We start from the raw sequence: 72,089 nt of genomic DNA on the forward strand, positions 1-72,089 counted from the left end.
CATGATATCAGGTCTACTAGCAGTTAGATAGAATAGAGAGCCAATCATACCTCTGTAATCAGTAATATCTACTGATTTACCAGTATCCTTATCCAGTTTTGTTGCAGTGGCCATGGGAGTGGATGCACTTGAACAATCTTGCATTCCAAATTTCTTTAGCAAATTTCTGGTGTACTTAGTTTGATAGATAACAGTGCCTTCTTCATTCTGCTTGACTTGAAGGCCCAGAAAATAGCTAAGTTCCCCCATCATACTCATTTGATATCTTGACTGTATCAGTTTGGCAAAATTCTTGCAAAGTCTGTTATTTATAGAACCAAAGATGATATCATCAACGTATATCTGAACCAGAAGTAAGTCATTTCCATGGTTGAGGTAGAACAGTGTTTTGTCTATAGTTCCTCTGTTAAATCCACTTTCCAGAAGAAACTGAGCTAAAGTCTCATACCATGCTCTTGGAGCTTGCTTAAGGCCATAAAGTGCTTTATCAAGCCTGTAGACATGATCTGGATATTTGGAATCTACAAAGCCTGGAGGTTGTTCAACATATACTTCCTCCTCCAATTCTCCACTGAGAAAATCACTTTTTATATCCATTTGAAATACAGTAAACTTTTTGTGAGCAGCATAAGCCTAAAATATCCTTATGGCTTCGAATCTAGTAACTGGTGCAAATGTTTCATCATAATCAATTCCCTCATGTTGAGAATATCCTTTTGCACCCAACCTTGCTTTATTCCTTGTAATTATGCCATCACTATCAGTTTTGTTTCTGAATACCCACTTTGTACCAACAACAGATCTGTTCTTTGGCCTTGGCACTAGGGTCCAGACTTTGTTTCTTTCAAATTCATTCAACTCTTCCTGCATTGCTTGCACCCAATCAGCATCTTGAAGAGCTTCTTCCACTTTCTTTGGTTCAGTCTGAGAAAGAAAAGAATTGTAAAGACATTCACTTGAAGTAGCTGTTCTAGTTCTGACACCTGCATCAGGATTTCCAATAATTAAGTCAGGTGTATGTGATTTAGTCCACTTCCTTGCAGATTGAAGGTTTTCTCTAGAACTGGATGCTCCCCCATGATCCATGCTATCTTCATCAATATTTTCTGATGCTCCCCCTGAAACTATGCTCTCTGAGTTGGATCCTTCAGAATTTAAGTTTTCAGAACTATCAGAACTTGGCTTATCAGAACTTGATGAATCAGAACTTGAAGAGCCAGTTGTATGTTCTGATGTTTCTTGAGATGTGGATATATCTTCAGTATGCTCAACCTGCAAAGGTGCATCTTCCTTTGACCTAGTCACCACAGTTTCAATAACATTAGAGTTTAATCCATCAAAGTTTGTATTATCAGGATTTAGACTGTCAGGATTTTCAGTATCAGAATTTAAGTCTTCATTTTCAAATCTTAGCTAATCATGATCATTGAAATCTTCAAGTCCAGTAATTTTCTTATCATCAAAGGAGATATTGATAGATTTCATGACCACCCTTGTTCTCAAGTTAAAGTCTCTGAAGGCTTTTGTGGAAAGTGGATATCCAACAAAGATTCCTTCATCAGCTTTTAGATCAAATTTCGATAGCTGTTCAAGATGAGTCTTAAGAACAAAACACTTGCATCCAAATTGTGGCGCCCTCCAAACCCGGGTCAGAAGTTTGGGGTCCACACACACACACACATACCTTATTTATAACCTGCTTATAACAATAATAAAGATAACAATAATATGCAGTGACCCTATTTACCAACTACCACGGATCGCAACAGGTTAAAATATGCACACAAGTCACACATCTACTTATATTACATACCGTTCAAATCCCAACTATTCCAAACTCAAAACTGAGTATTAAACTTTATTACAACTTTTACAAACTTAAATTATTCCAAAAGAAGCCTACTAGCTCAGAGATGAACATCCAAAAATAATCACAATTTATTTTATTCCACAATTATCTGCCAATACACCTTAAAAGGTTTTCTGAATAAAATTTACATTTTTTTTGCCATTATTACAATTCATAAATATACATAAATCTGGTACATCAAAAGTTGAAGCCTAGCCTATTGGTAGTTCCTACCTCAGCTACAACGACATCAATGCCCATAGGAAGCTGCGGAACGTTTCCTATCCGCTCTTGAATTGGGAGCTTGGTCTTGTTCATCATGTCTATCTGATGTTGTGTGATGGAAGAAGAAAGCAAGGGTGAGCAGCAAGCCCACCAAAATAATATGTATAATGATTTACAGTATATGAGCCTTCTCATAGTATTCATGAAAGTCTTGGTCAAAAGAAATGAACCAAGTTGATATCTTAATGCGATGAAGTCGCAAAATATTCAGTATATATACATATATACTTTTCAAAATCTTGGAAGTCCTCTTCCATGTATAATATACACAAAGTTCCAGTTTATAACTGTATAAAAAAAAATATCGTTGCAAGGTGATCTCATATATCTAACCTTGTCTCAACATTTTTCTGAAAGTCTTTGATATGCATAGATAATCATTTACTAGATATAAGTTTAAAAGATGAAGTTACAAGATACTCCAATATACTTATATCTTTTCCGAATACTACTTGAACTACCACCGTTCAAGTTATAATTAGTTTCAAAAGTTCATCACACTGATGAGACTACAAGATAAGACTTGAATAGATTCAATCTTTGAAATATTTTGAAGGAAATGAAGTTATTATATACTTCATTAAGTCCCGATATATATATATACACCTATATATATACATACGTTTCCTGAAAACCTCTGTTATGTAAAGTATGAACAGAATTGCAATATCCAATAAATTTGGAAAGGAAAGAATTTTGGCATAAACCTGATATCTTGCTGATCAGGCAAAGATACCAATAAGTACCCTTTTCTACTAGTAGATGGACGAATTCCCCACTGGTCATCACCCTGGTCGTAATAGGACCTTATGCTGGACTGCCACTCAGCCACTTATGCATTTGATGGACTCCCACTGAGCCACTTACACTATCATGGACGCCCACTGAGCCCATGTTGCTTATGCCGACTCAATAGATGGACTTACCTCCCGAACGTTGGGTAAGTAATCAATTCATTTACCAAAACTGCAACCTTGTTGCGAATATAAAATACACCACAGAGCCGGATCCCTCAGGTTTTGAGCGAGTATTTAAATCCCCTTAAAAAGGAAGATCTTAAATATAAAAATGAGTTTTGGGATCCGCTCTAACTTTTAAAAATCATTTTGAAGACTAGAAAACACTTTAAAGAGTGTTTGGAGTAAAGCTGATTTAATGAAGTAAATCAGTCCCCAGTATATTTAGAAAATGTCTGAATATTATTATTTAAATAATATTCCCATAAAGAATAATCTTTATAAAAATAATTGAAGTAGAAGTATTAAAACTTATACTTGAAACGAGTATTAACTAACCAAAGATATACTTATATGAAAGTACTATCTTTATTTGAATAATCGAAAATAAGTTTGATTATTGACACCTTATTCTTTAATAAAATAAAGAATATATTTCAGTAATAAACGGAGTCATAATACCTCGAATGAATATTATAAATAATATTCATAAAATAAAGGAGTCATACATCCTCGATTGAATATCCAAGTAATATTCAATAATAATATAAAGGAGTCATAAGCCCTCGAATAATATTCGAAATAATATTCAATAATTAATATAAAGTTATCGAATAACCCTTATTCGATTAATAGTTTTGAAAACTATGACCATATATATATAAGTATATATATATATATATATTTATATCCATATATACAAAATCTACTCGGGATCCTCGACTCCCGGTTTTAGAAAATATTTTCACCTTTGGGTCCCTATACTAAGGGTATATGCAAATTACCGCTATCCTCTAGCATAGGTATTATCAACTGAATCAACAGATATATATGGAAAGAATACGAAACAGGCATGCATATATATATACCATAGCATCATGCTTCAATATATTGCAACATTTGCTAATTAACCAACATGCATCTATCGCAAGATAATGCAAATACATATATACATCACAACAACAGTTATAACGGGTAGAGAACTTGCCTGAGCGACTGGGGGTTACGAATGGCTCGGGACGAGTCTGGTAACCTATAAGCAACAAGTAAGTTGGAATTAAACCAAAGTCACTTGTAAATCTATACTCTAACCAACTCAGACTCTAACGCTCGTTTTGCGCCCGCTGGTTCTCTTAAGTCACTCGAGTACCCTCGGCTCCACCATTTTTAATAATTTAACCTTTACGAGTTTTAAGGCGATTCCTTCGCGAGTGTCTTACCAACTGCCTAACACACTTACCATAAATGTTTCATACATTAATTAACCATTTTTGGTCTTTAACCTATGTTTCAAAGTAAGGCGAGGGGAAAAGTTTCGTTCGCGAAACGCCGTTACTTGAAACGGTCGTTTCTCCTAAACCGTGCATCGGAATCGAACGAACTACATATCAAAACGAAGCTCGTAACATGAGCTATCTAAGGCAATGGTCATAATCTAGAAGGGGGTTCTCGGGTCCTAATGTTATGCACAAAAATAGTCTAAAGAAAATCGGACGTTACGACGGCTATGTTTACGCGATTTCCCAATTTAAAACCATTCAAAACCAACCCAATTCAACCTCAAATCCAACATACAACCAACATCCATCCTTATCACATCATAACAACCCCAACCAATTCAATTTTAACATTCATACTTATGCCTAAGCTTGAATTTAACTATACTACATTCTTTTAACCAAAACAACAAGATTTACCAATCCGATTCAATACCATTTCAATCCCAAACTCTAAATCACAAACATCAAGCTACAATATCACCCTACTAATCAAAATCATCTTATAATACATAGGAATCTAGGGTTTGGAGATGATATACCTTCCTTGAAGTGGTGGGAGGAGCTAGGAAGCCTTAAGAAGCTTTGAGAAGTTTTAGGAATGCTTGGATCTTCAAGGAAATCAAGAAAAATTTCAAGTTAAAAACTTGAAAACACTATTCATTGTCTTCTTCTTTGATTAAATGAAGAATATTGAGAAGGAATTGATGGCTTAAACTCATGATATAGCCCTAACTAAGCATAAGGATGATTAGGGAATTATCTTACCAATTTAGGAGGCTTGGATCTTGAGTTTTGAAATTCCTTGCCTTTGGAATAGTAAAAAGCCGAGAGCATGAAGAACAATGCCTTGGTTTCTTTTTGATTTTGATGAAAAATGATTTTCTTGGCTTGGTTGGTTTGATTTTTGTGTTTGTTTTAGTTAATTACCTAGTTGCCCTTGATTTTGTGTGGTTAAAAAGCCACCACATCTCCTTCCTTCCCATGTCATGCCTATGTCATGTTGTGATGTCATCCTTCCCTCTTTGTCCTCCTCTCATTGGTTGGGTGACATCACTCTCTCTAATCCCTTTGATTAACTTCCTAATTGTTTGCCTAATGACCGCTGATCTGTTATACGGTTCGCTTAACTTTCGTTCTCGTTTATCGTTTGAAGGATCATACCCGGGATCTTATTACTTAGGTTCCCTTAACCTTTCTCAATACATTATATTCCTTTTTTATGATCCTCTATTATAATCCTTTAATTTAAATCCTTTTTATCCTGTTACCTTATACTCAATTCTCTCTGTATCTAGTGTATTTCCAGGAAAATCAAAGTGTTCGGATTTGGATTCTGACGATCTTTACATACACTTATATCCCATATAAAGTACTAATAAAATCTCAGAATATCCATATCAGAACCCCTACATAGTGTGGCATGAAAAGTTTTCTCATTCAGCAAAAACACTATTCATAAGGGTTTCAAAATTTCCCAAAAATTGGGGTTATTACAGTCTCCCCTCCTTAAAAGGATTCCGTCCCGGAATCAAATTGAAAATAAATAGGGATACTCTTTTAGCATTGCACTTTCTAACTCTCGAGTAAATTTTTCCACATTGTGGTCCTACCACCAAACTCCGCCTAGTTTGATAACCCTTCTCCTAAGTACTTGTTCCTTTTTACTCTATAACCCTTCCTGGTTGCTCCATATAGGTTACGTCGGGTTGCATGTCTATGTGCTCACATGCCCCTATTTGTCTGGCATCCGAATTATACTTTCTTAACATTGATACGTGGAACACGTTATGAACTTGCTACATATTCGGGGGTAGGGCTAGCTCATATGCTATCTTCCCAATACGTCTTAATATATCCTAAGATCCAACAATTCGTGGACTTAAACTTTCCTTTCTTTCCAACCCTCATCAATTCTTTTTAAGGGAATACTCTTAACAATACAAGGTTCCCTCCTTCATACTCTTTGTCCTTTCATTGTCAAATTAGCATACTTCTTATGTCCATCTTGGGCTACTCCCAGCCGTCCTCTGATTAGATCTATTAAATCCTTGGTCCTTTGGACCACTGCTGGTCCGAGTATCTTGCGCTCTACAGCTTCATCCTAACATAAGGGAGATCGACATTGTCTTCCCTCAAGGATCTCATAAGGCGATATCTCGATAATGACATATGATCTATTATCGTAAGATAACTCAATCCGCGTTAAGTGATCATTCCAAATTCTTTCAAGTCTATTGCATGGAATTTTATCACAGCTTCTAGCACTATAGCTTTGGCATCTCAATACCCATTCTTTTCCAGTTCGTAATCGCTACTACCTTCCGTTCCTAATATTATACTGGTTATACTTTTGCTCGTTAGCGTTCTATAACCTTTTAATAACCACGTCAACCTTAGTATCACGAATGTGTTTCCATTCCGAATACTACCACAACTTTATTACTCCTTTTTCAGCTGTTTCTATTTCCCAAAGTTTGATCAATCATATAGAAGTAAATGAATTTGTTGAGAGATCACTATGATCATGAACACTTGTTATATCGCATAGTTAGTACAGAAGGTGGCCAGCCTTTAGTACTTGACAAGCAATTAAACAATAGATGGTATCCTACTAGGCTTCTATCACACAGATAGATAGTCATTCGGCAATACCTCCCCTTCTGGAAGGGTTGTTCTTCTCAGCTTACATGAAATGAAAAGAAGAGAAAAGAACGAACTGAAGAGAATTGTATATTCGTAAAAATTTTATTGCCATAAAATATCTGGCTTGGAATCTACCTCTGAACTATAGAGGTTTGTCATAGGAGAACAAAACATATATGTATTTATATCAACATCAAGTATTGTAGCATCGTATTTCACATGCCTAAATATTTTTGCTATTCCGTCCATCATTCTATGGACCCATGCTCTTCCTCGAGCTTATACACAATCACCTTTGAAACTCCCTTGATATCAAAAATCGAACCTGGGATCTCATTCTAGACATCATCGTTACTTGAATTCTATGCTTGCACCGCAACCTTCCTCGTATAATAATACGACTCTCTATTGATAAGAAAGAATAAATATTCAATAGGTAGATAATATACTTAATTAGTCTATCAATGATAACTTATACACCACCACGACCCGATTAGTGGTACTCAATCTCAACATTCATTCCAATACAACTCTCATGGTTGTAATCGACTCATTACTCGCAGAATCATTGCTGCATTACTATGGTCCACCACTGACCTACTGTCGTAATTCACTTTCCATGAAATCTTAATATCTAACCATACGGAGTCCATACATGTCGTATAGAATTCTCCTAAGGAGGTAACATGATCACCGTTCATGATTCATGAAGAACACTCCTGAACTTGACGTACTTTCATGACATGAAGTAGATAAAATTGCAGAAGAGTTTCAATCAAGGCAACGATAGCAGGTTAATATCATTCTTAATCATATGCCTTCAATAGAAGACTTAACTCAAAGGTTCGTTTAGTCCTTTTTGGAAATATGGTCCTGGATTATTCTCAAGATAGGATCTTCTGAGATAGATAGCCCGCTCATGGCGATTACGCGAATTAAACCTTTACCAACTACTATTACGGTTGGGTATTGCACAGTCATCAGAAGGAATGACAATCTTCCAAACCAAAATACAACCATCACAGCTTTAACCATCATCACTGTATCCCTCTCGCACGAGCGCCTATAATTATCCTCTTACATTTAAAGTGTCGGCCACCTCTTTGGCCTTTCCTGATAGTAAAATTTCCTTACAGTCAATGTCATTTTAACCACCTCCAATAATTTTCTACCTCATTTCAATCACATCTTATGTGAAGATGTTTTCCTTAAAATCTGATAAATAAAAAAAAATATCACCATTTTTGCATAAGTTATTGCCTCAGTCTTTAGAGGTTAATCACCGTCATGACTGACTCTCAATCATAATTAGAACATCTTTTATCTTAAGTCCTAATTGCCCTGAACAATTTCGACCATTACTGGTTCGATCCATACTTTCTCGTGGTTTAACACGTGCCCCCCTTGGCATCATTATAATTACGTCATATTTCCTTTATCAACATTTCTATTCTTGAGAATTTTGAATATTACCTTTCTCCTTGTAAAACCTCTAAGGTTATCCTTCAATCGTTCCTCCTATATTCCCTAGATACAGGGCATATCAAAATACCATTTACTATTACTAGAACCATTGTCTATATACTTCTGAAAAATTTCTCCACTGATTCTTAAAGGTTGTTGTTACCTTAATCCTTTCTAATTCATACTGTCAAAACTCATACTATCCCTATTAAGGGTGAAATGCCAACCTTTATGCATTCCCCTAGGATTCATTTTAAGTTACCGATGTTCTATCCTTAATTCCACCTTTAAAAGGTACCTGCATCCTTCCATGGATAAATCAAGTCATATATCCCTGATAGGGTGTCTTATTCCATCATTCCCACCTCGATAGTATATACCTAATTTCACAATAACATCTGTATTCAAAATGAGGTCAATCAATATGGCCTCCAAAAGATAACAACGGTTATCCACTTTTCTTTTCCTGATTTGGTAACGATAACAAGGATGTTCTGGAAGATATTGGTCGTGTTCAACGTGAACTTCTTCTTAATAATTCCTTATTTACTTATGTTATTTATCTCAACAGTCATCTCAATATTGGGATATCTTTCATATCTGGCGTCTTCCTTTCTGGGTATCAAGCCACCGGTCTTACACTTCACATTCTTGAAGGTCACTTCCTTCATCCAATTTTCCTACTTTCTTACTTTCTTGTCTCCTTATTCTATCCGCGTCTCATTATTTATCCGTCGAACTATCTCAAGGTTTCCTCGAATCCTCCCAACTCATAGGGGATAAAATATATGTATCTCTTATGCCTTCAACCATCAATTTTAACTCATGGTGAATCACCCTCATCCTGACGATTACATACTTTTCTATTTCTATTGCTACGAGTCTTTAGGGTTTCCTCATACCCAACTCCCTTATCATTCCTCAAACTCTATTGCCTTTATATTCCTTTCCACTTCAATTTCTTTTTATTTTCCTTTCTCTTATCATTATTTCATGAACCAACACAACATAAGCATTGATTTCAAACATCCCGTCATTCTGGATTCGTGCCCTTAGAACGAATCTTGACAACTTTTACAACTTAAATTCACAATTCATCATACTCGTCTGTCTTTGTTCTGGCTCTAAACCTTTTACACTCTCTCCATAACCTTGGGAATTACTTTCCCGAAAACAATTGGCTGAGCTTTAATCAGTTTATCATAACCTCTGGCTCCGTGCCTTTCTTGGTCTTTCACCAGCGGGTGGCCTCTCTCTTAGGAGGGTAAGTGACAAAAACAGTCCTTTGTGGTTCGTTAATCATTTAGAATCTCAAATGATTCCTCTATTTCCTTTAGCCAGGCTCTTGCCTCGGCTGGGTCAGCTTGTTCCATGGAACTCTGAGAGCTTAGCGACTTAAAGGTCCTGAAAGAATTTCTCACCGCACTGTCTCCTCAGGGTGGTGGTTGGGGATAATAGTCTAAGTTCTTTTTAGACAGGTCCATGAATTGCCGTATAGGAGTGCCGTCTCGGGTCTCCTTTCCTTACTCGACTTTTTGTTTCCTTAGTATGAAATGTTTCATCCTTCTCCCATACTTGGGGTTATCTTATACATTTTAAATCCTCATTTTTCCACTTCATTATGTTATGGGTTCATTCTATCTTGATGGCGACCTCCCTGACTATCAGGTTCAGGGTTTGCTCTAAATCTTATTCCTCAAACTAGCTTTCATCTAAGATTTCATCTTTAGGCTCTTGAACATTTGGAACCCAAATTCTATAGGAATACCTCATTATTCCCTTATCATCTTTCTCGGTATTAATCTTTTATCTAATTGTTGGCTCTCTGCCTTCATTCATAACTTTTTCTGGCACAATATGTTCTTTTCCGATCATTCGGTCTGTATTGCAATCTCAAACAGCTTTTCGGTACCGGCTCCGGTTACCTTCACTTCTATTTCCATTTTCTCACAATCTCTTATAAACTCTCCCAAAGACATTATCATCTTGAGTCTCTCCTTTTTACTAAGGGCATCAGCCACCACATTGGCTTTCCCCGAATGATAAAGAATCTCCCAATCAATATTCTTGATTAGCTCTAACCGCCTCCTCTGGCGTATGTTGAGCTCTTTCTACGCAAAAATGTACTAGAGCTCCTATAGTTTGTGTAAATCTCGCACTTCTATCCATACAAGTAGTGCCTCCAATATTTAGGGCAAACCTATTGCCACGAGCCCAAGCTCATGGGTGGGGATATCGAATTTTATATTCCCTTAATTATCTTGACGCGTACGCGATTACCTTGTTGTGCTGTATAAGAAGCACCCTAATTCCTTATGTGAAGCGTCACTACAAATCACAAAATCTCCTTTTCCATCCGGCAACGCCAACATAGGAGCCGTCACCAACCTTTGCTTCAGTTCTTGAAAGCTGTTCTCGCATTTCTCTGTCCATTTGAACTTCTCAGTCTTACGAGTAAGCCGCGTTAAAGGGGGCTACTATCTTTACAAACTTGAATGAACCTCCGGTAGTGACCGACCAATCTTACCTCTGGTAGTCAACCTAACCATGGTCATCAATTCATCAGTGGTCCTTTATTCATTCTTGTCAGGATCCTCCATGGGATCCTCCTCAGCAACTATCCCTTCTAGGACAACATCCTCAACAGCTACATCCTCAATATGAACATCATCCGATCCCGCGTTAGGACGCTCTATCGGATCCATAATCTGATCTCTAATAAGTAATAAACATCATCGCGCTGTTGCTCCTCAACCTCAGGGTTCGGAGTCCCGCTACCATCTACGATAACGAACTACGCTTCTATCACGATATTTATAAGGGTTCCCATAAGGGTTTTAACTGTCAGTGCTACGTTAGGTAGCCCGACTATGAACTTGGCAAGAGTTCTTATTATCTTAGTGAACTTATTATTTTAACGTCACATCATCTCTGAGGTTTATAACGCTTAGCTCTGATACCACTTCTGTAACACCCCCAAATCCGGGGTCGGGGATCCGGGTTGTCACGAGTTCCATTTCCCTTAATAACACCCAATCTTAATAATTAATTGACTACTCTGTACTGTGACCCCATAATAAACACACACACCACACGTTATAGTCTCAGAGATGAACATCCAAAAATAATCACAATTCATTTTATTCCACAATTATCTGCCAATACACCTTAAAAGGTTTTCTGAATAAAATTTACATTTTCTTTGCCATTATTACAATTCATAAATATACATAAATCTGGTACATCAAAAGTTGAAGCCTAGCCTATTGGTAGTTCCTACCTCAGCTACAGCGACATCAATGCCCATAGGAAGCTGCGGAACGTTTCCTATCCGCTCGCGAATTGGGAGCTTGGTCCTGTTCATCTTGTCTATCTGATGTTGTGTGATGGAAGAAGAAAGCAAGGGTGAGCAGCAAGCCCACCAAAATAATATGTATAATGATTTACAGTATATGAGCCTTCTCATAGTATTCATGAAAGTCTTGGTCAAAAGAAATGAACCAAGTTGATATCTTAATGCGATGAAGTCGCAAAATATTCAGTATATATACATATATACTTTTCAAAATCTTGGAAGTCCTCTTCCATGTATAATATACACAAAGTTCCAGTTTATAACTGTATAAAAAAAATATCGTTGCAAGGTGATCTCCTATATCTAACCTTGTCTCAACATTTTTCTGAAAGTCTTTGATATGCATAAGATAATCATTTACTAGATATAAGTTTAAAAGATGAAGTTACAAGATACTCCAATATACTTATATCTTTTCCGAATACTACTTGAACTACCACCGTTCAAGTTATAATTAGTTTCAAAAGTTCATCACACTGATGAGACTACAAGATAAGACTTGAATAGATTCAATCTTTGAAATATTTTGAAGGAAATGAAGTTATTATATACTTCATTAAGTCCCGATATATATATACACCTATATATATACATACGTTTCCTGAAAACCTCTGTTATGTAAAGTATGAACAGAATTGCAATATCCAATAAATTTGGAAAGGAAAGAATTTTGGCATAAACCTGATATCTTGCTGATCAGGCAAAGATACCAATAAGTAACCTTTTCTACTAGTAGATGGACGAATTCCCCACTGGTCATCACCCTGGTCGTAATAGGACCTTATGCTGGACTGCCACTCAGCCACTTATGCATTTGATGGACTCTCACTGAGCCACTTACACTATCATGGACGCCCACTGAGCCCATGTTGCTTATGCCGACTCAATAGATGGACTTACCTCCCGAACGTTGGGTAAGTAATCAATTCATTTACCAAAACTGCAACCTTGTTGCGAATATAAAATACACCACAGAGCCGGATCCCTCAGGTTTTGAGCGAGTATTTAAATCCCCTTAAAAAGGAAGATCTTAAATATAAAAATGAGTTTTGGGATCCGCTCTAACTTTTAAAAATCATTTGGAAGACTCGAAAACACTTTAAAGAGTGTTTGGAGTAAAGCTGATTTAATGAAGTAAATCAGTCCCCAGTATATTTAGAAAATGTCTGAATATTATTATTTAAATAATATTCCCATAAAGAATAATCTTTATAAAAATAATTGAAGTAGAAGTATTAAAACTTATACTTGAAACGAGTATTAACTAACCAAAGATATACTTATATGAAAGTACTATCTTTATTTGAATAATCGAAAATAAGTTTGATTATTGACACCTTATTCTTTAATAAAATAAAGAATACATTTCAGTAATAAACGGAGTCATAATACCTCGAATGAATATTATAAATAATATTCATAAAATAAAGGAGTCATACATCCTCGATTGAATATCCAAGTAATATTCAATAATAATATAAAGGAGTCATAAGCCCTCGAATAATATTCGAAATAATATTCAATAATTAATATAAAGTTATCGAATAACCCTTATTCGATTAATAGTTTTCAAAACTATGGCCATATATATATATATAAGTATATATATATATATTTATATCCATATATACAAAATCTACTCGGGATCCTCGACTCCCGGTTTTAGAAAATATTTTCACCTTTGGGTCCCTATACTAAGGGTATATGCAAATTACCGCTATCCTCTAGCATATGTATTATCAACTGAATCAACAGATATATATGGAAAGAATACAAAACAGGCATGCATATATATATACCATAGCATCATGCTTCAATATATTGCAACATTTGCTAATTAACCAACATGCATCTATCGCAAGATAATGCAAATACATATATACATCACAACAACAGTTATAACGGGTAGAAAACTTGCCTGAGCGACTGGGGGTTACGAATGGCTCGGGACGAGTCTGGTAACCTATAAGCAACAAGTAAGTTGGAATTAAACCAAAGTCACTTGTAAATCTATACTCTAACCAACTCAGACTCTAACGCTCGTTTTGCGCCCGCTGGTTCTCTTAAGTCACTCGAGTACCCTCGGCTCCACCATTTTTAATAATTTAACCTTTACGAGTTTTAAGGCGATTCCTTTGCGAGTGTCTTACCAACTGCCTAACACACTTACCATAAATGTTTCATACATTAATTAACCATTTTTGGTCTTTAACCTATGTTTCAAAGTAAGGCGAGGGGAAAAGTTTCGTTCGCGAAACGCCGTTACTTGAAACGGTCGTTTCTCCTAAACCGTGCATCGGAATCGAACGAACTACATATCAAAACGAAGCTCGTAACATGAGCTATCTAAACATGGCAATGGTCATAATCTAGAAGGGGGTTCTCGGGTCCTAATGTTATGCACAAAAACAGTGTAAAGAAAATCGGACGTTACGACGGCTATGTTTACGCGATTTCCCAATTTAAAACCATTCAAAACCAACCCAATTCAACCTCAAATCCAACATACAACCAACATCCATCCTTATCACATCATAACAACCCCAACCAATTCAATTTTAACATTCATACTTATGCCTAAGCTTGAATTTAACTATACTACATTCTTTTAACCAAAACAACAAGATTTACCAATCCGATTCAATACCATTTCAATCCCAAACTCTAAATCACAAACATCAAGCTACAATATCACCCTACTAATCAAAATCATCTTATAATACATAGTAATCTAGGGTTTGGAGATGATATACCTTCCTTGAAGTGGTGGGAGGAGCTAGGAAGCCTTAAGAAGCTTTGAGAAGTCTTAGGAATGCTTGGATCTTCAAGGAAATCAAGAAAAATTTCAAGTTAAAACTTGAAAACACTATTCATTGTCTTCTTCTTTGATTAAATGAAGAAGATTGAGAAGGAATTGATGGCTTAAACTCATGATATAGCCCTAACTAAGCATAAGGATGATTAGGGAATTATCTTACCAATTTAGGAGGCTTGGATCTTGAGTTTTGAAATTCCTTGCCTTTGGAATAGTAAAAAGCCGAGAGCATGAAGAACAATGCCTTGGTTTCTTTTTGATTTTGATGAAAAATGATTTGTTTGGCTTGGTTGGTTTGATTTTTGTGTTTGTTTTAGTTAATTACCTAGTTGTCCTTGATTTTGTGTGGTTAAAAAGCCACCACATCTCCTTCCTTCCCATGTCATGCCTATGTCATGTTGTGATGTCATCCTTCCCTCTTTGTCCTCCTCTCATTGGTTGGGTGACATCACTCTCTCTAATCCCTTTGATTAACTTCCTAATTGTTTGCCTAATGACCGCTGATCTGTTATACGGTTCGCTTAACTTTCGTTCTCATTTATCGTTTGAAGGATCATACCCGGGATCTTATTACTTAGGTTCCCTTAACCTTTCTCAATACATTATATTCCTTTTTTATGATCCTCTATTATAATCCTTTAATTTAAATCCTTTTTATCCTGTTACCTTATACTCAATTCTCTCTGTATCTAGTGTATTTCCGGGAAAATCAAAGTGTTCGGATTTGGATTCTGACGATCTTTACATACACTTATATCCCATATAAAGTACTAATAAAATCTCAGAATATCCATATCAGAACCCCTACATAGTGTGGCATGAAAAGTTTTCTCATTCAGCAAAAACACTATTCATAAGGGTTTCAAAATTTCCCAAAAATTGGGGTTATTACAATTATGATATCAGGTGAACAATGGATTATGATTTAGAATTGGATATTATACTTTTAATTTAAAAACCAAGGTTAGGCTGCTGATCAGTCACGTGCTAACCCCGAGCAAAGCACACAACACTGCTCTAACTACTGGATCCAAGGCACACATTGGCCTAACTTGACCATTATATGGTCTGACCACGAATCTGGTCCACAATTTTATAAAACAATCCAATTCTAACATAATAACAGAATAAACAATAATAAGCAATAACCAGAATCATTAACAACAATGAGTGTTTAACAATGAAAGGGGTTTCAACCCTTGTAAGGATTAATAAGGTAATTTCAAAGCTTGAATGCTCGGTAATGAAAGAATTGGATAACAAAGGAATCAACGTTTCAGGGTTTCAAAGATTTGGGCTTTCAAAGCATAAAATACAATGTCTTGAAGGTGTAAGCAATCTGGTTCCGTGTTTAATATTTAATGTGTATGTATTTGTGGAGTAGTATTGTATACTTGAGGTTCGTATTTGGGTATACAACAATCAATGGTATAGAAAGAATAAGGTTCATGGCTCAAGAACAATAACTGGAATCAGGGTTTGGGTTTCAGTGCTTCAAAGCACTTGCAATATCAACAAGACTATCAAATACTACAATATCTCAGGAAAGTTCAGAACACTTGCCTGGTACTAGCTTACTATTCTGCTCTCGCTTCCAATCACAATCGTCTTACTCCTCAACTACCTGTTTTCCTTTCCTACGCCTTGCCTCTTCTGCTCACATATCATAAACATCTATCAATAATCGACTCATAGAGTTCTATTCAACACATACTTCTATCTACCCTTCGTTTTACCCAAATCCGATTAACGGATTGAAAGTTATATAATAGTCAAGTAAACACCGAATATATAGACTGATAGTTAATCAACAAGTCACATATAGCACATAATACATCACGTACTCAATGATATATTATTTATAAAGAAGTCTTGGGTCATAAATAGGCTTTCGGGTATTTAAAATGATTTTTAAAATATTTTTTGGAATTAAAACGGGTCGTTGGATCAATTTCGGGTTAATAAACAGGGTTCGGTTGGCCAATTTTGGCTCCGAAACAATTTTATACTAATTATCGAGCCATGGAAATAATTTAGAATAATATTTTAAAGCTCGAAATTATTTTTCAGAATTTTTAAATTATTTTTAAGTAATTATATCTAATTAAATAATTAATTAAAATTAATTAATAATTAATTAAATCAATTAATCAATTAATTTCCAAATTAATTGGCCAATTAGTCAATTAAAAATTAACTGAAATTAATTAACTAATTAATTCAGATTTATTTCTGAATTAAAAATAATTTTCGGAATTAAAATACTAATTTTTAGAATTTTCAGAAATTAAAAACGAATTTTATAATAAAAATAAATAGGAAATTTGATATTTTAAACATTTTTAAAACAGGAATCCAATTTTTTGCAAAGTCTGGAAACCTGGAGGACCAAACTTCATCGTTTTCAGAAGTACAGGGACCAAACTACAATTTTGCAGTTCTAGTCGCCGGAAAAGTCGGGGGTGGCCGGAGAATTCACCTCCGGCATCCTCCCACCACCACCACCTCCAGAATTAAACTACACAACACCAGGAACCTATATCTGCAATCAAAATTCATCAATAACCCCAGACTTAGCTGGAATTTGATTAAGAAACTCGCCGGTTTCCGGCGGGTTCGACGTAAACTTCAAAACACAACTCCCTTCTCTACAGACCTCGTTGATTCATGAAACTTGTACGACTAGATTGCAAATTTCACAGAGAATACAATACACTATACCACAACATCAATCTATTTCAGAATAAGAAACCCCCAAATTTCAATTAAGAACATTCATACGGGTTATAAACCCTAATTTTAAAATTCGAAAATCAAACTCAAATTTGAACATGTTATTGAACTCCAAATCAGACGTATAATATATCAAAATCATCAGGAAAACAAGCTCTACAACATGCAGTCATCAAATCATACAAACAATCATCCGAACAAAAATTCATATTTTTAATAAATTTAATTCGAAAATAAATATATTTCCAGAAAATAAACCTTTGATTTTGCAGTGAAACAAAGCTCAGAATCTGATAGAACACTTCAAATCCTTCGTTTTGGTTACTCAAGCTTTGAAAACAGAGATTGGTAACGCCTTCGTTTTGCTGTTTGATTCTTAGAACAGTTTTTGTAATTAGGGTTTTTCTCTAAAAATTATAGAATTAACTATCTGCAAATGATTTTGATACGAAATAAAATACGGAAAAAGGCTATTTATAATTACGGAAAATTAGTATCCCGTTGGATCATTTCGAATATAAAATGGTACGTTTATTTGTAAAAACTGATCCAAACGGTATCAGTTTTCGGGATAATTATCCAAATAAGTACAATTTGTACTGCGGTCTTGGTCTCAGCGCTTGGTTACACGTATTACGAAGTGATAATCGGGATAGTTTAATAAAAAGCTCCCGTTTATCAAAAATACGGGTTTTATTGATTTACCGAAATAAATATTGTATCGAAAATGTTGCGCCGGGACCCGCGCAGAACAAACCGTACGCCGGATCGAAATAGTCGAAACATTGAATATGCTCGGAATATTACAATTAGGTTAGGAAGGAGTTCTCGGAAGAGTTTCGGGTTCCAAAAACGTAACAACGGATGACGTCGATTGGTTCCCGTTTTTATAAAATAGATTTTAAATACTCGGAAAAAGATTTTTATAAATTTCATATGATCCTTATAAATCCATAAATCAACATAAAAATAATTAAGAAGATATGCCAATTATCTATGTTTTATTTTGGACATATAAAAATTAAAATACTCAATTAATATTATTTTTGAATATCCAAGTACAGATAACATTTAACAATTAACTCATAGAATATATACTGAAAACACATAATAATTATTTGATAGCAAAATAATTACACGATATATCCCGGATATTACATCCTTCCCCCCTTAAAAGGATTCTGTCCTCAGAATCTCCTAAGAAAACAAATGAGGGTACTTTTCTCTCATATCACTTTCTAACTCCCAGGGTGACTCTTCAATCTTTGGGTTTCTCCACAATATTCTTACTAACTTTACCACTTTATTTCTCAATACTTTCTCCTCTAGAATCTCTATCGGCCTCTCTTCATATGACAAATATGCCTGAAGCTCTATTGGCTCATATTCTATTACATGACTGAAGTCTGGATTATATTTCTTGAGCATCGATACGTGAAAAACATTGTGAATGTGCTTCATGTGCGGGGGTAACGCCAACTCATAAGCTACTTTGCCAACGCGCTTTAAAATCTCAAAAGGTCCGACATATCTTGGGCTTAGCTTTCCTTTCTTTCCAAACCTCGTTAGTCCTTTCCATGGTGATACTTTCAGTAATACCAAGCTTCCTTCTTCAAATTCCATGTCTTTCCTTGACTGATCTGCATATTTCCTCTGACGATCTTGTGCGGCTATCAATCTCTTCTGGATAATTTCAACAATTTCCTTTGTCTGTTGTACCAGTTCAGGTCCAAGTATCTTGCGTTCTCCTACTTCGTCCCAATATATTGGAGATCTACATTTGCATCCATAAAGGGCTTCATAGGTTGGCATCCCAATGCTGGCATGATAACTGTTGTTGTAAGCAAACTCTACCAGAGGTAAATGTTCATCCCAACTTCCTTTGAAATCAATAGCACAAACACGTAACATGTCCTCAATTGTCTGGATCGTTCTTTCACTTTGGCCATCCGTCTTGGGGCGATAGGCCGTACTCATATTCAGTCTTGTTCCCAAACATTCTTGAAAACTCTTCCAAAATCTTGAATTAAACCTTGGATCTCGATCAGATACAATAGACACAGGAACTCCATGACGAACTACAATTTCCTTCAGGTACATATGGACCAACTTGTCGAGCAAAAATCTTTCATTTATAGGCAGAAAATGAGCTGACTTGGTAAGTCTATCCACTATAACCCAAATGGCATCATGATTAGCCCTTGTCCTAGGTAATCCAACTATGAAATCCATGGCAATATATTCCCATTTCCACTCTGGAATCTCAAATGGCTGTAACAATCCACTTGGTCTCTGATGCTCTGCTTTAACTCTCTGACAGGTATAACATTTGCTAATCCATTCCGCGATTTCCCTCTTCATGTCTGGCCACCAATAATTCTTCTTTAAATCTCTGTACATTTTGGTACTCCCTGGATGGATGGAATACCTTGAATTATGTGCCTCCTGTAAAATTTCATTTTTCAGCTCCGTCACTGGTGGAATCCAAATTCTAGATAAAAACCTCAGAATACCGTAATCATCCTTTTGCGTGCATAACTCTTCACCTACCAAATGATTTATATCTTGATCCATTACATCTTCCTGACATTTCTTTATTTTCTCAAATAATTCTGGTTGAAAAGTCATATTGTATACTTTCGCTTCCTCAGGCTTGCAAACTTTAATCTACAATTCCAATTTCTGAAATTCCTTATATATGTCTTCAGGTACTGATAACACATTCAACCTTTCCTTCCGACTCAATGCGTCTGCTACCACGTTCACTTTACCGGGATGATAATTAATCGAGCAATCATAGTCTTTGATCAACTCTAACTATCTCCTTTATCTCATATTAAGTTCCTTCTGTGTGAATATGTACTTTAAGCTTTTGTGATCCGTGAAAATATTGTACTTTTCTCCATACAAATAATGTCTCCAAATCTTCAAAGCGAAAACTATGGCTGCTAGCTCCAAATCATGAGTATGATACTTCTGTTCGTGTGGTTTCAATTGCCTTGACGCATACGCAATCACCTTTTCGTGTTGTATTAGAACACATCCTAATCCTTTGTGAGAAGCATCACTATTAATTACGAAATTCCCTTGATCATCTGGAAGTGACAAAACAGGTGTCGTGATCAATCGTCGCTTCAACTCCTGAAAACTTTCCTCGCATTTGTCGTTCCATATAAACTTCTCATTCTTTCGTGTAAGCTTTGTTAATGGTGTGGCAATTCTCGAGAAATTTTGAACAAATCGACGATAATATCCCGCCAATCCTAAGAAACTTCTTACCTCGGTGGGTATTTTCGGTCTCTCCCAATTCGTAATTGCCTTGATCTTTTCCGGGTCCACTTTGATCCCTTTATTACTAACTATGTGCCCTAAGAACTGAACTTCCTGTAGCCAAAACTCATACTTCGAGAATTTAGCATATAACTTCTTTTTCCTTAAAATCTCCAAAGCCGTTCTCACATGTTTCGCATGATCCTCTTCCTTCTTTGAATAGATTAAAATATCATCTATAAACACCATAACAAACTTATCCAAATACTCCTTGAAAATTCTGTTCATCAGGTCCATAAACGCTGCCGGGGCATTGATCAATCCAAATGACATCATTAAAAACTCGTAATGTCCATACCTTGTTCTGAAAGCTGTCTTTGGTATATCTTCTGGCTTGATCTTTAGTTGATGATATCCTGATCTTAAATCAATTTTGGAGAAATACTTGGCTCCCTTCAACTGGTCGAACAGATCGTCAATTCTGGGTAACCGATACTTGTTCTTGATTGTCAGCTTGTTGAGCTCCCTATAGTCAATACACAGTCTCATGCTTCCATCTTTCTTCTTGACAAATAATACCGGGGCTCCCCACGGGGATACACTGGGTCTGATTACTCCTTTCTCTAACAGCTCTTGCAATTGCTTCGCTAGCTCTTTCATCTCAACAGGCGCCATTCTGTATGGGGCCTTGGATACTGGTTCTGTTCCAGGTGCTAAGTCGATCGCAAATTCAATTTCTCTATCTAGAGGAAGTCCTGGTAACTCGTCGGGAAATACGTCTGGAAATTTATTCACAACTGGAATATCTTCAAGTTTTATTGGTTCTTGACTTCTGTCAATCACATATGCCATGAAATGCTCACATCCTTGTCGTAGTAACTTCTTGGCTTGAATCATCGTTAAAAACTTCTTTACTTGTTTTTGACCCTTAAACGTTATTATCCTTTCGTCAGGCATCTTCACCATTACCTTCTTATTTCGACAATCTATCTGGGCATCGTGCTTAGATAACCAATCCATCCCTAATATAACGTCAAATTCTCCTAACTTAAATGGTATCAAATCTACACAAAACTTACTACCAGAAATCTCAATCTCACAATTCCCACAAACTTGATTAACAGATACAGATTCTTGATTTGCTAATTCCACAGTCATTATTTCATTTAAACACTCAACTGGACAATTTAACTTACAAACAAAATCTTGTGAAACAAACGATCGAGTTGCTCCCGAATCTATTAACACTTTGGCACATAAAGAATTCACATTAAGCGTACCTGCAACGATATCCGTATCTTGGATCGCATCCTTCACTGACATGTCAAAAACTCTAGCCCTTGGAGTCTCATTCACTGCTGGGGTAGATCCCATAATCCTTAATGCATTACTGACTGGGGCTGATGTCTTTCAATCCCTGGCCATATGTCCTGGCTTTCTACATTTAAAGCACGTAAATCCAATGGCTGGAACCTTTACTGCTGGATTCCGGATAGGCTGATCCTTACTTGCTGGTTCTCTTACTGGCTGATTTTGGCACTCCCTCGAATAGTGCCCTTTCTGGTTGCATTTAAAACATACCACATTCAACTTATTACAAACTCCTCCATGCTTCTTTCCACATACTTGACAATCTGGAAAAGTTAGTCTCAACTGATTTGGCTGATTTGTATTAACTGGACGGTTACTCTGGCCTCCGTCTCCTGCATTCTGTTTTCTGAAATTAAAATTTCTCCCTGGCTGAAACTTACCCTTCTTAAAATTTGGAAACTTCCTTGTTTGGGGCTGACCCTTACTTCCCTCAACTTTCCTTTTCTTGCTTTCCTTTTCCTTCTGGAATATCTCACTCTCTGTCTCTGCGATCATAGCCTTCTGTACTACTCCTGCATAGGTATCTAATTCAAAAATGGCTACCTTCCCTCTGATCCAGGGTTTCAAACCTTGCTGGAATCTTTTAGCCTTCTTCCTGTCAGTATCCACATTCGACGGTACATACCTTGACAATTCCTCAAACTTACCCTCATAATATGTTACCGACATGTTCCCTTGCTTTAATTCTAAAAACTTCAGCTCCATTTGATCCTGAACAAACTGAGGAAAATATTTTTCTAAAAACAATTCCTGAAACCTTTCCCAAGTAATAACATTTGTGCCTTCCAATGTCTTCACCATCTCCCACCAATAGGTGGCTTCATTCTTCAGATAGTAACTTGCAAACTCAACCTTCTGTTCCTCCTTTACTCTCACTAAGGCAAATGCCTTCTCTATTTCCTTTAACCACACATTTGCTTCAATTGGCTCTAAGGAACCCTTGAATTCTGGTGGGTTTACTGCGTGAAAAGTTTTGAAAGTTACCTGGAGGTTGGTCTGCCTTTGTTGTTGTTGTGTCAGGTGAACTGTTTGTTGGGCCAAGATTTGAAGAATCTGGGCTATTGCTGGGTCTATGGGTCCTGGGTTCACATTTGGGTTTGTATCATCTTGGTTGTTATTGTTGTTGGTTCCTTCATTCTGGGTGTTGGTGCGGGTATTTCTTCTGGGAGGCATTTTCTGTAAAGAATCAAACAACTTATTCAGCTTTTGAATTAAATCTTTGTATAAAAGAAAAGTTTTGTAAAACAGAGGTATCTCTTTTTGAAAACAGTTGTAACTAAGTAAATTGCATGCTTCTTTACAGAATATAAACAGTCATGGAAAACAGGGTACATGGTATTACAGGGGTATAACTGGTGCAATAGATAAGGTAAGGTAAAATAGGTGCAATAAAATAAATGACAGTGCTGGAAAGGAAAAAGGTAATGATATATATAGATCAAAAGTTTTAGGTAGTACAAGCGTAAAGAAGCTTCGGAAGTAAAAGCAAAAGGGTACCACAACCTACTCACTAGTCATCATAGCTAGTTTGTAAAGACAACTCAAAAGTCTACTGATACACACTACACACTACTGTACATACTACATAACCATAACAACACTGCTCAACATTTCCATCTCTAAATCTCTAGCTCATGGCAAGTCTGGACCTCCAATCTCCTCAAGCTCTTCTAGAACCCATTTAGCCCACTCTACTAAGAAATCAGGGGTGATGTCCTCATGTGTAGCCTCAGCAATCCTCACTGCAGCTGTCCTATGAAATGCCTGTAGCCTCTCTCTGAGTCGCCTCTCACCACTCCCGACCTCTCTGGTACGCATAATATGTAGTAACTCCTGAATCTGACCCTGAAGGAATCGCTGCTCCATAAGGCAAGCCTCAAACTGATAATATGGGACAGGGTAGGAAAAGAACTGGAAAGGTACTCCTGTGACTGAATGATCGGTAAAGCCTGAATCAGCAGGTGGGGGTCCTCTGATAGGTGGCCTCATGCCTGGAGGTGAAATAGCCTGCAGTGGTACGGGCTGCAACACAGGTGGAGGTAGTATAGCCAATACTGGTGGAACAATAGGACGTGGATCCGAAGACGGCAATCCAACTGAAGGCTCTGAGTGATCAGCTGATACGGGAATAAAAGAGTCAGCCATCGCTGCTAGCTGAAATCATATCGCAATATCAGAATCTCAACCCATAACGCGAATTACACTAATACCTGATATACCGAAGCAATCAACCTCTCGACGTTCTATCTTTCTATTCCTTACTTCTAATCCTAACCCTCTACCCATTCCCGTCAACCTAGGCTTGTGTCAGTGACTTATAATCCTGTAGCTCTGATACCAAACTTGTGGCGCCCTCCAAACCCGGGTCAGAAGTTTGGGGTCCACACACACACACATACCTTATTTATAACCTGCTTAGAACAATAATAAAGATAACAATAATATGCAGTGACCCTATTTACCAACTACCACGGATCACAACAGGTTAAAGTATGCACACAAGCCACACATCTACTTATATTACATACCGTTCAAATCCCAACTATTCCAAACTCAAAACTGAGTATTAAACTTTATTACAACTTTTATAAACTTAAATTATTCCAAAAGAAGTCTACTAGCTCAGCTTTCTCAACCTGAACCCCTAGCTCTCGCGCTGGACTGGGGATCCTCGTTACCAACTGGTTCCTTTTTAACTGGAAAAAATATAAACAACATCGCACAAATGAGCTAACTATCTCAGCAAGTCATAATGACAAAACTGAGAATAATGATCATCAAGAGAACATGATTATGATATCAGGTGAACAATGGATTATGATTTAGAATTGGATATTATACTTTTAATTTAAAAACCAAGGTTAGGTTGCTGATCAGTCACGCACTAACCCCGAGCAAAGCACACAGCACTGCTCTAACTACTAGATCCAAGGCACACATTGGCCTAACTTGACCATTATATGGTCTGACCATGAATCTGGTCCACAATTTTATAAAACAATCCAATTCTAAAACGTAACAACGGATGACGTCGATTGGTTCCCGTTTTTATAAAATAGATTTTAAATACTCGGAAAAAGATTTTTATAAATTTCATATGATCCTTATAAATCCATAAATCAACATAAAAATAATTAAGAAGATATGACAATCATCTATGTTTTATTTTGGACATATAAAAATTAAAATACTCAATTAATATTATTTTTGAATATCCAAGTACAGATAACATTTAACAATTAACTCACAGAATAGATACTGACCACACATAATAATTATTTAATAGCAAAATAATTACACGATATATCCCGAATATTACACAAATACATGAAAATATTTCAGATTTGGCTTCTTTTTCTTCACCATCTCATATGGTGTCTTTCCATGCTTGTTAATGAGTGTTGCATTTTGAGTAAAACAAGCAGTCTGCACAGCTTCAGCCCAGAAATAGGTTGGAAGCTTTGCTTCATCATGCATAGTTCGTGCAGCTTCACTAAGAGTTCTATTCTTTCTTTCAACAACTCCATTTTACTGTGGAGTTCCAGGAGCAGAAAATTCCTGCTTAATTCTATGGTCTTAGCAGAACTCTTCCATGATCAAATTCTTGAACTCAGTGTCATTATCACTTCTTATTATCTTTACATAATCTTTGACCAATTTATCCAGTTGCTTCACATGATCAATCAAGATAGATGGAGTTTCACTTTTAATGTGCAAGAAATACACCCATGTGTATCTGGTGAACGCATCCACTATGACCATAGCATATTTCTTCTTTACAATAGACATGACATTCACTGGACCAAATAGATCAACATGTAGTAGGTGATAAGGCTCAAGAATTGATGATTCATTCTTGCTCCTGAATGAAGATTTCCTTTGTTTAGCCTTCTGACAAGAATCACAAAGGCCATCGGGAGCAAATACTGACTTTGGTAGTCCTCTCACAAGATCTTTCTTGACTAATTCATTTATATTGTTGAAATTTAAATGAGAGAGTTTCTTGTGCCAGTTCCAGCTTTCTTCAATTGATGTTCTACTAATCAGACAGACTGCGAAACCATCAGTACTTGTTGAAAGCTTGGCTTCATAAATGTTACCACGCCTGTATCCTTTCAGAACAACTTTGCCTGTAGATTTACTTACAACTTCACAGTGTTCTTCAAAGAAATCCACATGATAACCTCTGTCACAGATTTGACTAACACTCAGCAGATTGTGTTTAAGTCCTGAGACTAGAACTACTTCTTTAATTATGACATTCCCAAGATTGATATTGCCATATTCCAACGTTTTTCCAATGTTGCCATCTCCATAAGAAACACTTGGGCCAGCCTTCTCTACAAAGTCTGATAGCATGGCTTTATTTCCAGTCATATGTCTTGAACATCCAATGTCCAGAACTAGGATGTTTTTCCTGTTGCCCTGCAATCACAAAGACCACTAATGATTAGTTTTAAGGACCCAGACTTGCTTGGATCCTTTGGCCCTATTAAGTTTGTTAACATTTGCAGCGGATTTAGCATCAGAGTTTATGTTAACATTTTTCTTATCAGAATTTACACTATCAGACTTTGAATCAGAATTTACACTAGAAGGAACAATGCTAACTTTCTTTAAAGAAGGTTTTATTTGATAATAATCATAGTACAGACTATGATATTCCTTACAAGTATAAATGGAATGCCATAAACTACCACAATGAAAATAAGGACTTTGTGGCTTATATCTAACAGACTGACTCTTAACTCCTGACTTTGAAGGTAAGGAGTTTATGTTCTTATTCTTCCTGCAAAAAGAAGCCAGATGGTTAGAACTTCCACAGTTATGACACGTTTTTCTAGGAGCATCAGGAACAGGCTTATAATCAATGCTTTTATTCACACCTTCCTTTCCATTCCTATTTTTCCTAGGTGATTTTACCTTGTTTGTATTCTTAACATCTTTCAGCTTATGCTTAAGCTGCTTCTTTGTCATTAGGCCTACGTTTACTTCAGTTGTCTTTTCCTGTTTTAGATTGTCAGAAGTTAATTCCTTTTTAACTTCTGATTTCTCAGTATCAGACTTTATAGCTACAAACTTAACAGGTTTTAACTTTGGCTTTTGTTTAACAACTATAGGCTTAATATTTACAGTTCCTTTATCATTCTTATCCTCTCCATAACCTAAGCCCTCTTTCCAGTTTTCACTACTTAACAAATTCTGAGTTGTTCTGCCAGAGTTAGTCCAAGTCCTGATAATCTCTCTTTCCTTTTCTAACTCAGCTTTTAGAGATTCATTCATTTTAAGTACTTCATCCCTAACATAGAAAACATCATCTCTATCTTTCTGAGTTTGATGGAACACGACTAACTCTTTTTCTAAATAATCATTCCTCTTTTTACAAGCAAGATTTTCAGAAGTTAATCTTTCACATGATAAAGTTTGGTCTCTATAGCTAATGAACATGGTTTTAAGATATCTTATCAACTCATTAATATCATCAGTATGAAAGGCATAAGTAGTTTGAGGTACCTTTAACTCAGCAGCTTCAGTACTGCTTTCAGCATTTGCCATATCAGCATTTGCCATCAAGGCATAGTTCTCCTCACTTTCAGAATCTGAGGTGTTTGTCCAGTTTTTCTTCTTTGTGACAAGAGCCTTGCCTTTGTCACTCTTCACTTTCTTGTAATCAGGAGATATGTGGCCTTTTTCACCACAGTTGTAGCATTTGGCATTTGTATAATCTCCTCTGTCAGACTTTCCTCCTTCGCCTTCAGATTTTCTGAAATTCTTCTTATCAGAACTTGCACCTCTCCTGGAAAACTTCTTTCCCTTCCTGAACTTCTTGTATGCAATCTTCGTGATTCCTTTCACCATAAGAGCACACAGCTTCATCATCTCTTCATCAGCATCCGTCTCAGGCAAGCTTTAAGATTCTGAGTCATCATCACTATCGAAACTTGATGACTCAGTATCAGACTTTGTGATGAGCACTTTTCCCTTGCCTTTCCTTGAGGTAGCTGCCTTAGGAGATTCTTCTTCAGCCTTAAGAGCAACTGTCCTTGACTTTCCTCCTTTCTTCTTGCTTCTTTGTTCCATCTCAAGTTCATGAGTCTTGAGCATCCCATAAATTTCATCGAGAGTCGTTTCATCAAGATTATAGTTGTCTCTTATAGTTGTTGCCTTCAAATCCCAGCTTTCAGGAAGAGCTAACAGGAATTTAAGGTTTGAATCTTCAAGATCATACTCCTTATCAACCAGTGACAAATCATTCAAGAGCTTGACAAATCTGTCATATAAATCAGTCAATGACTCATTTGGCTTTGAGTCAAAGTGTTCATACTCTTGAGTGAGTATTGTCTTCCTGTTCTTCTTGATCGAATCAGTTCCCTGACATCTTGTTTCCAAGGTATCCCATATCTCCTTTACAGTCTTGCAGTTAATTACCCTATTTGACATTACATTATCAATGGCACTATGCAGTAAGTGTCGTACCTTCGCATCCTTAGCAATTGAAGCGATATCTTCAGCAGTGTAATCACTCTTATCCTTTGGTACAGACTTTGTTGCTTCACCTGCAACTGCAACAACGAGTTTTGTTGGATTGTGAGGTCCTTCCTTGATTTTGTCAAGATATTCTGGATCTGTAGCTTCCAGAAATATAGTCATCCTCACCTTCCATATAGGATATTCAGACGGTTTCAATATGGGAACTCTAATAGCCTCATATCGACTATGGATTTGTGTCTTTGGTGGTTCTTCAGTTTTGGTGGGCTTGGTTGGAGTTTCTGCTTCAGACATGATTGTTTTTGGATCTTAAACTGTTTGTGTGTTAACAGATAGGCTCTGATACCACTTGTTAGGTCACACACACTGTAGAAGGGGGTGAATACAGTGTATAGCACAATCAAATCGAATTCTAATAACACAAGTAACAGAAAACATACTTTATTCAAAGCAATAAACTCGGTTACAGTATGAAACTGTCCTCTCTCAGTGATGAACAAATATCACGAGAGCTGCTGGGGTTACAATGAATAATATTCTCGATAATGATAACACTTATAGTGTAAACCCTATATCTGTGTTTATATACTACACAGTTACAAGATAATCACTAATTGATATGGAATATAATTCTGCTTCCTAAAATATATCAATCAGATATCTTTTCTTCCAAGTATTCTATTCTTCATAGAATTCCTTCTTCATGCATATCTCTTCTTATGTTTGTCTTGATCTTCTTTTCCTTTCAATCAGCCGCCTTCCTTATCTGAACGTTTCCTTTAAGTCCTGATATTATCTTCTGATAAATATCTCCTGAACCTTAAGTACTGATAACTTAAGTTCTGACTTCAGTATAAGTGCTGATTTCAGTTAAGTACTGATTTATCCTGTTTAAGTAAGATATAAAAACTAAACATAAATCATATTAGTCATGACATTATCAAATATATCTAACAGTCTTTTATGCCAGTTCCAGCTGTCTTCCTCAGATGCTCTACTCAATAGATAAACTTCTGAATTATCAGTACTTAGACTTGCTTGGATCCTTTGGCCTTTTTATGTTTGTTAACATATGTAGCAGAAGACTTTTTATCAGAGTTTATGTTAACATCCTTACTATCAGTATTTATACATGCAGAAACAGATTTTGCTTCAGTTAAAGAGGGTTTCAGTTTATAATAATCATAATACAAACTGTGATACTCTTTAAATGTATAAATAGAATGCCAACGACTACCACAATGAAAACAAGGACTCTATGGTTTATATCTAACTGTTCTACTCCTAAACTCTGATTTAGAAGGAACATCATTTATCTCTTTATTCTTCCTGCAAGAATTAGAAAAATGATTATTGTTACCACAGTTTGAACAGGTCTTTCTAGGTGCATTAAGAGGAGTTACAAAATTTCCATTCTCATTAACACCTACCTCGCCATTCCTATTTTTTCCTAGACCATTTTCTTTTTTCTTTCATGTGTAAGTCCTTCAGCTTTTGCTTAAGCTGTTTCTGAGTCATTGAACCAATATTTACTGATTTTGTGTGAACTTGTTCACTCTTATCAGTAATTAAGTTTGATCTAGGTGCTGAGGTTGTACCTTCCTCATGAATTGACTTAACAGTATTAGCACTTGGATGAAACTTAACGGTCTTTATTTGAACCTTGTTCAGTTTGACCTTGCTATCAGTTTTTATTGGTTCAATTATATCAGTTTCTTTTCCATTTTTCTTATCAGAATTAGATCTAGCAGAACATCCTAATCCTGATCCCCAATAGCCATTCTCTAAAATTTCCTGAGTTGACTTTCCTGAGTTAGTCCAAAGTTTAATAACTTCTATTTCTTTTTCTAGCTCCTTTTCTAGATACTCATGTTTTTCTAACAATTTTTCTTTAACATAAACAACATTATCTCTTTCTTTTTGAATTTCTAGCATGGAAAGCAACTCAATTTCTAGGTGATCATTCCTTTTCTTTAACTCGGAGTTTTCACTCTTGATTTTATTATTTTCCAAGGTTTGATCCCTATAACTAACATGCAGAGACTTAAGAAATAATCTTAATTTATAGATATCATCAGTATCAAAAGCAAGAGTAGTCTGAGATACCTTTAATTCAACATTGTTAGCCTCAACATCAGCATTTTCCATGAGAGCATAATTGATCCCATCATCAGAATCTGATGAATCATCCCAGTTTCTCTTCCTTGAGATCAAGGCTTGTTTCTTCTCAGCTCTGGGTTTTCTGCAGTCAGCTGCAAAGTGTCCAATTCCATCACAGTTGTAACATCTCTCTTTTGACTTGTCAAGTTTTCCAGATCTAGATTCCGTCCAATTAGTATTTCTTCTATTGTTCCTCTTATCAGAGTTTGAGGAACTGGAACCTTTTCTTGAAAATCTTCTCCCTTTCTTGAAGTTTTTGTACAACATCTTCTTGAAGCTTTTAACCAGTTAGGCAACCATTTGATCCATGTCTTCATTGTTGTTATGATCACTGTCAGTATTCGATTCATTATTAGTATTTGAGTCATCATCAGAATTTGATGATTCAGTATCTGACTTTGCAATCATGGCTTTCCCTTTGGAGTAGCTTTTCCCCTAGCTTTCTCATTTAGCTTTTCTTCAACCTTGAGTGCAACTGGTCTAGATTTAGATCCTTTCCTCTTGCTTCTTTGCTCCATCTCTAGTTCATGAGTTTTCAGATATCTATAGATCTCATCTAGAGGTGTGTTATCTAGTTGATAGTTATCCCTTATTGATGTGACTTTAAAGTCCCACTTTTTAGGGAGAGCAAGTGGGAACTTCAAGTTTGAGCCCTCCAAATCATATTCTTTGTTGACAAGGGATAAGTTATTCAATAACTTCTGAAATCTGTCATAGATCTCAGTTAAGGACTCATTGTCCCTTGAGTCAAAGTGCTCATATTCTTGAGTAATTATAGTCATCCTGATCTTCTTGATAGTAGTTGTACCTTGACACTTTACTTCTAAAACATCCCATATCTCTTTTGTTGTCTTACATCCAATGACTCTATTAGACATAACACTATCAAGACTGATGTGTAGAATGTGTCTGACCTTAGCATCCTTCATGATAGATGAGAGATCTTCAGGAGAATAGTCCTTCTTGTCTTTGTCTATCATCTTCTCTGGTTCTCCTGCAAGCGAAACGACTACCTTCATTGGTCTATGAGGACCATCATAGATCCTGTTTAGATATTTAGGATATATGGCTTCCAAACACATGGACATCCTAACTTTCCAGATTGGATATTCATGTATCTTCAGGATAGGCACCTTGATTGCTTCATACCTACTCATGTTGCTACTTATCTGTGATGTGGCTGGGGTTGGTGGTTTCAGATTCTGTGTTTCTTCTTCTTTGTCTCCTATTGTAGATTGATTTTCAGATCTTAAACTGTTTGTATGTTAACAACAAGCTCTGATACCAATTGTTAGGCCCTTAATCAATTGTATAGGGGGGTGAATACAGTTGATACAATCTATTCAACAAAGTTTCAACAGAATCAACAATTTTTATATTAACTGATAAAAATTTATTACAAACATACTCTCTCGAAAGGATGAACAATTATCATTTAGAGTTGCTAGGTTATGCGAAAGATATAACAGTGCACAATGTATATGGCATGAACCTAATATGTGCTTTATATAGAGGACAACTACACAATGTATAAGGAATCCTATTTTATCAAAAACAAGGAAACCTATACAATGCTTCTGAGATAAAGTCCTTCACCGCCTTGAGTCCCTATTTCCTTTTCCTTATCAAAGATCAATTGATGTGACAAATACTAATTACATCATCCGTTGACATCATCATCCGTCGATATCATTATCCGTCGATATCATCATCCATTGATGTCATCATCATCCATTGATATAAGCTCTGATGTGAACTTCTGATAGTTTCTACTTGATATCATCAATTGTTCCTAACAGAAGATCCTACTCATACATCAAGTTCTATTCCTGATCATGTGGAAAAGATGACAAATTTGGGGTGAAACCTAGCAGTAGCTCTAGTCCTAGGAAGTAGAGGAACCGAGGAGAAGTAAGCATGCAAAGGTAGTTAAGGATTTTGGTGGTGATTTTATTACTTACAGTGTCGAGGATGAACCTTTAAATTTACGACAGGTTATGGATTCTTCGGAGTCAAGGCATTGGAAGGGCATTGCAAAGAGTAAAATTGACTCTATTATTTTTAATGGAACATGGAGTTGGGTGATCTCCCTCCTGGGTGTTCTACTATCGGGTGCAAGTGGTTCTTTAAAAGGAAGTTAAACCCTGACAGCTCAATTGATAAGTACAAAGCTAGACTGGTAGCTAAGGGTTTTAAGCAAAAAGAAGGAATTCATTACTTTGATACATACTCTCCGGTTGTAAGGATGGTAACAATCTGAATGCTTATAGCATTGGCTTTCGTCCATGGTCTTATCATCCAACAGATGGATGTAAAGACAGCTTTTCTTCATGGTGTACTTGAAGAGAGATTTATATGGATCAGCCTGAGGGATTTATTGCATCTGGAAATGAAAGGAAAGTAAAGTTGATCAAGTCCATCTATGGATTAAAACAAGCTCACAGGGATTGACATAAAAAGTTTGATGAAACTGTATTGCCTTTCAATTATATGATTAATGAAACTGGCAAGTGTGTCTACACCATAGTTAAAGGTAGCGAGTGTGTCATCTTATTCCTATATGTCGATTACATCTTATTGTTTGGAACCAATATTAAGATTATTAAAGAGACAAAAGCTTTCTTAAAAAGGCACTTTGAAATAAAGGATATTGGTGAAGCTATTGTGATTCTTGGAATCAAACTGATTCAATCGACTAAGGGAATAACCTTACACAATCTCATTATATAGAGAAATCTATACTTGAGAAATATGGTTATTCATAGTGTAGAATAGCTAGTATACCCTATGATCCTAAAGTTGCCCTTTTCAAGAATACTTCAGGAGTACATGTGTCTCAATTAAGGTATTCTCAGATTATTGGGAGCTTATAGTATCTTCCTAACTGTACTAGACCACATATTTCATATACTATATCTAAGTTGGCTAGATATACAAGCTGTCCAAAAAAACTTATTGGGATGCTCTTGATAGAGTACTTAGATATCTAAAAGGCACAATGTACCTTAATTTACACTATAGGAGATTTCCTGGTGTACTTAAAGGGTATAGTGATGCAAGTTGGATAGCTAAGAAGTCTGGTTCTAATGGAATGATTGGATATGTGTTCACCTTGGCAGGTGCAACAATATCCTCGAAGTCAATCAGACAGACTATAGTAACTCGGTCTACATTTAAAGCTAAGTTGTGTGCACTTGATGCCACGGGGACGGAGGCTGAATTATTACACGAACTTATGTCTATGATACCTATAGTAAGTAGACCACTTCCTACTATTGCTATCCATTGTGATGGTCGAACAACTATTGACAATATTAGCAGTAAAAAGCTTAATGCTAAAATAAAAAGACATGTCCAAGTTAGACTCAAGTCTATAAGGGGTTTAGTGTCTGATAGGATTATGACTATAGCGTTCATAGGAACTCAGAATAACATAGCTGATCCTCTGACTAAAGGACTGGAACATGCAGTGGTCCTCAAGTCAAGGTTGGGGATGGGACTGTCAACCCATCATAATCATCAACAGTGGGAACCCAATACACATGAGAGGAGATCCCTCAAAGTGTATTCAATGTGGTAATAACAAGCTGTAAGGATGAATTGGTAGTACCTTTGCTACATAGATGATACTATTGTATCTGAGTCTATCCCCTGTAAACCTAGAAGGTACTGATACTGCTAGAAAAGCAAGAGTGTTAAATTCTGAATGGGATCAAGTCATTCGAAGAGATAGAAGCAGTATATATTTGGAGATGCCCAGCTAAGTGAATGTAATTGTGTGGTCGCAATTAGAGGAAAGGGTTAAACCTTGAAGCATTCAATGAACAAGATCGAGACAAGACCATTAATGTCTCAAAGCCGTAGATTAGAACCACAGTCGTTGACTTGTCGTCATCTATGGAACATGGTTACATGAAACGGATTAAGATTCAAGGTGAAACATTCCATCTGAATTCGGTAGTCATAGAATTAGAGGACTTAGGAGGGTTCAAACCCGGAAGGGTACCGACTCTGAAAAACAAGTCATGATGAGAGACTTGAACGCATTTTTGTATGGATTTGTGGGGGATTGTTAGGAAAATGGAATTTTAGATCATAAGTTATATTATGTTCTTGATGTTGATTAAAAAATCTAATGATTGGAAGTTGTTCCTTGATATGGGAACTTATACTTTCATGTATGGGTTCAAGATTTTTTCTTAATGAAATCCATAGAGAAATTGAGTTAAAGTGGGGAACCTGAGAGAGTTATGAGATTCGTTTAATAATTAATTTAAATTAATTATTGATTTAATATTGTTCTAACTGGAAAAATAAGTTTATTAATATGTGGGCTAGACTCGATCAGGCTTGTATGGGCTGAGCTGGTCAACTCTGATTTTATTAAACTTATTTGAATATATATATATATATATATATATATATATTTATTATTCTGTAACAACTGAGAATTTAATATATATATATATATATTCTGTAAAGGCTGAGAATTAAGTATATATATATATATTCTATAAAGGCTGAGAATTAAATATATATTCTGTAACGGCTGAGAATTTAATATATATTCTATAACGGCTGAGAATTAAATATTATATTCTGTAACGGCTGAGTTAATACAATATTTAAGTCTGTCGGTTATCCTTTTATTTCTTGTACTATAAATACCGAAAGAAAACAGAAGGTGTATATATAGAGAAAAACACATCTCAAAAACTATCTATTTTCTCTTTTCCAAAAACCATACTAAGCACTCCCAAGACTTCACCATCATCAATAACACATCTCAATCTCTCAAGAAAGGTAAAAATCTTTGACCCAACTTTATTTAAGATTTAAGTTCAAGATACTTTTAGTATGTAGTTGTAAACATAGTTTTGGTGGGAGTATTGTTGTATTCTTGATGTTTAGCTAAGTATATTTAAGGTTGATTGTTGTTGCCTCAAGAACATAATGTTCTTGAGAGAAGTTAGTGTGTTGATGATGATATATTAATTGTTGGTGATAGTATAATGATTTAAGGCGTAAATGAAACTCCGATCGTAACCGTAATCTCGTTAAAATGACCAAAAAATAACTTTAAGTTTCTGCAGAAATTCCTGAAGATGTAAACTATAGTTTCTTGAAAAATAACCCTTGATTATTATTTAAAATGTTATAAGGATCGTTTAGGCGCTTTAATCGCTTGATTCTGATTTACGGATCAAAAGTTATGGCCGTTTTACTAAAAGGGCTTTACGCGACAAAAACTGCTACGAATTACGAACTTTGAAAATATAAAGGATTGAGTTATAAATGCTCATAAATCATGAAATTTTTTCAAAGATTAAGAAATAGAGTTTATTAGCTTTCATAAAAATTTGAAGTAAAAATGTTGATTTTTCAAGTTTATAAAAATGTCGGAGCCGAGGTCGCGCGGAGTACGAATATCAAAACAACCCCCTGTTAGGAAACTGTCACTTCGGAATTTTCACCCCTGTTACCAGAAAACTATTTTTAAATAATGTGTTCTAAATTTGTCTAGATCGTGCACGCGAAAACGGTGCGTCAATTGAGTTAACGGTTTGAGAGATATCAACGTTTTAGTGAAAACTGTTTGAATAGTAAAACTCGATAGTTGACCGAACTTTTGAAATGTTTTTCACCTAATTAAATTCATTTTATCAAAATGAAACTTTTAGGATAAATATTATAATCATTCAAGAAGCTCCTCGAGGTGGTTTCGTATTAAAAAATTAATTTTAAGATTTATTAAAAATGATAGCGTGCAAGCCGCGTAATAGTAATATTCGGTAAAGTCAATTCTAGAAGACCACTTTGACCATCCGTTTCGACCAAGGAGTGATACTTATTTCGAGTCGGTCAAATAATGAAAGTTATGAAGTATGGAACTTATTAGAAATATAAGTTGGTGATGAGAGTAGAAATACTGATTAAGATTATGATGTTTGTTGATTAGAAAACCCGGAATGAGAGGAAGTCAAGGAAACGTGTCTTGGACTCCAGGTAAGTTTTCAAACCCTACCTTTTTAGAACTGTTGTGTTGTGACTGCTTTTAAATACTGCAATATATGCATGATAATTTTTTTACGGCAATTTATAAATTGTTATATTTTGAATCATAAGATATGATGATTTTGGTATAACAAAGTACCGGATAAATGATATATTTAGACCGAGGATTGGTCGGTGTAAGGTTATAAAAACCCGGAAGTATTCCGGAGTTGTTATATTTGAGAAATGTTAACGTTATAGAGTAGTATGACATGTATATTATAGACCGAGAGTCGGTCGATATGTATATTATAGTAAATACCCGGGAATCATCCCGGGTATGTTTTGGACGATCGAAAGTCCGTATTTATTTTATTCCAAAGGACTCGATGTCCACTTGTGAATTATTAAATACCTCGAATTTATTTAAAACGATTTCCAAAGATCGTATTCCTTCAACTATATTTAATCACTCGAACAATGAATATTATTTCGGATATTCATTTTAAATAGGAGAAGTATACTCCAACAATTATTTGTTTTAAACTCGATTACTTATATCTACCAAAGATTACTTTAACTACTTAAACATAAATAAGTTGAGGAATATTGTTTCAATATTCTTTTAAAAGTCTAACTATTCGAGGTTTAATTATTTATCGATTATCGTTTAATTATTTATTATTTATTAAAGGGTTTATTTATTATTTAAAAATCATAGAACCTGATTTAAAATACTTTCTGATTTTCGGAAAATCATTCGAATAATTTCAAATCATCGGAGAATATTATCCCGAGTTATTTAATATTTTGAATATAGTTTCAAGGAGAAACTTTTCCCCCTTATTTAATTATCTGTTGACAACGGTCAACTCACATCCTTAGTACTTCCTCCGAAAATTTCGGAAGTACGTATATATATATACACATTTGTATCTTAGTAAGATAAACTATTTCTATCAACAAGTAAAACGCTTGGGGGACTTCGATGTGGTTTGAGTTCTCGAGATATGATAGAATTCTTTTAAAGGACAAGGGAGGGGTAGACTCTGGTACTATGTGTGCTAGATGGACTACCAAAGGTACCGCAGGCGAAGGTACTCTCTGTACTCAGGAACTTGTGAAGTATGTGTATACCCAAAAATGGGACATGTAGCCCAAATGCGGCAAGGGTGATAACCGGGATACAAAGGTGTCGTCCTTCTACTAATAGAAAAGGTTACTATTATCGTATTACGACTGATCATTGTATGCGGTGGCTCCAACGAGTATCCTATTCTTCCAATTGGAATTGTGATGCAATACCGTAACCCAAGCCTAGGTGCTGGGTTTACTATTAAAGTATTCACAGGTTAATAAAATCCACTAAAGGATTGTTTTTGTAAAAGGCGTGTATCATCAAGGGAAACTATTTTCGAATAAAACGTAATTATCAAATATGATATTTTACGTGAGTTTATCATATAGTCATTTTCATACTGTACATTATTATGCTAGGCATTATAGCTCACTCTTGCTTTCTTTTAAGTCATACAACACAACAGATAACCAGTATGTCAGTGTGGGACTTAGTCACTTGCAGTCATGGGGAGGATCCCTCGCAGCTTTGTCTCAGGTGTGCCAGAGTATCAGATAGGTATAAGATATCAGTCGTAATTATTATAACTTCATGTAGAGGTTATGAATAATTGTTTGAGATCCTGTAAAGTACATTTGTGTTTTAATAACAGATGATACTTGTTGTACGTTGTTTCTAAGGCTATAACTTATGAGTATGTGAGATTGGGGGTCTGTGATATGGAATTATTGGATTATTGAGTTAATGCAGGTTACACATGATTGAAGGATTGCATGACGACCCAGATTCCTGACCCCAGATTTGGGGCGTTACAGAAATGGTATCAGAGCCTTAAGTTATAGTACTTAGAGACGAGAGTGTTAGGATTTTTTCTAGATGCGAGATTGCGTAAGAGCTCATATAGAGTTCATCATTGGACTACCAGATGTAGCCCAATGGGTAGGTGATGATAAGTGTATATTTGAGGTATTAAATCATGACTAATAGGACCAATGGAGAATATCAGAATGATGATGAGGAGAAAAATTAGAATCTTATTTGATTTGGCAAGGATGTGGATGTAGAACTTGGAGCTGAGTCTCCAGAGTATTTGGGGTAAAGACGATATTACCAACACCATATATAAATTTTGATAACACGAGCCTTGTTACTCGTAGTTCTTTATAGGCTGCCCATGAAGGGGCATTACATGTGAGAACCATAGAGTCCAATTATTAATATACAGTTGAGGTTATTGACCAAAACTAGTTAAAGGTGTCATTTTACCAAGGAGGATGTGAATATTGTATTAATCACGAATTCACCAGAGATTGTGTCCAATATACCCTTAAGGATATTTTCTATTAAGGAAGATTTAAATGTAATATAAGAATGTTAACCTAAGACGACTACACTACATGGTATTATTAGTGTGCTTAACATGTAAGGTTATGATGGTTTAGCTCAGAGATCGAGAGCATCGAGAATTAATGGCATGACTACAATTGGATGGCGTAAAATTACAATGAGCGATAGTTCGATCTTAGAACCTTTTAAAAAGGATAGACCAGTGAGTCTAATGTGGAATTCTTCGGTAGATATGATGTCAGAGGCTACGTATATATACACGTAGACCTCTAATATATTCGGTAACGTATGTTCAATTACACACACATGCCTCTGAACTTATGGACTGGATTGAGATCCCTAAGAGATCTCTTTGATCTATTCCCAAGGGGAACTGGCCACTTATAGTTAGTAACAGATGCGTGTAGCAGGCAACTATCGGCTTAACAGATGTTTTTGGAATATTCCTGAGTATGGTCTTCGAGGTAAAATACCGGAATGACAGATATACGTGGGAAAGTAAAGATTAGTAAGTGATATTAAAATGATGAGAAAGAGACGCTAGCTGAAACATGGAATTACAAAGACGAAGAGGTGGTATCATCCTCAGGCGGATAATAAAGAGAGTTAGGATAATTAGTGAAATATTTTGGCACCTACTCACTGTCATGTTACTCCCTCCAAATTGTTGATCATTCGTATCGCCTTGATAAGTCATATCAGGCAATCCTTTTCGTTCCCTACTTTGAACTTCTGATGTGACCATATTGAATAGTCTTTATCCGTATCAGGACTTGTTCAATTCTTTTAGTTAATCCATGAACTTTCATTCATAGATTATGATCTTCTTGTTCAACTCAGAGATATTTACACTTCATTTCAATTATCCAAGAAAATTTTTTTTTATTATAAATTTTCCTTCAATTCATCGATGAATATTCATAATGAGTATCTTCATTTGATTCTTCTTTCATACTTACTCTTCTCAGTCGAGATTGTAAATATCTAACAAATTGTTAAAAATATGGATGATCTAATATCCATATATTCCTCGTGAATCCTTTTCTTCTAATCGTGATGAACTTATATATTGAACTTTGAAATCATAGTAAGGGTATCGATTTGGTATTGGTATTCCAAATTCAATTCTATTTGAGAATCTTACAAAGTATGTGAATGAGGACACATCTGAGTGTATGATAAGTGACATTTTATACCACTTAGAACATCTTAAAATGGCTTAAATTGGCGCCTTAAAATCAAGTATTTTGTGTATTTGATGCGTTTTTCTAGTGTTTATGCAATTCAGGGTATTAGTTGCATTTCGAAGGAGTAATCATCAAGATTAAGCCTTGGCATGTGTTCACCATTGCGAGAGGAAAGAAAGGGGCAGATTACGGCGAAGAAACGGAGCAAACTCAGGATTTTTCCAGTATGGTCCTGAGCGCCCGCTCAGCTATGCTATAGCTGAGCGGGCCGCGCAGAAAGCTGAGCGCCCGCTCAGCTATGCTGAGCGGCCGCGCAGGGTCGGGGAAAAAGATAAATTATTTTAGGACTTCTACTTCTGTTTGGCTTCCACTTCTATGTAATCTGAGTTTTATGGGACTATTATATAAGTAGATTTAGAGACGTTTTCAGGAAGTTGGATCGTGGTATTAAGCAAGGAGCGAAGGAGATAAGGAAGAAGACCGTTTTAGCACACAGCAACGAAGATGAAGCATATTTTCTTGTGATTCTTATTTTGTTGTAATATTGGATGCTAGTTTTCTTACTTTGAACTTAATTACTCTTGTGACGTACTCTGATTTAATATAATTAGTTTAGTTATTACTTTCTTGTGTGTGTTTATAATGATTTCATATGAACCCATGATGACGATAAGTGCTATTATGGGCTAATCGTGATCATGGGGTCGTAACGGATTTACTATGGAAATCTTTAGTTAATTGTTTAATACTTTAGTGTGTGATGATTGTATGATATCTAGTATTGGTTGTGCGTATTCGTCTTATGTGCGTCACGAACATATAAGATAGGGTGTTAATCTCTTGTGAAGCGATGGTGGATCTTGAGATTTAGAACTTGCCATGCTAGCATAGGTTCATGTATGATGTGCATGATTAGTGGGTAACTCTAATAGTTTTATTCGCCATGTGTAATCAAAAGGAATAACTTGTGCTTAATTCGTTGTGTTGTCAATTTCTGTAGACATATAGGAACTCAACATAATTGATGCCTATTCAACTTCTATCTTAATTGTAGATGCTTGGTAGAATGGTATGAGTACAATGAAAGTTGGCTTTTATCAGTTTCGTGTTATTCGATTAATATCATCACTATCACATGCTAAAGGTAATAACAATAACTATTGAAGGAAGTAGTAATGAAGTTATGATCTCATGAGTGTTTTAATATTGTTGATTAAAGTGTTATTTAAGTGATAAACTAAGTAATTAATTGTAGTTAATATTTAGTCAACAATTCTAAGTGTTAGTGTCTTAACATTGAGAAGTAATCATACGTTGGTGTGTGAGTTTAATTAAACGATAATTAGTCTGAGTCTCTGTGGGAATGAACTAGAAAGTATTTTATATTACTTGCGAACGCATATACTTGCGTGTATTTTAGCGCGTGTTTTCGCCCTAACAAGTTTTTGGCGCCGCTGCCGGGGACTCGGCGTATTTGTTTAGTTTATGTACTTACCATCATTGGTCATTAGGACTCAGTGATTAGGACGTAGTTGTTACTTATTGTTTCTGGTTGTGTTTCAGGTACTTTAGCGAGCGTTTATGGAAACTCGTTCTCGTACTCGCAAGAGGACTTTAGATACAGCTGAGGAGACAGACGAAGTTCTTGATATTCCGGAGAAGATAGATTTTGAAGATTCGGATTCAGGAACTGAGCAGAAAGAACCAGTAATCATGGGTGATCGTATTGTTTTGGCTGATCCAGCTCTTATGGACTTTTCTCGGCCTAATATTGATGACATTCAGTCAAGCATTCTTCATCCGGCTATTCAAGCTAACACCTTTGAAATCAAGCCGGGCACTATTCAGATGGTGCAGAATTCTGTTTCTTTTGGAGGAGCTGCGACTGAAGACCCCAACATGCACATAAGAAATTTTGTCGAGATCTGCAGCACTTTCAAGTATAATGGCGTGACTGATGAGGCTATCAAGATGAGGCTTTTCCCATTCTCACTGAGGGACAAAGCTAAGGACTAGTTACATTCTGAACCAGCTGGGTCCATCTTTACTTGGCAAGATCTTGCGCAAAAGTTTCTGGTGAAGTTTTATCCAATGGCAAAGACTGCTGCTATGAGGAGTGCTCTTACTCAGTTTGCGCAGCAACCTACAGAATCTATGTGCGAAGCTTGGGAACGCTACAAGGAAATGTTGAGAAAGTGTCCACATCATGGAATGCCCGATTGGATGGTGATCACTGGTTTCTATAATGGTTTGGGGGCCCAATCTCGGCCCATGCTCGATGCAGCAGCTGGAGGCGCCTTATGGACCAAAAGCTATACTGAAGCTTATAATCTTATCGAGACTATGGCTGCAAATGAGCATCAAAACCCAACTCAGAGGATGATGCCTTGGAAGGTAGCAGGTATTCTGGAAGTCGATGCAACCATCGCTATTGCAGCGCAGCTCCAGGCGCTGTCGATGAAGGTTGATTCTCTAGCTACATATGGAGTTAATCAAATAGCTATGGTTTGTGAGCTTTGTGCAGGTTCTCATGCTACGGATCAGTGTTCTCTTGTCAACGAATCTGTTCAGTATGTGAATAATTATCAGCGACAACAGCAGCCTGTGCCAGCTACTTATCATCCTAACAATAGAAATCATCCAAATTTCAGCTGGGGTAATAATCAGAATGCTATTCAGCCACCATATCAGCAAGGTGTGAGTAAACAGTTTAATCCATCTGGATTCCAACAACCACAACAGTATGCTCAAAGGCAATCATATTCTCAACAGGGAAGTGCAGCTGCCCTACTAGTGCTGATTTTGATGAACTTAAGCTGTTATGCAAGAGTCAGGCGGTTGCTATCAAGACCTTTGAAAATCAAATCGGTCAAATAGCCAATGCAGTGCTAAATCGTCAACCTGGCACACTTCCCAGCGACACGGAAGTACCAGGAAGAAAGGAAGCTAAAGAGCAAGTCAAGGCTATTACCTTAAGGTCTGGGAAAGTTGCTGATGCTGAAAAGGAAAAAGAAGGAGAAGCTAAAGTTAGAGATGAAGAAGCTAAGCAAAAGGAGAAAGCGGTGGAACCAAGGAAGACTACTGTTGAACACACTCTGCCTCAGGGTAATACAGGGGAGAAACAGTTTTATCTTCCACCACATTTCCCTAAGAGATTGCAGCAACAAAAGCTGGATAAACAGTTCGGTAAGTTTCTGGAGGTGTTCAGGAAACTTCACATCAATATTCCTTTCGCTGAGGCTCTGGAGCAAATGCCTAGTTATGCGAAGTTTATGAAGAGTATTCTTTCAAGGAAGGTGAAATTGGATGACCTTGAGACCGTTGCTCTAACGGAAGAATGCAGCGCTGTTCTGCAGCAAAAGTTACCTCCAAAGCTTAAAGATCCAGGTAGCTTCACCATTCCTTGCACCATTGGCAAGTTGACTTTTGACAAGTGCCTTTGTGATTTGGGAGCAAGCATCAATCTGATGCCATTTTCGATCTTTAAAAAGTTGGATTTGCCTGATCCAAAACCCACCTACATGTCTCTACAATTGGCTGATCGTTCTATTACTTACCCAAGGGGCATAGTGGAGGATGTGCTAGTCAAGGTGGATAAGCTCTTCTTTCCTGCAGATTTTGTTATTCTGGATTTTGAGGAAGATAAGAAGATTCCCATAATCTTGGGAAGACCTTTCTTGGCTACTGGCCGTACCTTGATAGATGTGCATAAAGGTGAACTTACTATGCGGGTACAAGATCAGGATGTGACCTTCAACGTGTTCAAGGCAATGAAATTCTCTACAGAAGATGAAGAGTGCTTAAAAGTGGATGTGATTGATTCTGCGGTTACTTTAGAACTCGATCGCATACTAATGTCTGATGCATTGGAAAAGGCCTTAGTGGGGGATTTTGACAGTGATGATGAAGATGGCAATGAGCAATTACAATATCTGAATACTTCTCCCTGGAAGTGAAAGCTGGACATGTCATTTGAATCTCTTGGTACTTCTGACCTCAAGAATGCTGAAGGAAAGCTCAAACCATCAATAGAGAAAGCACCTACCTTGGAGCTCAAGCCATTACCTGAATACTTGAGGTATGCTTTTTAGGTGATGCATCTACTTTACCTGTTATTATTGCATCTGAACTTTCAGGTACTGAGGAAGACAAGCTCTTAAGGATTTTGAGAGAATTCAAATCAGCTATTGGATGGACCATAGCAGACATCAAGGGGATCAGCCCTTCATATTGTATGCATAAAATTCTGCTAGAGGAAGGTAGTAAGCCGACTGTTGAGCAGCAACGCAGACTTAATCCTATCATGAAGGAAGTGGTGAAGAAAGAAATTTTGAAATGGCTAGATGCGGGCATCATTTATCCTATTTCTGACAGTTCTTGGGTGAGCCCCGTACAATGTGTGCCTAAGAAAGGAGGTATTACTGTGGTAGCAAATGAGAAGAATGAGCTCATCCCCACTCGAACAGTAACAAGATGGAGAGTATGCATGGATTATCAAAAGTTGAACAAAGCCATGAGGAAGAATCACTTCCCTCTTCCATTCATTAATCAGATGCTTGACAGGTTGGCTGGTCATGAGTATTATTTTCTTCTAGATGGCTATTCAGGGTATAATCAGATTTGTATTGCACCAGAGGATCAGGAAAAGACTACCTTCACTTGTCCATTTGGCACGTTTGCTTTTTGCAGAGTTTTTTTTGGGTTATGTGGCGCCCCGACCACTTTTCAGAGATGTATGATGGCTATATTCTCTGACATGATTGGAAATAATGTCGAGGTGTTCATGAACGACTTCTCCGTCTTTGGACATTTGTATGATGAATGTTTGAATAATCTTCGGGCCATACTCAAAAGGTGCGTGGAAACTAATTTGGTGCTTAATTGGGAGAAATGTCATTTTATGGTGCATGAAGGCATTATTCTTGGGCATAAGGTCTCTAGCAAGGGTCTGGAGGTGGACAAGGCCAAGGTGGGAGTCATTGAAAATCTTCCACCACCTATTTCTGTGAAAGGAATCCATAGTTTTCTTGGTCATGCGGGTTTTTATCTGCGGTTCATCAAGGACTTTTCGAAGATATCTAAGCCGTTGTGCAATTTGCTTGAGAAAGACGTGCCTTTCAAATTTGATGATGAATGTTTGGCGGCATTCGAGACTCTCAAGAAGAGTTTGATCACTGCACCAATTATTACAGCACCAGATTGGACATAGCCGTTTGAGATGATGTGTGATGTGAGTGATTATGCGGTAGGTGCAGTTCTGGGGCAGCGCAAGAATATTCTCTTTCATATGGTCTACTATGCGAGTAAGACCTTAAATGGGGCCCAAATGAACTACACCACTACGGAGAAGGAGCTCTTGGCTATAGTCTTTGGTTTTGAGAAATTTCGATCTTATCTGCTTGGGACTAAAGTGACAGTATTCACTGATCATGCGGCCATTCGCTATTTGGTTTCCAAGAAGGATTCGAAGCCGAGACTCATTCGTTGGGTGCTCTTACTTCAGGAATTTGAGTTAGAGATCAAGGATCGAAAAGGTACTGAGAATCAAGTAGCTGACCATCTCTCTAGGTTGGAGAATCCCGAGTCTACTTCACAAGATAAGACATTGATCAATGAATCTTTTCCGGATGAGCAGTTGTTCGCAGTTCAGGAGGAAGAGCCATGGTTTGCAGATATTGTAAACTATCTTGTCAGTAATATAATGCCTCCTAATTTAACCTCAGCTCAAAAGAAGAAGTTTCTGCATGAGGTGAAGTGGTATATGTGGGATGAACCATATTTGTTTCGACAGGGAGCTGACCAGATCATCAGGAGATGTATCCCATTCTGTGAGACGGAGGGGATATTACGAGACTGCCACTCCACAGTTTATGGTGGACACTATGGTGGTGAGAAGACGACAGCTCGTATTCTACAAGCAGGTTTTTTCTGGCCTACTTTGTTTAAGGATGCTCATCAGTTTGTTTTAAGGTGTGATCATTGCCAAAGAGTGGGAAATTTGACGAGAAAGGATGAGATGTCGTTAAATATGATGCTTGAAGTCGAGGTCTTTGATGTTTGGGGAATCGATTTCATGGGGCCTTTTGTCTCGTCCTGCAATAATCAGTACATCTTGCTGGCAGTCGATTATGTCTTAAAATGGGTAGAAGTCAAAGCTCTACCGACAAATGATGCAAAGGGAGTGCTGAATTTTCTTCATAAGCAGATTTTCACAAGGTTTGGAACACCTCGGGTAATCATAAGTGATGAAGGGTCGCATTTCTGCAACCGTAAGTTCACTTCTATGATGCAGCGTTATAATGTGAATCATCGAGTTACTACTGCCTATCATCCGCAAACAAATGGTCAAGCGGAAGTATCTAACAGAGAGATCAAGCGCATTCTAGAGAAGGTTATTTGTCCGTCAAGGAAGGATTGGTCTTTAAAGCTCGATGAAGCTGTTTGGGCTTACAGAATAGCATACAAAACTCCACTTGGTATGTCCCCGTTTCAGTTGGTGTACGGTAAGGGATGTCATTTACCTGCGGAGCTTGAGCATAAGGCCTACTGGGCGTTGAAAAAATTGAACTTGGATTTAGATGCAGCTGGTAAGAAGAGAATGCTTCAGCTTAATGAACTTGATAAATTCCGACTTCAAGCGTACGAGAATAACAAAATGTACAAGGAAAAGGTGAAGAGGTGGCACGATAGGAAGCTACATCCTAAGTTATTCGTGCCGGGGCAACAAGTTCTCTTATTCAACTCTCGTCTCCGACTTTTTCCTGGGAAGTTGAAATCAAGGTGGTCTGGACCTTTTATTGTCAAAACTGTGTTTCCACATGGAGCGGTGGAAATTTTTGAGAATGATCCGGATCAAGCATTCAAGGTTAATGGTCAGCGTTTGAAGCACTACTATGGGGACATGGCAAACCGAAAAGTGGTTACTGCCATTTTATTGACTACTTGAGAAAGGTACGTAACGTCAAACTAATGACGAAAAAGAAGCGCTGCGTGGGAGGCAACCCGTGATTTGTTGTTACAGGAACCCTTAGAAGTTAATGTGCCCGTTTGGGAAATCTGAAAATAAGTAACTTACGACATAAAATGAATAAGTGAATTATAAGTGATAAGTAAAAAATTACTTATAAGTTAAATAAGTGTTTGGATAATTTTACTTATAAGTCAAAATAAAAAAAATTCTTAAATGAGCTAAAATAAATAATTATTAAATATAATTATCTAAATTCTTGAATTTTAAGTTAGATTAACATTTAAAATATATATTTTAAAACTGAAGTTAACAAATCAGCCAAAAATCAAAATAAGTTGAGAAAAAGTACGTCGTTACTAACATTCAACTTATCAGCTTATAAGTTGTAAATTCAACTTATAAGTTGGGTCGACAAACACTCGTCGATAAGCTGTTACGGGCTTATAAGCCATAAGTGACTTATAAGTGCGCTGCCAAACAGGCCAATAACCTATCCAAAAACATAAAAAAAATCAGAAAGTTGAGCGCCCGCTCAGCTTTGCTGAGCGACCGCTCAGGGGTCAACTGCCAGAATTTTTTTTAAGTTCAGAAAAAAAACCAAAAATATCAGAAATTTAAAAAAACCAAACACAACCCATAAACCCACGACTTCTTTTCCTAATACCCCATGATTTCATCCCTCAACCCCACTCTTTATCTAATTTTAACCTAACCCATACACCTATCCTACACATCCCCCACAAACTTTTTACACTCAAACTCTCTCCCAAACACAAAAACTCAGTTCTTAAACACTTTTATTCAAGATTCAATGGCACCCAAGAGAGCACGAACTATTGATAGCAGCAGCACAGTCCCTATTGCTGATTCATCGAGGGGTACTGCTGCAAGGCCTCGGTTGAATGACAGAGCTGCGGAGGAGGAGTACACTAGGCTTTTGGGGAAGCCGATTCTGAAGGAAAGAGGGTTTTTACCATCGGGGAGGGATGGTGAGTTGCTACCTATGATTGCAGAGAAGGGGTGGATAGCTTTTTGTGAGTCGCCCGAAGCAATGCCGATTAGCGTGGTTCGCGAGTTCTATGCGAACGCGAAGGCCGAGAAGAATGGGTTTTCTGTGGTCCGAGGGCTGACGGTTGATTATCACCCAGCGGCGATTCGCCGTGTGATTGGGCAGCGAGAGAGGAAGCCCGATGAGGAGAACTGAAATGAGAAGACTGCTGAGGATTTCGACTTGGATTTGATTTGTGCTACTCTCTGTAGGCCGGGCACAGTTTGGACCTTCAAGACCGACACTAATGAGTATCGTCACTTCCCGGCGATCGCTATGAACATGTATGCCCGTGCATGGAATGCGTTTATTTATGCTAATATTTTGCCTTCTTTGCATGCACACGAGGTCACAGTTGAGAGAACACAATTGTTGTGGGGGATTCTTAATGAGGAGTACTATGTGGACCTTGGTGAGTTTATCTACCAAGAAATTCTGAAGTTTTTGAGGGGAGCTAAGCACATGAACATCCCTTATGTATCCACAGTCACGAAGCTTTGCCTAGCAGTGGGAGTGAACTGGCCGGCTCATGAGCAGTTGCAGTTGCCGGTCGCTCCGATTAATTCTGGGACTTTGAATGGGATGCAGGAGTGGACCGGTGGTGAGCCCGAGGAGCATGGGATGAGTTATCGTCTTCCAGGAGGGCATCCAGCACGAGGTGCTACTATGGCTAGGCCTAGGCGTGATGAGGCTGGTTCTTCAAGAGCTCAGGAGGGTGCTGGGATGGCTGATGCCCAGTATAGGAGGCTTTCACGGCGGATGGATGCCATGTACGAGACACAGAGCAGGTTTGCTCAGGAGCTCACCCTTGCATTAGGGACTGCTTTTCGGGGCCTTGGAGCTGATATCCAGTGGCCAATTTTTGGTGAGGACTCTGCATACCGCTGCCTGATACTCCACCCACTGAGGGTGCTAATGATGATGACTCCGAGTAGGTATACCCTGTGTTCCTTTCTACTACCTTCACTGGGGACAGTGAAGATTTTAAGTTTGGGGGTGGTAGTTAAGGAATATTTTGTGTGTGTCATATAACTGCATATTCATGTTAGTTAGTTCATATAGTTGCATAATTTTTGTCATATAGTTTTTTTTATATATAGCTTTATTTGTTTGTCATATCATATTAGCTCATGCATATACCATGATCCCTTTTGCGATGATTTATCGACTGATGTGTGATATTGATGCAAGTGTAGTGATAGCATTAAAGTGATATTGAGTCGTGTAGGTTGATATGTATGCTAGAAGCACTTGTATTTTCACTAAGTCTTAGAGAATGCTTAAGGGTTAGATTGTTGTTATGATCTGATTGTTTTCGAGGTTAATCTATTTATTATGCTTAGAATTTGATAATAGGTTCTTAATGGTAAAGGCATGAAAAAGAAAAAAAAATGGAGTAAAAATGGAATTTGTTGCTAGTTGTGGCTAGGCGTCAAATGGCTAGTAGCCGGCTCGCATGTTATGCGAGTAGTCTAGGTTTGAGCAAGATGGAGCGAAACGCACTTGCTCAGAAATTTTGAAAAAAAAAAGAAAAAAAAAGAGAAAAAAATTTGTTGTGTTTATGCATAATTGATCACGAGTGGGCTCTTTGGTATTCGAGTTATTAAGTTCTTAGGGGACTTTGTGCCTAGTGACCTGAGGCTTTTAGAGTCTGGGATCCGCTAACCTAACGTTCGCTACATGGATACCATTGTATAAGTCTTTTGTGGACCTCACTCATTGCACGGTCAAATAAGCATTATTGTCGTGAATAAAAAGCATGATTCCGTAATAAGCTCCAGAATTCTTGTAGTGTCATATGTCACTTTGTGCCTAGAATTTTTATTCTTTGTATAATCATGTGATTGCCTTGATGATAGTTGAGTCATAATATGGTCTAGTTCCGAAGCATATCTGTTAAACATCTGTACCCACCACGTTTCAGGCTGTATGTTCGTTTGCATGAGTTTATTGATCTTTAGTCGCCTAACTGCATTTGTTGAGATGTTGCAATTTGGTTGGTTTGTTCATAGTAAGGGGGATCCCTGCATTTCATATAGATTGCATTCATGCATGTTTTTATTTGTCTTTGAATCTGTGACGCTTGAGGACAAGCATCGATTTATTTTTGGGGGTGTGATAAGTGGCATTTTATACCACTTAGAACATCTTAAAATGGCTTAAATTGGTGCCTTGAAATCAAGTATTTTGTGTATTTGATGCGTTTTTCTAGTGTTTATGCATTTCAGGGTATTAGTTGCATTTCGGAGGAGTACTCATCAAAAATAAGCCTTGGCATGTGTTCACCATTGCGAGAGGAAAGAAAGGGGCAGATTACGGCGAAGAAACGGAGCAAACTCAGGATTTTTCCAGTAGGGTCGCGCAGGGTCGGGGAAAAAGATAAATTATTTTAGGACTTCTACTTCTGTTTGGCTTCCACTTCTATATAATCTGAGTTTTATGGGACTATTATATAAGTAGATTTAGAGACGTTTTCAGGAAGTTGGATCGTGGTATTAAGCAAGGAGCGAAGGAGATAAGGAAGAAGACCGTTTTAGCACACAACAACGAAGAGGAAGCATATTTTCTTGTGATTCTTATTTCGTTGTAACGTTGGATGCTAGTTTTCTTACTTTGAACTTAATTACTCTTGTGACATACTCTGATTTAATATAATTAGTTTAGTTATTACTTTCTTGTGTGTGTTTATAATGATTTCATATGAACCCATGATGACGATAAGTGCTATTATGGGCTAATCGTGATCATGGGGTCGTAACGGATTTACTATGGAAATCTTTAGTTAATTGTTTAATACTTTAGTGTGTGATGATTGTATGATATCTAGTATTGGTTCTGCGTATTCGTCTTATGTGCGTCGCGAACATATAAGATAGGGTGTTAATCTCTTGTGAAACGACGGTGGATCTTGAGATTTAGAACTTGCCATGCTAGCATAGGTTCATGTATGATGTGCATGATTAGTGGGTAACTCTAACAGTTTTATTCGCCCTGTGTAATCAAAAGGAATAACTTGTGCTTAATTCGTTGTGTTGTCAATTTCTGTAGACATATAGGAACTCAACATAATTGATGCCTATTCAACTTCTATCTTAATTGTAGATGCTTGGTAGAATGGTATGAGTACAATGAAAGTTGGCTTTTATCAGTTTCGTGTTATTCGATTAATATCATCACTGTCACATGCTAAAGGTAATAACAATAACTATTGAAGGAAGTAGTAATGAAGTTATGATATCATGAGTGTTTTAATATTGTTAATTGAAGTGTTATCTAAGTGATAAACTAAGTAATTAATTGTAGTTAATATTTAGTCAACAATTCTAAGTGTTAGTGTCTTAACATTGAGAAGTAATCATACGTTGGTTTGTGAGTTTAATTAAACAATAATTAGTCTGAGTCTCTGTGGGAACGAACTAGAAAGTATTCTATATTACTTGCGAACGCGTATACTTGTGTGTATTTTAGCGCGTGTTTTCGCCCTAACAGTGTACCCTTTTATTTTGCAAGTAATATTTGATAAGAGGCTATCGATTGTTCCGATGCCAAGACCGCACGATTCAGACTTATAATTGTCTTTCTCGTCCCAAATTTGAAAACTCTTTATTTCAAAATCGTCATCCGGGTAGCCACAAATTTCTTCAGTGGTTACGATGTTGAGATTTTTTTCAAACAAACTGAGATATGCTTAGTTGTATATATTCTCATGAATGACTAGTTAATGTACTAACTAGTCGAAATTTTAATTAATACGATAAAAGTCTAGCTAATCGTTCTAGCTAGTTGCTATGTGCCAAACCAATTAAGCTGACCATTTTCTTAGTCGGTTTATAATATTGCTTGATATGGACTAGTTATTATTTTTCTAAGATCCACTTCCAATCAATTTTTTTTTACAGAGTGCATTATATATGCAACAATTTAATTATTGATGAAATTTTCAAAGATTGATTTAATTGAGACCTAACTAGGTCGCCCACTCAAACGAGAATTCATATTCAATTTTATAAAATATTTTGTTCATGAAATATTTTATTCTTTCGTTTATATAACGAATATCCAATAAAAATCATAAAGTGATTGAAGAACAATATACTTCCTTATTTATTAATCATTGGATAAAATTTCTTCTTTCAAAATAGCACCTCTTTGAGACCTCAATGGTTAACCATTGGTTGAGGATGTTATTCGATATTTCTTTCATTATTCGAGAAGAAAAGTATTCTTTCAATGGGAAAATCTTACAAGTATCATTCGTATGATGTTATTATTCAGCAATCATTGCTTTCAATGGATATTTTCCATAATATCACAATATAGAATTCTAAGGACATGGAAGGATAATCCTTGTTATATTCTTCCTTCCTAGTTATAAATCTTCTGAGTATTGCGACTCTTTTATTCAGAGCTCATTATTTGTTCAAATGTTAGATTTTGAAATCTTGTTAAGATTGTCTAAATTTCATCGATATCGTGAAAATCATTTTTCCAAGGCTAATTGCCTTCCCAACAAAGAAGAGGTATAGTTGAGAACCGAGTGTTGTAATATGAGACTGAAAGCTCAGTGCTATGATGGTGCAATCGGAGCATCGTGATGAGTAAGTTATTTTAAAAAGGGAATACCATGTTTAGTTATTATTATAAGTATCATTAATATGGTTATAGAAGAACGAAAACAGGGATACAACGTGATTAGTGAAGTACACTTCTATGAAACATTATCGGGATATGTGCTAATAAATTCGGGGAAGACCAAGCATGTATGAATTTGAGGAATAAGATTTTCAAAAAGTGAAGGTAAGGTTAGTAACAATCCCATGCTAGAATTACTCAACGATAAAAATAGGATGTTGCGTGAAGTCTATGAAAGAGATATGTCCTAAGTCCAATCATGTATGAGGATATAAAAATAACTTTTATGTAATTTGTTTTGATTTCATTGATATTAATAAAAGACTTGTTTTGTTTATATTGCGGGCTCTATCTATTTAAATGTTTAAATAAGATATACCACAGTTTAAAGTGAAGCTTTTTATGGATTGTGATGAGATCATAAAAATGAGACCTAAAAGATGATAACTCTAAACTTAAATAGTTCTTGGTCATAGGATTACTAACTGGTAATTAATAAACCGCAAAGATCGGTACATACTATGCTTGCTTCATTATGAAGGATGTCTGTTCTCATAGACATTTATGTGGTGACACTATAGCTAGTATGTAGGTGCTTATTATAGAATAAGTTCACTGAACATGACTCACACAGTTGAACAACTGATGGAGTTCACTCACGTGTCAGCAGTTGTTCATATAGTGATAGTTGTACAAGTATCCTTAGACTTGAGGTCATCATAGTCATCTTGTGTACACTGAACTATGCTTTGGTTTAGTTCTTAGTCTCAAGGGACAATTATAAGGGCTTACTGGGTATAGGAATTTGTACACGAAGATAGTGTATGATCAATAAATGATCTACCCCTTCCAGTGAAGGAAGAGAATGTTCAATGCTGATCCACTTATGCTAGTTCAGGAATCTTTGGCCATAGTGAATAAAATTAGAAAGGAGTTTCTAATTTACATTAAATAGAACTAAGCATAGTGAATGGGAAAGCAAGTGATTAAATAAGATAGGCTTGACACAAGTTCCATGCCTTGTATTTAATCGTGACATTGCAGGGTAGAAGGAATTGATTGTACGGTAACTACTCACTAAATAGGTTCTTGGTATTCTAAGCAGTGAATTCGTATTATCCGGATAGTCGCGATATGCTGAGAAGTATCCCTCACGATGTAGAATAAATATGATTAATTAATTAATCATATTTAATGAATTAGATAATTTATATAAATAATGATAAAATAGTTTTATTATTATTTATTTCTACTACCGGCTTGATATTGAACCTACAGGGTCACACCATAAAAGAGAATGATTTAATGGTGGAGAAATTAATTAATAATGGCTGATAATTATTTATTTATGAAATAAATATTTAATTGGCAAATTTAATAATTGATTAAATGATATTTAATTGATTATAAATTAATTAAGAAAAGGTTCTTAATATTATTAATTAAGAATTTAATTTTTGGAAATTAAATCAAGAGAGAGAATTATTTCTAAAGTGTTTAGAAAAAGGATTAATAACTAAAAGGTGTTTTAATTATTAATGAGAATAATAAAGGGTTAATAATAATAATATTTTATGGGAAAATTTTCAGCTGAAAATTTTGCCTATAAATATACTATTATAGACCCTATTTTTACCTCAACCAAAAAGATTTACAAAACCCTAATTCTCTCCATCTCCTCCTCCTTCATTACATCGTTTTCTTGGTGGATAGTGGTGGAGTGCTTCACACTTGAGGAGCAGCTGCTAGGGATTTCCGTTCATCATTCTTGGATCGCTATTAAAGACCTCCATCTTTACATTAACGTAAAGCTTCTTAAGGTAAACATATTGAACTACGAATTAAATATTATTTTTCGCATGGATCCTGCGGAGGGTTTCGTTTTTTTTAAGATTTAAGTTTACGTTTTCGCTGCGTTTATGTGCTAAAAACCCTTCAATGGCATCAGAGCTACTTGCGAAAAGTTTTTAATTCTTTTATGTGTTTAACTGTTTTCGATATACGAGCATGTACGTGATTCGCCATGATTTGATGTTGATATAATATGCTTATATATGTATGGTTTTGAATATATGATATTCATGTGAGTTGTATAATTATAAGATGATTATGTAATCTGTATATATACTGATATATACATGATTTATGTTTGTTCTAATTATATGAATCATATTAGATACGGATTCTGAATTGGCTGCTGTAGATTTGCTGAAATCTGGGTCTGGTGTTCGATTTACGCAAACGAATACCCTATTCCATAGGTAAACGAGCGTCTGAACAAAACTGATAGCTATAGCTATCAACGACTCGTCTGTAAGGCGTTTGACATCGTTTACTGCCCGTAAACAGTGATTCTTGTTTTTCTGATTTGATTCTGATTTTTCTGATTTTTGTCATATTTTCTTTTTATGATTAGATCATGGATAATATGATATGTTAAGATCAGATTATGTGTTTTAACATGCTTTTATGTGTTGTATGAGCATGGTGAATGGTTATGGCCTTTCGACCTTAGTGTAATGGTTTTGGTTTTTGTTTTAAATATGACCTGCATGTCGTCAATCTTTGTAATCATAAATCTCGAATGTAACTCGAGTTATTCTTGTAAGTTCATTAGATTAGTTTTACTTTCAATCATGTAATGTAATTGAAGACTCAAGAAGGCTATCCAATGGAGGTGATACAAAGAAGAAGACGAGGCATAGAAGAAGTCTAAACAAAGAAGAAGGCTTATATAATAAGTAGTTGTATTTATGTCCATCACCATATTAGATTGACCTTGATTTTTATCATGAGCTTGATAAAGATCACATAGGATGAGGCCATAACCAAACACATTTACTTTATTGCACTTTACATTTACTTGTTTATTTAATTTTATATATGAGATATATGCCTATGTTTACCATGCGATGATAGAGTTAGGTGAACTTAAATCAATATAAGGCGTGCTCTAGAAAATCTAGAATAGGAATTGTTTCTTGCCTTAACAATAAATATTATGAATACGATAATGAGATTCTTGTGTTTATGAAACACGTAATTGAATATGAATTTTCAATATTGAGAGAAAGGATGATTCTGTCAACAACAGATTTCTATCTATAAGAAAGGGTTATTAAGTGACGCCTTTTGACAATGCTCCACCCGATCTGGGAATCATCTAATTATCGATTATTGATTTGAAATATTTAATTTAAAAGGAAGAATCTTTTTATAATATGATTATGATTATAATGTAATATAATCCCTCTAAAATTAAATAATATCAAGTAGTAATTAGCCAGTGACACAACGGGCTTGTGTCGGTCATAGCCTTCCAACATGGTAGAAAGTGGTTCTTATTTTTAAATTATTGTCGTTTCGTGCTACAGCCGAGGGCTTTGATTTTGAAATAAGAAATACTTGTCTATTACATAAAGATGTGTACATTGAATTAGAATCTAAAGGTCGGTACGTGCTACAGCCGTGGGCCGTTGGAGACTGATTCAATTGTACGAAATGTTGGGTTAGACTTGACTTAGAATATTGAGTTTGTCGTGCCACAGCCGTGACTCAATTATTCAAGAGGCTAAACTTATATTAGGGAATAACATAAGATGTAATTGACAAGAGTTGTCTGCCTATTGAACATCACATGACGTTTCGTGCCACAGCCAAGGTTGTGTGATGGAATGTAGGATCCTTATTCCCACTAGCATTATGAATGCTTAATTTTCACTTAGGGGGTTGAAAAAATTAGATAAACTAGTGGGAGACACTTATGAATAAAGACCCGATTCATATAGTGTTTTGAAATGAAATTGAATATTTGCTAAGTGTTGTTATGTGTTTATCATTTACAGATTTACTATATTCGTCATGTCTTCTGCACTATCACTCCGGAGCATACTACATCCTCACAAGTTGACTGGTCCTAATTTAGCTGTTTGTTTTCACTGTAACAAGTTGGGGCACTGGAAGAGAAACTGCAAGGTTTACCTTGCAGAATTGAAGAAGAAGAAGGGTAGTAAGACTACCGCTTCTGATTCAGGCATGTTCATGATCGAAGTTAATATGTCACTAGGTCAAATTTCTACTTGGGTAGTAGATACCTCATGTGGTTCTCATATTTGCAATTCGTTGCAAGGACTAAAGGGAAGTAGGACTCTTGAAAAAGATGAGGTGATTCTACGTATGGGCAATGGAGCAAGGGTTGCGGCCATATCTGTAGGATCATTTAGTTTACATATGCCTACGGGCAAGACTATTATTCTGAATAATTGTTATTGCGTTCCCTCTATTGTGAGGAATATTGTTTCTATCCCTATGTTGGATTTGGATGGTTTTTCATTTATTATTAAGAATAATGAATGTTCTATCCTTAGAGATAATGTTCTTTTTGGACATGGCATTTTAAATAATGGTTTGTATGTATGTGACGTAGAGCATGATTTACTTTAGATTGAAAAATTTAATAAAAGAAAATAAGATGATGAAAATCAGACCTATTTATGGCACTGTAGGCTAGGTCATATTAGTGAAAATAGACTGCGGACATTGCTTAAGGAAGGGTTACTTGACCCCTTTGATTTTGAATCATATCCTACATGCGAGTCTTGTCTATTGGGTAAAATGACTAAATCTCCATTTAGTGGACATGGAGAGAGGGCTGTAGATTTTCTAGGATTGGTACACACAGATGTATGTGGACTAATGTCTATGCAAGCCATGGGTGGATTTTCGTACTTCATTACTTTCATAGATGATAGATCTAGATTCGGATATGTGTATTTGATGAAACACAAGTCTGAAGCCTTTGAAAAGCTCAAAGAATATAAACATGAAGTGGAGAAACAAACCAAACATAGTATTATAACTCTTCGATCAGATCGAGGTGGTGAATACTTGAATGGAGAGTTTCTAGATTATCTCAAAGAAAATGGTAAGGTCTCCCAGTGGACTCCTCCATATACTCCACAGTTAAATGGGGTATCTGAAAGGAGAAATCGAACTTTGTTAGACATGGTTCGGTCCATGATGAGCTATGCGAATCTTCCAATATTCCTATGGGGTTATGTATTGGAAACCTCAGCATAGTTACTGAATAAGGTGCCTTCCAAATCTGTTCCTCAAACACCATATGAGATATGGAAAGAAAGGAAACCGAGTCTTAAACACGTTAAGATTTTGGGATGTCCAGCTTATATCAAGAAAGTTGACCCAGAGAAGCTGGAATCTCGATCCGTAAAATATAATTTTGTGAGATATCCTAAAGAGATTTTGGGATATTACTTTTACACCGAACATCGGGTGTTTGTCTCCAGACATGCTACCTTCTTGGAAAAGGAGTTTATCCTTGAAGGAAACAGTGGGAACAAAATTGAACTTGATGAAGTTCAAGAAGCACAAACTACTACGGATCAAGTGAAAACACCTGTTCAGACTGAACACCTTCTGTGGAACAGCCCATTCATAGGACAGGGAGAGTGTCTCGCCAACCTGAGAGGTATTATGGCCTTGTCATTGAGAATGACAATGAGTTGTCAATCATTGATGATGACGACCCTGTGACCTATAATGAGGCTATGAGTAGTGTTGACTCAGGGAAATGGCATAGTGCCATGAAATCCGAAATGGAATCTATGTATACCAACCAAGTATGGACTCTGGTTGAGGCACCTGAAGGTGTTAAGCCTATTGGGTGCAAGTGGGTATACAAAAGAGAGATTGGAGCAAATGGCCAGGTGGAGACCTATAAGGCCAGGCTCGTGGAAAAAGGATTCAAACAAAGGCAATGGATTGACTTTGATGAAACTTTTTCGCCTGTAGCCCTGTTAAAATCAATTCGGATTTTGCTTGCGATTGCTGCTTACTACGACTATGAGATCTGGCAAATGGACGTGAAAATGGCCTTCCTCAATGGGGAACTTGAGGAGGAAGTGTATATGACACAACGAGAGGGTTTTCTTTCCAAGGGAAATGAACACCAAGTTTGTAATCTGCTGCGAACCATATATGGTTTAAGGCAAGCTTCTCGTAGATGGAACATCCGTTTTGATGAGAAAATCAAAGAGTTTGGTTTTATCAAAAACATAGATGAACCATGTGTCTACAAGAAGGTTAGTGGGAGCGCGGTAACATTTCTTGTCTTGTATGTGGATGACATACTTCTTATAGGAAATGATATACCGATGCTACAATCAGTCAAAGTATGACTATCAAAGAACTTCACCATGAAGGACTTGGGAGAAGCATCCTATATTCTCGGTATGAAGATCTATAGAGATAGATCTAGAAGAATGATAGGTCTTACCCAGGGTACATACATCCAGAAAGTGCTTAAAAGGTTTAGCATGGAAAACTCCAAAAGAGTTCTCATACCGATGAGCCATGGAGTGTCCCTTTTCTGAAAAAATGTCTCATAAGACACCTGAGGAAAGAGAGCGTATGAGTAAGATTCCTTATGCTTCAGCAATAGGATCTATCATGTACGCGATGTTGTGTACAAGGCCTGATGTTGCTTATTCAATTAGTGTGACGAGCAGATATCAGTCCAATCCAGGTGAAGACCACTGGAAAGCAGTGAAAAACATCCTTAAGTACTTGCGAAGGACTCAGGACATTTTTCTTGTTTTTGGTTTTAAATCTGAGTTGAAAATAGAGGGTTATACTGACTCTAGTTTTCAATCAGAAAGTGATAGCAAATCCATGTCAGGGTACGTGTTTACTCTGAATGGTGGTGCGATTAGTTGGAAGAGTTCCAAACAGTCTACAACGGCTGACTCTACAGCGGAAGCAGAATATATAGCTGCAAGTGAGGCTGCAAAAGAAGCCGTTTGGATGAGGAAATTTGTTTCTGAGTTGGGAGTTGTTCCTAGCATTGAAGAGCCTATTGTGTTGTATTGTGATAACAACGCAGCAATAGCACAAGCCAAGGAACCTAGGTCTCATAGAAATTCCAAACATGTCCTGCGACGCTTTCATCTGATTAGGGAGATTGTTGAAAGAGGAGATGTCAACGTCGAGAGAGTTGACACACATAACAACGTAGCAGACCCACTCACAAAGCCACTTTCTCAGAGTCACTTTGATCATCATAAAGACAAGATGGGTATTAGATACCAGAGTGATTGGCTTTAGTACAAGTGGGAGATTGAAAGAGATATGTCCTAAGTCCAATCATGTATGAGGATTTAGAATTAACTTTTATGTAATCTGTTTTAATTTCATTGATATTAATAAAAGACTTGTTTTGTTTTTATTGCGGGCTCTATCTATTTAAATGTTTAAATAAGATATACCACAGTTTAGAGTAAAGCTTTTTATGGATTGTGATGAGATCATAATAATGAGACCTAAAAGATGATAACTCTAAACTTAAATAGTTCGTGGTCATAGGATTACTAACTGGTAATTAATAATCCGCAAAGATCGGTACATACTATGTTTGCTTCATTATGAAGGATGTCTGTTCTCATAGACATTTGTGTGGTGACACTATAGCTAGTATGTAGGTGCTTATTATAGAATAAGTTCACTGAACATGACTCACACAACTGAACAACTGATGGAGTTCACTCACGTGTCAGCAGTTGCTCACATAGTGATAGTTGTACAAGTATCCTTAGACTTGAGGTCATCATAGTCATCTTGTGTACACTGAACTATGCTTTGGTTTAGTTCTTAGTGTCAAGGGACAATTATAAGGGCTCTACTGGGTATAGGAATTTGTACACGAAGATAGTGTATGATCAATAAAGGATCTACCCCTTCCAGTGAAGGAAGAGAATGCTCAATACTGATCCACTTATGTTAGTTCAGGAATCTTTGACCAGAGTGAATGAAATTAGAAAGGAGTTTCTAATTTACATTAAATAGAACTAAGCATAGTGAATGGGAAAGCAAGTGATTAAATAAGATAGGCTTGACACAAGTTCCATGCCTTGTATTTAATCGTGACAGTGCAGGGTAGAAGGAATTGATTGTACGGTAACTACTCACTGAATAGGTTCTTGGTATTCTAAGCAGTGAATTCGTATTATCCGGATAGTCGCGATATGCTGAGAAGTATCCCTCACGATGTAGAATAAATATGATTAATTAATTAATCATATTTAATGAATTAGAGAATTTATATAAATAATGATAAAATAGTTTTATTATTATTTATTTCTATTACCGGCTTGATATTGAACCTACAGGGTCACACCATAAAAGAGAATGATTTAATGGTGGAGGAATTAATTAATAATGGCTGATAACTATTTATTTATGAAATAAATATTTAATTGGCAAATTTAATAATTGATTAAATGAGATTTAATTGATTATAAATTAATTAAGAAAAGGTTCTTAATATTATTAATTAAGAATTTAATTTTTAGAAATTAAATCAAGAGAGAGAATTATTTCTAAAGTGTTTAGAAAAAGGATTAATAATTAAAAGGTGTTTTAATTATTAAATAGAATAATAAAGGGTTTATAATAATAATATTTTATGGGAAAATTTTCAGCTGAAAATTTTGCTTATAAATATACTATTATAGACCCTATTTTTGCCTCAACCAAAAAGATTTACAAAACCCTAATTCTCTCCATCTCCTCCTCTTTCATTACATCGTTTTCTTGGTGGATACCGGTGGAGTGCTTCACACTTGAGGAACAGCTGCTAAGGATCTCCGTTCATCATTTTTGGATCGCCATTAAAGACCTCCATCTTTTCATTAACGTAAAGCTTCTTAAGGTAAACATACTGAACTACGAATTAAATATTATTTTTCGCATGGACCCTGCGGAGGGTTTCATTTTTTTTAAGATTTAAATTTACGTTTTCGCTGTGTTTATGTGCTAAAAACCCTTCAGTCTAATGATATGTCTACGCAGCTTAAGGACTGTGACATAAGGCATCCTAATAATGATCTAGAATAATTGCGATAAGGTTTGCATGGAAAGGGACAAGGAGTTTACTGATGAGGAAATTTGGAAAAAAATTCTTTTACTGAACACGAGATAGAGGCTATAGTCAAATTGATCAAAGGCCATGATTGAGAAATCTGTTATCATCAAGGAAAGGCCAATGTGGTGTCCGACACTTTAAGTAGGAAAATATATATTGAGGATGACAAATCTCAGAATAACTGATGAGAAAGATCGCATGAAAAGAACACTTTATTACTTAACAAGAAGACTTAAAGATGCCTAAAAACGTAAACGAATATTAGTCATGACAGAATATGTAAAGGGATGTCATTGAGTAGGTAAGTAAGTATTCGACATGGTTGAAAATGAAAACGGAAATGCAAGGGTTAAAATTTTGGCGATTACGACTTGTAGATGACCCAAATAGGAGTAAGAGTTAATTATAATAAATTTTGAAGGAGGATTATTAAGAACCAAGTTAGTCGTCGTGCTATTTGAGGATTTTGAGTGATGGATTAAATAAGACCGCTAACTTTATTATGCAAACTATAGATGTCCACTTTACAAAATTGTTATGAACACGGAAGAGATAATTGGGACATAGAGACCCTGTGACGATTGCGTCGCACAAGGACCCAAGATTTAATTTCACAATGGAACTATTTCCAAAGATATTTTGTGAAAAAGGACAGACAGAGGCACGACTTAGAGTTCTCAAATCGATAAGTAGAATGTGAGGACTATCCTGATCATTGAGAATACGTCTAGTGGCTTACCTTTTATTTTGAAAGGTTTGGGGAATCGCCTATTATTGACAGATAATTCGTGTAGATGTACTTACCACGCTAGCATACGAAAAATAGTCGCCGATATCCCTTACGAAGGGCAACGTGAAAGAATGAAGGATGTCATTGTCAGAACTGATAGAAGGCAAAGAAGATCGTACACACCTTATAAAGGCCACTGGTAGCAGGTACCAATAAACGTAAATACGTCTAAGGCGCTAGCGAGAATAACAAGTACGACCCAGAAGGTATCGAAGTACTATAGATATTATACGGGGAATGATTAAAGATGTCTGACCGATGAAGGAAGCTGAACGTTCCACGATCCTAAAACGTGTCAATCAATTGCGTATAAAATGGTGCTTCCTTCAAGATGGCAACAGGACCCGACGTGCCTTACGTTACTACGGGAAGAAATGTTAAATCTAGTGCTAAGCGTGTAGCAGGAGACGAGCGTGTAGAAATGCAACGAGAACTTCTTACATGACTTAATCAACAGAGAGGATGCGCCAAAATGGGAAAACGATAAGGAATGAAACTCTAGCACTAGTAGGAGCGATGTAGGAGAAACGAATAAGTTGAAAGATGATTCCAAACACTAGAAGATGCGCTAATTGTCCATATTATCAATTTTTAAGGGAGATGAAGTGACCAATTAACGTTAATCAAATCACCGATAATAACGAGTTATCATGCGGGCATTGGAATGACTACAAAGCTTTATACGGAAGAAAGAATCGTTCTCCCTTAGGATTGGGAAGGAGTCGGTAAGCGAAAGATACTTGGACCATCATTGAGTCAACAAACCAAAGAAATTCCTAGAACTTTTCAGAACCCGGCTAGCGGCAGCCCAGGATAAACAATAGAGATATACGGACCAAAACTATAAAGACAGGAAGTACGAAGTAACAAACCAAGTATTGTTGAAAGTGCCTCCCAGGGAGGGAGTGATGAGATTCTAAAAGGAAAGAAATGTTGAACCCAAGGTTTATTGGACCAGTTGAAATCTTTAAAGGACTCAGAAAGTTGGCTTACAAATTAGCACCATCGTCGAGCGGTCGCCAAGTTTATAACGAGTACCACGAATCGAGGTTGGAAAATTTAACCGTCAAAACCAACATATGATTGAAAATGAGCTAATAAACTCGTAGCCAGACTTAGCGTATGTCGAATAACGTGTAGAGGTTATACGACTACAAGGACGAGTACCCAAAAATATATTGGATGGATGAGTGGAAATTTTATGAAGAGATCAAATACTGCAAGGTCAACGTGAGAACTCGAGGTTGTCATGCGAGAAGCATATCCCTACCTGTTTCTGAACTAATTCCGGGACGGAATCTTTTTAAGGGGAGAAGACTGTAAGATTCCAAATTTTTGACATCAGTAAAAGACCTTTTTAAATAGTAATATAACAACTCGAATTTTTGAAACCTTGTAAAATGCCTAATAAATAGTAACCCTGACAGACGGGAAAAACTTTTTAGCCCACACTATGTTGTGCATGAGAAAATGAGATTCGAAGTTGATATTATGATTATACGTACCAAATGAGTGTATGTAAACGATATTAGTTTTCGAAGAAAACGATATTAGTTTTCGAAGAAAACGATATTAGTTTTCGAAGAAAACGAACTTTGAAAAATGACCATATTTACGAATCATCGAGGATTACGGGAATCACAATATAATTACGAATTTAAAACCCTACAAATTTATATCCAAGTATGATAATTCAAAACATAAGGAATAAATATGAAAGGAATTACGTCGCGAACCATTTACGAGAAAGTATTTCGAAAACGTTTAAGCAATCGAGCGAACGCGTAAATGATTAAATAAACGTAACACACTAACTAACCATAGTAAGAAAGTAACCATGGTTACTTTATCAAATAATGAGCTAGAGATAGGATGATCAAACAAGGCTAAGCAAATAGTGAGCTCAAGGTCTAAGTTAAATAGATTAGCTTACAAACTAAAAGGCTAGCTAGTTTTCTTGTCCATGGATTTGGCAACAAGAATAAAATCCTAGGATCTAAACTAGAAGATATCAATCAATATAATATATCACAAGCTATCACTTGCATCATTCCAAGAAGCAACCAAGAAGCATCACCAAAAACTCTCTCTTTCTCTCCCACTTCTCTCCTTCTCTCCCACTTCTCTCCATTCGGCCCTTCATCAAAAACCAAGGGAATCAAAATCAAAACCTCAAGCTCTAATCATGGATAAATCCTCCCATTAATTATCAAGCTTTCTAACAACCAAAATAAGGGTAATATAAATCTTTGAGCTCTTTTTATCAAGGTTTGATGGGTGAAATAAAATCAAGAAGGTTGATCATGAATAGCATGAATAGTAACTCTTCTTTGGTTTCTTGATTTCAATGATTATTTTAGGTTCCAAAAACCATAATAAGCACTCCCAAGACTTAACCATCATCAATAACACATCTCAATCTCTCAAGAAAGGTAAAAATCTTTGACCCAACTTTATTTAAGATTTAAGTTCAAGATCCTTTTAGTATGTAGTTGTAAACATAGTTTTGGTGGGAGTATTGTTGTAATCTTGATGTTTAGCTAAGTAGATTTAAGGTTTATTGTTGTTGCTTCAAGAACATAATGTTCTTGAGAGAAGTTAGTGTTTTGATTATGATATGTTGATTGTTGGTGATAGTATAATGATTTAAGGCGTAAACGAAACTCCGATCGTAACCGTAATCTCGTTAAAACGAACAAAAAATAACTTTAAGTTTCTGCAGAAAGTCCTCAAGATGTAAATTATATTTTCTTGAAAAATAACCCTTGATTATTATATAAAATATTATAAGGATCGTTTAGGCGCTTGAATCGCTTGATTCCGATTTACGGATCAAAAGTTATGGCCGTTTTACTAAAAGCGATTTACGCGACAAAAACTGCTACGAATTACGAATTTTGAAAATATAAAGGATCCACTTAAAAATATTTATAAATCATGAAATTTTTACAAAGAGTAATAAATAGAGTTTATTAGCTTTTATAAAAATTTGAAGTAAAAATGTTTATTTTTCAAGTTTATAAAAATGTCGGACCCGAGGTCGCGCAGAGTACGATTGCCAAAACAACTCCCTGTTAGGAAACTGTCACTTCGGAATTTTCACCCCTGTTACCAGAAAACTATATTCAAATGATGTGTTTTAAATTTTGTCTAGATCGCACATGCGAAGACGGTGTGTCAATTGAGTTAACGGTTTGAGAGATATCAACGTTTTAGTGAAAGCTGTTTGAATAGTAAAACTCCGTAGTTGACCAAACTTTTGAAATGCTTTTCACCTAATTAAATTCATTTTATCAAAATAAAAATTTTAGGATAAATATTATAATCACTCAAGAAGCTCCTCGAGGTGGTTTTGTAATAAAATATTAATTTTAAGATTTATTAAAAATGATAGAGTGCAAGCCGCGTAATAGTAATATTCGGTAAAGTAAATTCTAGAAGACCACTTTGACCGTCCGTTTCGACCATGGAGTGATACTTATTTCGAGTCGGTCAAATAATGAAATTTATGGAGTATTGAACTTATTAGAAATATAAGTTGGTGATGAGAGTAGGAATACTGATTAAGATTATGATGTTTGTTGATTAGAAAACTCGGAATGAGAGGAAGTCGGGGAAATGTGTCTTGGACTCCAGGCAAGTTTTCAAACCCTACCTTTTTAGAACTGTTGTGTTGTGACTGCTTTTAAATACTGCAATATATGCACGATAAATGTTTTACGGTAATTTATAAATTATTATATATTGAATCATAAGATATGATGATTTTGGTATAACAAAGTACCGGATAAACGATATATTTAGACCGAGAATTGGTCGGTGTAAGGTTATAAAAATCCGGAAGTGTTCCGGAGTTGTTATATTTGAGAAATGTTAAAGCTAGAGAGTAGCGTGACATGTATATTATAGACCGAGAGTCGGTCGATATGTATATTATAGTAAATACCCGGGAATCGTCCCGGGGATGTTTTGGACGATCGAAAGTCCGTATTTATTTTATTCCAAAGGACTCGATGTCCACTTGCGAATTATTAAATACCTCGAATTTATTTAAAACGATTTCCAAAGATCGTATTCCCTCAACTATATTTAATCATTCGAACAATGAATATTATTTCGGATATTCATTTTAAATAGGAGAAGTATACTCCAACAATTATTTGTTTTAAACTCGATTACTTATATCTACCAAAGATTACTTTAACTACTTAAACATAACTAAGTTGAGGAATATTGTTTCAATATTCTTTTAAAAGTCTAACTATTCGAGGTTTAATTATTTATTGATTATCATTTAATTATTTATTATTTATTAAAGGGTTTATTTATTATTTAAAAATCATAGAACCTGATTTAAAATACTTTCTGATTTTCGAAAAGTCATTCGAATAATTTCAAATCTTCAGAGAATATTATCCCGACTTATTTAATATTTTGAATATAGTTTCAAGGAGAAAGTTTTCCCCCTTATTTAATTATTTGTTGACAACGGTCAACTCACATCCTTAGTACTTCCTCCGAAAATTTCAGAAGTACGTATATGTATATATATACATTTATATCTTAGTAAGATAAATTGTTTCTATCAACAAGCAAAACGCTTGGGGAATTTCGATGTGGTTCGAGTTCTCGAGATATGATATAATTCTTTTAAAAGGACAAGGGAGAGGTAGACTCTGGTACTATGTGTGCTAGATGGACTACCAAAGGTACCGTAGGCGAAGGTACTCTGTGTACTCAGGAACTTGTGAAGTATGTGTATACCCAAAAATGGGACATGTAGCCCGAATGCGGCAAGGGTGATAACCGGGATACGAAGGTGTCGTCCTTCTACTGGTAGAAAAGGTTACTATTATCGTATTACGACTGATCATCGTATGCGGTGGCTCCAACGAGTGTCCTATTCTTCCAATTGGAATTGTGATGCAATACCGTAACCCAAGCCTGGGTGCTGGGTTTACTATTAAGATATTCACAGGTTAATAAAATCCACTAAAGGATTGTTTTCGTAAAAGCTGTGTATCACCAAGGGAACTATTTTTGAATAAAACGTAATTATCAAATAGGATGTTTTACGTGAGTTTATCATATAGTCGGTTTCATACTGTACATTATTATGCTGGGCATTATAGCTCACTCTTGCTTTCTTTTAAATGACACAACACAACAGATAACCATTATGTCGGTGTGGGACTTAGTCACTTGCAGTCATGGGGAGGATCCCTGGTAGCTTTGTCTCAGGTGTGCTAGAGTATCAGATAGGTATAAGATATCAGTCGTAATTGTTGTAACTTCATGTAGAGGTAATTGTTTGAGATCCTGTAAAGTACATTTGAGTTTTAATAGCAGATGATACTTGTTGTACGTCGTTTCTAAGGCTATAACTTGTGAGTGTGTGAGATTGGGGGTCTGTGATATGGAATTATTGAGTTAATGCAGGTTACACATGATTGAAGGATTGCGTGACGACCCAGATTCATGACCCCAGATTTGGGGCGTTACAATTTCATTAAATTTCAATAATTTTATAAATAGAAAAATTATGCAACTTCATTTTTAATTTGGTAACTAAAATTGATGACTATAAATGATGAAAACGAAATAAATTGTATATTTCATATTTTTTAAATAATAATATTTTACTTAACTTTATATAAGAGAGCCCTTCATGAATGGAAGAATGCCCAAAATACACTATATTTGACATTCAACTGCCCAAAATACCTATAAGCGGGAGTAGCTACCCAAAATATCCATGAAATACTCATTATTGGAATGCGTATTTAACTTTTAAACTTTTAACAAACTACATGAATGACATGCATGCATACGGCCTTTTACTTTTAAAAGGTATGCACATGACTACCATGCGTATACCCAAAAAGACAAAAGGGAATATGCATGGCAGTCATACATGTTCTTTGTTAAAATTAAAAAAATTGGAATAGGCATCTCCCAGATACGTGTTTTGTGGAAATTTTGGACGGACAGTTTTGCCAATCAGTATTTTGAGCATTTGACTCCCAAATGGTGGCTATTTTGGTTTAAATTATCACTCGTATAGTATTATATAATTATTATTTTTCAATTTAGTGAATTTAAGTAATTATTAAAAATATATATTTCACATTAATTATTTATGTTAGGTATGAAGTGCAACACAAAGGGGTGAATGTGTTTTCTTGATTTTATTGATTTTACTTTCTTGAAAATTAGATAGTGTTTAGGCTTTGGACCTCAACAGCTGGATATTAATTTATAGTGATAAATAACTGAATGTAAAATACACAAGTAATTTATCAGAACTCACTTGATTTATATTTAAATCAAATTTGTTGTTCTACAAACCTGTGTTCCTAAACAAAGGACCCGCGACATATTTTATAGAACAACATGCACAGCTTACAAAGATTATACTAAAATGGACTAACACATATTCTAAAGTCTATTTTTCTATTTCCACTTTAAGTGCAACAAATCTTCTTACAATCTAACAGGCCTGTGACGCTCTTTTGTTCAGTTCATCTTGACCCTTGATCTTGCATTCTTCAAGCTGCATTTATAGATTTTCCAATTCAATAATGGAATTGTTTGTTGACTGACAATCTTGGATCTTCAAGTTGTCTGTATTTTGAATTTTGAGGTTGTTGTCGAGATCTATTTTACTGTATAGAGAAGTCACATATCGATATGTAGAATGACTTATCGATATCTCTACTTCTCAATAAGTATTATAGCTTGTCAAGATCTCCAACTCTACACGTGGATTGACTTATCGATATCTCCAGTTCTCTACATAGACTTTTGACTTCTCGATATCTCCACTTCTCTACAAATAATTTTGACTTGTCGATATCTCTCTTCTCTATATATAATTTTGACTTGTCAATATTTCCACTTCTCTACATTTAATTTTGACTTATCGATATCTTCAGTTCTCTATAAGCAGATTGACTTGTAGATATTTATTTGAACTTCTCTACAAGTCATTTTTGACTTCTCGACAAACATCTCTATACATCTTGATCTGTGACTTGTTGATATGTGACTTAAAATATTTTTTCAAAAACAAGATCATTTAATTCCAAGCTTCTACAATTCTCTCTGAGGCATGATCAAGATTGATCTTCTTCCAGAGTTTATTCCTTGACTTGATGGTTATTCATTGAAAAATCCTCCAGTCTAATCTCCTTAACACTTTTATAGACTCAAAAAGTATAAATAAAAAATTCAATAGATTATCTTACAACTTATTCTTAGGGTTATCAAAATTACTTAGTCTTGTTATGTACAAGCATGTCTTGCACAACAATCTCCCCCAATTTGTGAGAAGATTACTTGTCATAAATTCATGCCTGATAACAAGACGACCCCAAGCTAAAATTTAAAAAGAAACTAATAGATTGAAAAATTACAAGTTTTATACATGAGATTCATCTTGTAGTTATATAGAGAATTGAACATACAGAATTAACTAAAGTTTTCATATCTTGATTGCTCTCTAATAAAATCCTTGAGTTTGACAAGACACTCAAGTTCTTCAATTATTTCAGTCTCTCTTAGAGCTTCCACCAGTTTCATCCATTCATTTACTGAGTAACTGTTAAAATTTTTTATCATGTACCTTAATAATCTATGAGTCTTGATATTCAGATATAGCACCATTTTAAGAAACTCTACTAAACCCTTTAGCTTTTAGTTCTTCTAACATTTTTTCAAACATCTCTATCTCTTTAGCCTTTTTTATTGCATTTTCTTCCATCTCAGCCTTGTCCCTTGCATGTATTTCATCTCTTTCTCTCAACCTTCTAGCCAGTTCAACCTTTCTCATCTTGGTAAAAACATCCTTCCTATTCATCAAACTAATTACTCTTTCAAGCTCTACAGTTGAGTAACTTTTAATTACTTCTTTGTTAAGTAAGTTGACCGTGCCATCTTTAAAATAAATTTTCACTTCTCACAGAGTTTTCACACAGACTTTGATTATTTCTTCAGCTAATTGATTGTGGTAGTCATCATCTGATATCTTTTTTGAAATTTGTAGAAAATCCTCTTAATTGAAGCAGTTCCATAGAGCACTAGTTTTAACTTTTATTTGCTTTGATTTTCTTCCTGTAGACTTGATGTGAGTTTTTCATGGTAGTTTGAATGGTGGAGATTTTGATAGTTTCTTCATAAAGGTTTGGTAGGCTTGAATAATTATTTTGAGTAAGCAGTTGGCTGTGAGTTTGTATAGGTATTTAGGCTTGGAGGTTTGGATGTTTTAAGTTTTTATTTGGTTAGGGGTTTGGGTTGAGGTTCGCAGAGTTGTAGATTTTTGGCTTATTGGTGTTTTCTTGTTTTCTTTCCCATCTCATCCATCATTCTTCTTGTCTCCATCCTTATATCTCCCTTTCTGCTCATCCTTGCTAAATTTTGCTTTCTTATGACTCCCACTGCTTTTTCTAGATTGATTTGGATTTGAGCCAAAATATTTGTATTCACCTTTATTTTGCTCATCATTATCCATGTCATCATCTTTTTCATTAATTTTGGTTTTTGGTAGCATGGCATCAGCATTTTTCAAGTATCTTGCAAAGATCTTGATCATCTCAAGGTCCTCATTTGTCTTGATCTTTTTAGTCTTCAACCCAGTCTCAATAGTCAGCATTGACTTCTTATTTGTCATGACACAATGCTTAGGTAATTGAAAGTGTCTGCATCTCCTAGTGTTGAGGCATATGTAGGCCATTCCTTTGCTAGGTTTTAGATAGGCTTCTAGAAAAACTTCTTGTTGACCTTTATTTAGTTCATGTAGCAAAAGAGTGTCTTCTACACTCATCACCTTGACTTTATTGATGAATCTATCCAGTTCTGAGGCTATTCTTAATCTTAGAAAGGAGATAGAAACCTGCATGCACCTATCAACTCCAGAGTCATTTATATTCACCACAATTCTCTTTTCTTTAAACATTTAACTGGTGCCTAGTACCACTCTCCGGAAGGAGAATTTTTTTTTTCCATAAAGGAGAAATTGTTTCCGTGTTTTTTTATTAATCAGATTATTATTGTTGCGTTTTTCCTTTTTCCCCGTATTGCTTGTCTGGTCAAAATGGTAGGCGAAAAGACTGAAGCCTGAAGTAGGTACCATCCAATTTAATTGTTAAGATACAATTTTTTTTCTAATAAATTACACAACTTCGATATGTGGAATCGAACTCTTGACCTCCGCAAGTGGGACACGAACTCACCCACTACATTAACGGTTTGTTGGTTTAAGATACAACTAGCATAATAACCCGTGCGAGGCACAGGTCATTTTCTAGAGTTTTTTTTATTCATCATGCAAATATAATGTTTATAGAACAACTCCAACAATATCTTTATGTAGGCTCTTGAGTCAAATTTTGAAGAAATGGAGATAAAATTTCTCTCCAACAAGCTTCATATCCCCCT

General features: G+C 36.0%; 1 non-coding gene across 1 annotated transcript; it reads right to left on the minus strand.

Moving 5' to 3' along the window:
• Positions 1–42,382: 42,382 nt before the first annotated feature.
• Positions 42,383–42,489, minus strand: LOC141675528 (small nucleolar RNA R71). Its single transcript, XR_012556176.1, has one exon. It is a non-coding gene; the product is annotated as a small nucleolar RNA R71 (small nucleolar RNA).
• Between the last annotated feature and the right edge of the window lie 29,600 nt (positions 42,490–72,089).

The sequence above is a fragment of the Apium graveolens genome, chromosome 7 (assembly GCF_009905375.1).
Source record: "Apium graveolens cultivar Ventura chromosome 7, ASM990537v1, whole genome shotgun sequence".
Taxonomy (NCBI): Eukaryota; Viridiplantae; Streptophyta; class Magnoliopsida; order Apiales; family Apiaceae; genus Apium; species Apium graveolens.